This window comes from Centroberyx affinis, unplaced genomic scaffold, assembly GCF_046629955.1.
Source record: "Centroberyx affinis isolate AG114_WGS23_722 - 3 ecotype Tasmania unplaced genomic scaffold, CSIRO-AGI_Caff_v1 ptg006068l_1, whole genome shotgun sequence".
In the NCBI taxonomy this organism is placed as follows: domain Eukaryota; kingdom Metazoa; phylum Chordata; class Actinopteri; order Beryciformes; family Berycidae; genus Centroberyx; species Centroberyx affinis.
In genome coordinates this window covers 690-72,778 of record NW_027283085.1, presented here as the reverse complement: position 1 = coordinate 72,778, position 72,089 = coordinate 690, and the positions used below count along the sequence as shown (strand labels likewise).

The window sequence follows — 72,089 nt, the reverse complement described above, 5'->3', positions numbered from 1 at the left end:
CAAATGGGTCACATTACAGGAATATAGCGGAATGTATTTTCCGACATGTTTCACACATTCATTGCATTAGATGGTTTTCATTCCAAATGGTGTGGAAACTAGATCGGAAAACAGCGTTAGCAAACCGGGAAGGAAGACAGTTTTAACTCACAGAGGTGCTCCAACCTAATTATGAAAAGTAGAATTTGACATCAGGGAGCCCTGTATATAAAACTCCAATCTGTCCAGCAATGGCCGAAAAGAGGAACAGCTTCCTGATTTTCTAAACGATTCCCTCGAGGGGTTGAAGTCGCACGTCGGCTACGTATGACAACAGTTTGAAGAAGAGATGTTCGGACGCCATGTTGGATTCCTGTTTTGACTGGTGCTGTTGTCTGGATGCGTTTTGGGAATTGATTGAATTGAATTGATCAGGTGAAGGTTTTTATTAGCCTGGATGCTTGGATGAGGGACTTTGGCCCTGGGGTGAAAAAGATTACGATCCCCAAAAGTAGTGATTAGTGAAGATTTGACATAGATTTAATTTTGAGGAGGGTGGGACAGTTTATACAGGAACAGAAATCAGAATTTTGAACCCGCTGTGACCCAAAGCAGTGATGAAACATTGGGGTTCACATGGCATTAACAAATGATATTTCTCTGCTCATGTGTACGTCCAATGTCTGTGTTCAATGTAATTTAAAAAAAATATATATATATATGCATTCTTTCGAAACATAGTAATAATACCAATAAGAAGTGCTTGCAGTGACACTGCTGCTGGAGATGGTGATGATGATGTGTGGGTTTTCCAGTTGTTACACTGTTTGGGGTTTTAACGAAACAGTATTCTAATGTATTTGTAGCAGTTTGTTTTTTTTCTTTTCTTCCCCCTTAAATAAAAAGAAAAAACACTGAACTTAGTTGAGTTTTTATTGTGTCGTCTCAACATTTTTTTTTTTTTTTACTTTCTGGTATTTCTGCAGTACTTGACAGGTTATTACATAGGGGAGAACAGGGTAAGTTGAGCCACCCCTTTTTTCTAGGCAACCATACACAAAATGAGTCATGTGATCACAGATTTAGGAAGAATAATTCATTTCCCGGAATCAGATGAGAGTTATTCTTGTATCTAAGTGGAAGTAGATATGTTTCAGGGTTTATTATATATTAGTTTAAGACTGTATGTGGTATAATGGTAACACTTTACAATAAGGGTCACTAAGTTAAGGGTTAGTTAATGCTTAATAAGAAATAACTAACCCTTAATTAACAGTTAACTAATGTGTAATTTACTAATGGTGTTCATGTTAACTAAGGTATTTATACATTGTTTAATAGTTTATAAAGATGACTATTAAATAATGTATAAATTAATACCTTAGTTAACATGAACACATTAGTAAATAATTACCAGACACATTAGTGAACTGTTAATTAAGGGTTAGTTAATGCTTATTAAGCATTAACTAACCCTTAATTAATGTACCCTTATTGTAAAGTGTTACTGGTATAATATAAGGGTATAAAAGTGGGCCTGAGCAGCTGTGTGAAGCCTTTTTGTGGTTGTGGGGTAAAGTGTGCCATTAACCCTGGGGCAAGTTGAGATTTACCAAGAGCAGGTGATGACAGACATACACACACACACGCACACTGCACAAACATTGTGTTGACAGTTGTATTGAGCCAAGTTGAGCATTATTATCCTTTTGAAAATAAGATAAGAGAAGTCATCAGCATGTCATGTTGTTAGAATGTGATTGAAAAGAACCCCTGGTGGCTGGAAAGGTCAGAGTGAAAGGACTTGTGAATTTGTGGAACATTTTACGCCCTTAGAACTCAACTTACCCCGTCCTTATGCTCAACTTATATCTTTACCCTGGGGTAAGACCAACTTTTTTAATGGCTCATACTTGTAAAACTGTGTCTTATTTTCCATGGATGTTTTAAGTATAAGGAAATTATTGTTGTTATTGTAATTACTTTGTTGTATTGTACTTAAATGACTAGACATTTAATTTGCTGTAGTAGCACAAAATGCAAAGAGTGACCCGTTTTACCCCGCTCTCCCCTACACACAGAGAAGCAGGGTTAGAGGGGAAACCCTCCCATCTAAAACAGTGATTCTCAACCTTTTTCATATCAAGGACCCCCATTTGATGAGATTTTGTCTCTCGGACCCAAATCTGTGAATATTTTCATTGCTAGATATGATTTTGTCCATCTGTATTGTAGGTAGAGAGATAACAGAGAAACTATGATCAATACAGTCATTCTTCCACATTCTCTCTAGTGTTCTTCTGTGTTAACTTCTTGTAAATGAAATAATGGTGAAGTTTAACAATTCATCAATTTGCTGGGGACCCCCTGGAACCCCCTCAAGGACCCCTGGTGGTCCCCGGACCCCACGTTGAGAACCACCGATCTAAAACAAGTGTTCTTAGATTATTTGTGAACTAAATTGTGACATTTATGTTTTATGTCAACTTTTACATATTTTGCAATCTTTGCTGTAACGGTAAGAATAAAACTCATATACTCAGCCTGGCAGACATATGAAATTATGGCAAATCACATTAAGTGATAGCTGTTTAATTTAGCCTGTCATTCATTTTAATTCAGTCAAAAGTGGAAACCACTCCTCCAAGCAAAGATACAAATTTCAACATATAATGACGCCGTTGTAAAACAACTCTTTTGGTCTTTCCTTTCCTTTCCTTTCCTTTCCTTTCCTTTCCTTTTCTTACTTGAAGGACAACAAAGTGCTTAAAATGTTAATGGTCCCAGTTCGGGTCATTGGTCCCGACCTGTGACCGGGAGCTAAACAGTAGGATGTTTTTGGTCAATAACACTGAACTCTGGTTCACATCAGTAACAATAAACACAGCTCAACTCCACTGGCCTTATTGAGAGTTGGAACGCACGTACACACACACACACACACACACACACACACACACACACCTCATTACAACCTACTCTTTGTGAATTTTCTTCGTTTGCGGTTCTTTAATGATGAATAATGTTAGGGAGGTGAAAACCCACTTTGCTCTCTCTCACACACACAACACAATGGGCCTCCTTCTACAAACACTTAGGTGGTTTAGTCTGTTCACTGTTGCTTTTTATCCCAGTGAGGTGAATGAAGGCTGTAGGCTAGTTGTCATAATGAATGAGTAGAGCTAAATCAATTACTAACCTGATAAATAAATATAGCATCACACCTGGAGCAGCCCCTTTTAGACATATATTGTTATCATTATCATCATTATCATTATTATTATTAGTAGTAGTAGCAGTAGCAGTAGCAGAAGGTAGCAGTGGAAGCCCTGACTACTGGAAACTAAAGGAGTAGTTTCCAGTAGTATACATTTGCTCTTATACATTTGCTCTTATTTTCAATCCAATGCGAGTGATAAAACACCCTGTTAAAGTGAATTTAACTGGTAACACTTTACAATAAGGGTCACTAAGTTAAGGGTTAGTTAATGCTTAATAAGCATTAACTAACCCTTAATTAACAGTTCAGAGCCAATCAGAATCAACTGTTCATCCAGGCCATGTATAATAAATATCAATGTAGATGATATTTTAAGAGCTGATTTTTGCCATGACATATTTCCTCTAGCAGAAGGAAGTTTTTTTTTTTTTTGTTTTTTTTTTTTTGTTTATTGGATTGTCAGCGTAACCAGCATTTATACAATAATTGCACTTGTAAGTTATTTAGTAGGAATATAAAATAACACATCAATAACAACAATACGAAAAGACAGGGTAATCAAAAAAAAAGGGAAAAATTAAGACAGAAAGATAAATAAATATAATAATAATAAAATAGAAAAAAAGAAAAATAGAAAAAAAAAAAGAAACAAAAATACGTTTTGATACAATTGTCAACTAGATCAGACAATACAGTCCTCCTTTAACAGAAGGAAGTTGAGTCAGTTTTGTGGGAAGTGGCAGAAAATCCCATGGCTTCAATATAGCCTTTTTCTGTTTATTTTATATGTGCAGTGACTTTGGCTTTTTGTTCTTTCCCTGTCCAAGTGATCCCACACAGCTTCGATTATGCTGAGGTCTGGGCTCTGAGGTGGCCAATCTAATACTGTGAGTGTTCCATCTGCACACTTCCGCTCTAAGTAGCGCTTAATCGTGTTTGCAGAGTGTTTGGGGCCGTTATCGTGCCGGAAAGATAACGTTTTAGCCAATCAGTTGTTTTCCCCGAAGGTACGGCGTGATGAATCAAGATCTGTTTCCATTTCTCAGCATTCGCAATTTCATCGATTCCGACCGGATCCCCCTACACCGTAAGCTGAAGCCATGACCGTGACAGAGCTGCCATGGTGCTTTACAGAAGGGTGTAGACAGGCATCAGTGTGCTTCTCACCGACTCTTCTTCTGACATACTGGCGTCTTTGTGACACATCACACCATAAGACTGTATGCCACTGACTAAAGGTCAAGGAAGTGACCTTTAAAGGAATAGTTGACCCAAAAATGAAAATTCTGTCATCATCTCCTCCCCCTCATGCCAGTTGAAACACAGGTGAAGTTTGTCCATATAACACACAGGGAGGCTGCAGCACAACTCCATAGCAGCCTTCTCCAAAACAACTGAAGTCAGTGGGGACCAGTTCTTCAGAGTTCCAAAAAGACCTACAGTATATTTACACCATCATTTAGTGCAAATGTTAACTACAGCTGATTGATTTGCAACAAATAATGGTGTATAGGTCTTTCTATTCACAGTGTGATTGTTTGGCTGTTTTTGTTTTGGAGCTCTAAAGAACAGGTCCCCATTGACTTCAGTTGTTTTGGAGAAGGCTGCTACCAAGTTGTGCTGGCAACCTCCCTGTGTGTTATATGGACTAACAAATTTCACCTGTGTTTCATTTTGGGTGAACTATTCCTTTAAGTACTGTTCATCAGATGCAGACAGCTTGGTCTTTCGCTGCGTTTTCTGTCTTCAACTTGCCCAGTTTCTTCAAATTTCTTTATGACAGCTTGAACACCACATCTTGAAAGTCAGGTTAGGTGGGCTATTGCTTGCAAAACTGTGGTTTTATGTCAAAAACTGTGTTAGCTTAACCATGACCAAACCTTTCCTCAAGGGACCACAGCCATTCCATGTATGGGAACCAAACCTGTGTTCTTCTAGCCATCTCACAAGGTATCAATAACTTTTTGGAAAACACAAGAAATTCTTGTTGTTGTTATTCTAATGTTATATAGTGTTTTTCTCTCTAGATAGACTTTGCACAGCTCATATTGCCTAAAAACACATTTTCTTACAAAAAAAATCCATTCAAATATAATTCAGAGATATGTTATAGAATCTTTAATAATACCAATAATTTGATCAATTTAAGTGATATATGCAGTGATTCTGTGAAAAACTGTATTTGGGGGTAACAGTCAAATTATCACAATACCTGCCAAGTCACCATACCCAGTCACCATGCCCAGACCCAGCAACAGTTGCCATCAGGATACAAGTCTTTTATCTATCTGTAATACTGAGGATATTTTAGACCATTTTAAATGCATTCAAATGAAGCAAAACCAAACAAACAAAGACCAAAATAAAATGTCTAAAGGTAAACAAGTCTGAGAATATCATTAAACATCTTAAACCAAACGTTTGAGTCTGGCCTGCAGTGCACTCTGCAACCAGAGAGCTCTATCAGTGAGCTGCTATTGATGATACTGATGTGGAGATCAACAGATGACCCCCACCACCACAACCACCACACACACACACACGCACACACACACACACACACACCAATACCCAGAGGAAATTACCTCTATCTTGCTATCTATGTATCCCTTGTTGACCAGTTTATGAGGTTATAGGTCAAGGTTCACAATATGCAGAGATAGTGATGGCTGCAAAATCCATCCCACACACACACACACACACACACACACCCCCACCTCTGATGGAAAAAGAGGCGGGGGTGTTGTGGGTTGATTTGGCATGGTTGGAAATGTTAGCGCGCAGCACCTGTTGCGACCTCACTGAGCTGATTTTCCACAGCAAGTGGACAGATATATCTAAGCTGTATCTCTCCTCTATCGAGCCTATCTCTCCACAACCACCCCATCCCCTCCTCCACGCCTCTCTCCTCTTTTTCAAAATCTATTTTCCTCCACTCCTTTCTCGCTTTATCTACAGGGGGGCTTTTGGGTGGCGTAAGGCCACCTGGCGGCCATATTGGAGGTCCGTAGCTCTTTGGCAACAATGGCCAAGAAGAGCTGATTGTACTTCTGAAATTATGACTTTGCCATCTCAACGGTATTGAACAGACATGGTTTATTTTCTGTGCTGTTTTTGACTGAGACCTGATCATTTTGTCACTGATCCATCTAATCGATTACGTGTTTACATAATGTCAGCTTGTTAGCTAGCTAACCATAGTATCTGGTCAGCTAACCATCACTGTCTTTTTGTTAACACGTTAAATTTGCACACTAGCTAACGTATCAACGTGATCTCTCAAAGTTGTGAAATGAGCACAAACTGTGAAACACAGATTTACGTGCTGTGGACACAAATTACCGAATAATAATTACCGAATTTCCTCTAATAGTGGCCGGTAGTCAATTAAAAGCCGGGTCTCCGATAATGGCCGGGGGCGTGGTCGACACAAACAAATAAAGGCCGGCCCCAAATACAGGCCAGGGAAAAAAACAACGGTGGATACCGGTAAACTCCTGGTGCCTGTTATATAATGTAACTGTAGTTTGTAGTAACGTACAAGTGCCACAAGATGGCAGTATGCAACAAGACGGCTTGGCCGGCGGAAGTCTGTGGAGCGTGCCGTCGTCGATTACCGTAATTATCGGTAATGCATTGCAGTAACAAAAAAACGGCTACCTAACGAACCCCAACAGAAGCAGATCAGAAAACAAGGAGGCTTCGTACTAAAATATGAGCAAATATACTTATCAAACAGAGGGAATTAGAAATAAAGACCTGGTACCCTCTGCAGTTGAGGTAAATAAAGGCCTGGGCCAATATTAGAGGAAATACGGTATGTGAAAATTGTGAAAATTTGAGTCACGGTAGAAATTTCCCTTGTACAAGCTGGGAATTTAACTCCGGTCACCAGCATTGAAGGTGAACACATACAGCCATCCACCACCCTGACCACAGTTACTTTCCACCACGCCACTTCAATGTGACACTACTTCCTGTTTCTAGTCGTGCCTTCTTCATGTAGCCGCTTCGTGCTGAGAACACGTCATTTTAAAACTTTATGTGACGCCAACACGTCATTTGGTGTTAGCATGTGTTCATTTCACTTATTTGTGTGAGATCAGGTCGTAACGTATGTGGTAGCTAGAAACTAGCGTTAGTAGCGTCTAGTAGGTGCGTGATAACAGTAACATTAGTTGCTTTGCTAAATTAAAAAGCAGTCAAAAAGCATCTGTTGACTCTTCTCAAGCTACAACTTGTTTTGGAGTAGAAACTATACGACTATCACGATACGATTCGATACACGATATGGGGTTAATGATTCTAAACAACCACGATATGATGTAATAAATAAAAGTCAACGACAAAGTCCGACTATGCAGAATTATTTCTGAGTCACAAATCTTTCTAGCAATGGCATTGAATTGCTAAAATGTAAGCAACAATTCAAATATGTCATTACAAATTGTAAATAATATAATTTCAGATAATTCATATTGGATGGGATGGATCATTTCATATAATTTCATACACAGAGCTTGTGAAATTGTGATGGGCAAGCCATCCCATTTGTGATTACAACAGGAGAATGAAATGTACCTAATATCGCGATTCATTTTTTCTGCCCCACGATACGTATTGTCACATTTTTGAACTGCAATATATTGCATTTTGATATATTGTCCCATCCCTAGAAACTAACACCTACCTTCTTCGGGTATCTCTCTTTTTCTAGCCTGGGTTGTCATATATTTAGCTATTATTACCGCCAAGATCCCACCAATTTCTCTTTCCTCTCCCTCTTCCCTCATTCACCCTAACATACCCCACCCCCACCCCCGACCCCAGCAACACCTCCATCTTCCATTAGAATTAATGCAAAAAAAAGACATGAAATTGCATTTGCTTCATTCATTTTTTAACAATAATGAGATCACACTGTTTAAGCACTGCCCCCATCAACCACCCTATCACCTCAGTTCCTCTTCCCACCCTCCATCATCCTCCTCTTCCCCTTCTCCCTAACTACTCATTACGGTACATGCTGACCAAGCGGGACCTCGTGTCTTTGCGTCGCTTTGTTCTATCGAAAGTTGTCTTGTGGGCGTTCCACTGGGTGCGGCCTGGGGTCAAGCATCTGAGCAAATTCTCTGTTTGTGTAACATTATTAGTTTATGGAGACCTATTCTGTATTGTATCATTTTATTATGCCTCCACGCATTATGTTTTCAGGTTGTCCGTCCGTCCCATTCTCGTGAACGCGATATCTCAGGAACGCCTTGAGGGAATTTCTTCAAATTTGGCACAAACGTCCACTTGGACTCAAGGATGAACTGATTAGATTGTGGTGGTCAAAGGTCAAGGTCACTGTGACCTCACATCCATCCCATTCTCATGAACGCGATATCTCAGGAACGCCTGGAGGGAATTTCATTACATCTGGCACAAACGTCCACTTGGACTCAAGGATGAACTGATTAGAATTTGGTGGCCATAACTCAAGAATTCATACGCTAATTATGACAAAATTTCACATATCCATATATCCAAAAGTTCAAAGGTCAACTTCACTGTGACATCATAATGTTTTTCTTACTACTGTAGCTGAGAAAACGATCTTGGGTCATTCTACAAAAAACGGTGGAAGTGCTGTCACTTACTTTTGCAGACACCAAAATCCTTTAAGTTGACCTAATAATCACATAAATTATATATGTTCAATAAATGCAATGATAAAACAAAGTTTATTGGCGGAGGCATACAACCGCGAGGCGGTTATTTCTAGTTCATTTCATTTTGCCCAAATATGGAAAATGTAGTCTTGGCTGCAGCTATTTGGATGTGATGGGATAGGTAGACTAGCTAGGTAACAGACATTACTTTTTTAGTCTACCAGAGCTAAAGTTAGCAGCTAAAATATTTAGGCTACTTCAGCTAACGTTACACACCAGGAAGACCAACAACCTCCTCCACTGGTTTCACGCCACAACCATGCTCATTTGCATAATATTACACTTTTTCAACTTTCCTCGTTGCATCTATCCCATCATGCCATGTGCACATGGTTACTTGCTTGTCACAGACAATGAATGGAGGCGAACTGTTTGCCTCCATTCCACCTGTTACTGCCCTCTTTGTCCCAGCCGTCTTGTCTCCACATTAAAGTATGAGTATCTTTACACCTGTTTTTCTCATTTATGCTTAAAAATCAACACAGAGCCTTAAACATTCCTCCTACTTCCCCTCCTCTCCCTTCGCTACTGCCTCTGACCTTCTCCATCCTTCATTCCTAATTAGCCTTTCACCTCCCAGCACACACACACACACACACACACACACACACCCTATTCCGCATATTGGCAGATGTCTTGGTAACAAGTGTACCGCATAGTGTTCATTCGCAGGGTGTCAGGGGCCTGTGGCTAGGGCATTTATATAAACACCCCCACACTCACTGTGGAAAATAGCTCCATAATCTGATCGCGGTGTGTGGGTCTGTGCAGGTTTTCCTCTCTGGGTGTGTATGTGTATGCGTGTGTATAAAGGGTCTGAGGTCATTTCAGCAGAACCAGAATAGCCCCCCTCCCCCCCCCATTTCTTACTGTATCTGTTGGCCTAATATTGTAACCTAATAATAGGCTGCATGTCTCCACAGAAGCTAAATACAGCTAGCACTGGCTTGTATTACTGACACACTACGCAATGGAGAGCTGCCCTCAAGCCTAATATAACAGCTTTCCATGTATTTATAGGACTGCATGGTGTTAGAATAGCATCTGTCTATATTGAAAATGAACCTGGCTGACTGGTTGGGAATATTTAGACCTTGTTCCACAGATAGTTACTATTCATAGCGTTCCATTACATCACAATACGGCCATGTTGGTAGGCAAACAACAGGTGGTCATACTCATACTACAGGTGTGGGGCAGGGAAGACGTTCACACCATTGTGAGAGCAAGTTATGTGTCATGTATCAGCATGCTGTTGGACCCACACACAGCTGAGGCCACACCCTTCATCTGGGGCCAGTTGTGTAAAGATAGACCTGGTCTTAGACTTAAATGTGACCTTAAGTCAAACTTGCTACAGACACTTATATCTACCAGTTCCTACTACTTCTTGATTGTTGTAGATCTCTAATGTGTTGTTTCTGTCTCTAAAGTTTTGCTCTCTTCTTCAGGCTCTTTCCAAAAACCAGAGATTTCCCGTCTTTTATGAAATAGCTTCAGTATTTAAACTTCCCACTATGACAGTTAGGCAGACTCGTTGCCATAACAACAAAGTTCTTAACTCAAGATTAGCCAGGGGGAAGGAGGCTATCTTTCCTACCTCAAAATAAGTCAGTCATAATATTTAAGTAACAAACAGTCTTAATTCGCCTAGTCCAATCTGAGAATCTAAGACCAGTCTAAGGCTTAGACTAGTCTTAAACTAGCTTTATGCAAATGTGTACTGGTCTTTACTAGGCTTGAGCTTAAACTCACTTTACGAGCAAGATTTTGCGGTCCCTGGTCCTAAATTATTTTTGATGCCAGTCATTCTTAATGTACGTGTTCCTCCTCATAAGTACACTGCTCACTCTTGCATCTTTAATAATCAATCTGCTGTAAATCTTTCAACTGTGTTTACAGATTTAAGTAAAAATATGTGTCAGTTCCCTCACATATATTACCTGGCGGATAGTTATTGATGGATAGATTTCTATCCGAATCTCGATCAGAAAAACGATCTGGCCAATCGGCGCCTTCGTGGGCGAAAATTTGAACCATTTTTCATTGGCATTTCGGCAGAATAATATTTGTTGAAATCACCCCCATAACCAACATATTGTCTTTGCAAAGCCCAGCATCAGTGTCACTGAAAATAACGTAAGAGCGGTCGGATACGTCAGTCACTAGTGATTGGTTTGGGGAAAATCAACCCCGCCCACACAGAAAACGGCTGACATGGAGGCAATATCAGACTGAATAATGGAGTGGTAACGAAATGGCCATTCAGTCTGAATATCAGGCATGAGAAACTAGTCTCCAAACAACTCTTTGAGATTTTAGAGAATAATAATGCATTTGATAAATTCCAATCTGGTTTTCGCCAAAAGCACAATACAGAAACTGCTCTGCTCTTACGAATGATACAAAGTTACGAATTACGAGTTACGAATTATATTTTAAAGCATGCTGACACTGGCGAATGCATGGCATGGCATTTGACCATAGCATCTTGTTGTACAGACTTAGGGAGTGGGCGGGTGTATCCAGGACTGCACTTGACTGGTTCTTGTCTTTTCTCAATAACAGAAGATTTTCAGTATCTATTGGTGATTTTGTCTCTTCGTCTTCCCTGCTGACATGTGGGGTGCCTCAGGGTTCAATTCTTGGTCCCACATTATTTTCACTCGAAAATGCTACCCCAGGGTCATATCATCAGCAGATTTAACATCTCGTATCATTGCTACGCAGACGATACTCAACTTTATCTATCAATGAAACCAAATTATTTTAATAGATTGGCAATTTTAAAGGACTTTCTCTTTGTCATTATGGACTGGATGTCACAAAACTTCCTCTAGCTTAACAAGTAAAACAGAAGTAATTGTCCCGAAAACTCATCAAGAGATCTATCAGCAGTTTCTTGGCCCATTGGCCTACAATGCAAAATCTGCCTCCAAGAATGTAGTGTAGGTGTTATTTTTGACCGACTGTTTGAAGTTTGAACAATGCTAAAAGAAAATTGGTTCACAGCTCTTACTTTGGCAGGACTCCATAAGCAGTAGTCCTCTGACATTGTGTGTATTCATCACCGACATCCTGCCATTTTTTCGTACTCAATTCATCTATAATTGAAAACAGAACTCTCATTCGCTCTGATTTGGCCAGTGCACATATGCAGGTTAAAAACGATGATTTTGTTTTACCAAAGGGAAATATTGCTTCAACCATTTCCGACCCAGGACCCAAACAAGATTTTTACTCTCATGGCCCAGGGACCAGGCTTTCAAAAACGTACTGTTATTGCCAAGAAAGGACCCACCAAACATATGACCCATTTACCACCCCGACTCCCAAACTATATTTTAAGCAGTGCTGTATTAGTGCAGTGCTTTTTCACTGATTCACTAGCCTGGTTTCCACTAGGGTTAGACCAATATAATGGTTTGTCAATAAGTCAGGCTGATATTCGCCTTTTATTAAAAATTGGATATCGTCCAGTCAGTGTCATCCACCTCTGATATGATGGATATGATGCAGTTTGATTGTTTACATATTTATTGTAAAAATGATCAATTCTACAGTGGTTGTCTATGTGAAGCCCTTAACCTGAATTGATTCTAATGCAACATTTTGATCAAATTTCTCACAAGTACGCATATGTGATGCAAGTATAACTATGGTATGATTAGGATTATTGCTATCCTGGGTTTCAGTAAAGAGATTTAGTGTCCCATGATGGTCTAAATGTTTTTTTCCTGTGTTGTTTTTTTTCCTGAATACTTCCAATCACATCCACTGAATACCTTTCATTGGAAGAGATCACTCATTATTCATTTTGGTTTTGATCCCGTGCTTGAAATAAATAGAGTTGGCCCTGGTAAACCCTGTTTGGCTCAGCAGTGGAAAAGTGGCTGTCATCAGTGGAGATGGTTCTATTATAGGATGGCCTTCTCATGGTCACAACAACTGCACTCTAGTACAGCAGCTCAGACTCAGAGACAGACAGACAGACAGACAGATACAGAGAGAGTGACAGAAAGAGAGAGCAACAGCAAGAGACTACTGCACTATCTACTAAATTAGACTAATTTGTACAAATAAATATCACTACAAATATATTCATACCTGTCATACTATCCAGACACAGATAATTGAACAGCATTGCAAAATATTTACATTAAACTTGACCTGCCCAGGGTGTCTCCCTGCCTTCCACACAATGCAGGCTGGGATAAGCTCTAACTGCCCATCATCCTTTTAATTAATACGTGGGTAGAGAAAATGAATGAATGAATGAATATACATACTGTATATAGACAGTATTTGACTGTCTGCATGGATTGACAATGTTTCTCTCATAAGAAGTTGCTGTTAGGCGATAGGCGGTCTGTTCAGTTTATAGAACTCTCTGTGCCATGTGAAGTTATAATAGATGAGGAATATGAAAGTTACTAAGCTACTACTTTAACTCCACTACTAGTTTACTACTAGCCACATCCACTATACTAGCTACATCCACTACCAGATTTCTACATCCTCTACTAGTTTATACTAGCCACTGTTTACTAGCTACATCCACCACTAGTTTACTACTAGCCATGTCCACTACTGCTACAATCTGCATTGTCTACTAGTTTACTAAAAGGGTATCCAATTCCGGACAGCATATGACCAAAAAATCACAATCATATACCAATATATTTCATCCTGTACTGTTTTTGCTGAAGTTGCTCATAAATGCACAATCCTCCATCTGTCTTTTTTAAAGTTTAATATCACTTTTACCTTAACTTGTAATTGATTTTCTTCCAGTCCCTGCAAATGGATGATAGCCAACCATGCCTCTCTCTCATCCACACTTCACACCTTCAAACAGTTTGTAAAATGTCACACCAGGGAAAATAAAACTTTAGATCTACTGCATGCCAATGTTAAGGAGGCATACAGCTCCACAACAGCAATCGGTGACCACCAGGACGGTGAGGAGATGGACACCAGAGGATGAGAAGGCCCTTAAGGACTGTTTTGGGACAACTGTTTGGGATGAGTTCTACGACTCCTTTGGAGAGGATATAGATGGACTTACATAACTGGATATATTAACTTCTGTCAGGACAATGTTGCACCAACCAGGACAGTATGGTGCTTCCCAAATAACAAACCCTGGATCACCAGAGACCTTAAGGCCCTTTTGAATGAAAAAAAGAGGGCCTTTAGAGAAGGAAATAGGGAGGAGCTGAAACAGATCCAGAGGGAGCTGAAGGTGAAGATCAGGGAGCGCAAAGACACCTATAGGAGGAAGATGGAGCACAAGCTGCAACAGAACAGCATGAGAGAGGTGTGGTCTGGCATGAAAATCATCACTGGCTACAATGTGGCCAGCCAGCCAATGGTTGGCAACCAAGACAGGGCCGATGAGTTTAATCTATTTTTCAACAGGTTTGACTCAAGTACCACCGTCCAGCCATTCCCTGTCACACCTTCTCTCCTCCCTGCTGTCTTACCTCCATACCCAAACAGGTCCAACAGAAAAAGAAAAGGAAACTTAATCGAATCCCCCACCCACCACCCCCCAAATGAGGCTCAGGTCCTTCGATGTATGTAGAACCATGCTTAACGTGTTCTATCAGTCGGTGGTGGCAAGTGCCCTTTTCTTTGCGCTGGGGCAGCAGCATAAAAGCTGCTGACACCAACAGGATAGACCGACTGCTGAGGAAGGCGGGGTCTGTCCTGGGGGCCTGCCGGGACCCAGTGAGTGCAGTGGCTGAGAGGAGAATGTTGGACAAACTGCTGGCCATCATGGACAACGCCTCTCATCCACTTCATGACACACTGACCAGGCAGAGGAGCACGTTCAGCAACAGACTCATTCTGCCTCGGTGTACCACAGAGCGGCACAGGAGGTCCTTCTTGCCCACCACCATGAGACTTTATAACTCCTCACTGGACTAACCACCAACAAGGATTAGCACTGTGATCATCAGAACTCTTTGGATTGGACAAATGCTTTGGGAGTTAACACATTAACGTGTGTTCAGCGTATAGTTGCAGCCTGTGTAATAGCAAATTGGGTGAAAGGGGTAATCTCTTGGAATTAAAGGTGAATAATGCACAAAACTCATGGAAGGCCCCAGTCTCTGAAAATGTTCCCATCACAAAAACTGGCATCCAAGGTATTAGTCCATATTAGTTAATATTAGTTCAGTTCATGTCTGAATATGAATAGCTTTTCCTGCATATCTCCTGCATATCTCATATCTGACTTATCTGAAGCATGCGAATGTGATAAGTCAGCCAACTCTAATTGACTGCCATACTGTATACTATGAACTATTATCAAAGTCCCTTTAAGAGAAGTGATGTTACGTGAACTTGAAAGTATGATTGGTGGATCTGCTTTATGATTTGCACACAAAGGTGTGTCGATTGGCCAGTTTTGCTGATGGCATGTCTTACGTTGTCAGCGCCGCCATCTTTAGCATTACAGATTTTCCCATTCAAAACTGATAGAGTGCATTGTCTTGATATATAATACTGTCTCTGCTATTATATGATGTAGGACATTTATAAAGTTGTGATCATTCCCAAAAGAGCAGATTGAAGTCAGTCCATTTGTGGAAAATTTTGTATTGTATCAAAAGTATCAGTAATAATGGTTTTGATTTACAGTCACAGAGTATATAATTTTAACCCTGTGTGGCATCAGATTCAATTTCTGTCCTTGTATAAATCCATCCAGTATGAGGGAACAGCAACAAATAGTTGTGTCGTAATGCATTTTATAGTTATTTCAAGATATTTTGTTTTGATATTCAGTTCCTTGATTATTTGCATGCCAAAAAATCCCAAATTCCACATATTCAATGTTTCTCCCAGAATTTTACTCTTGTTAGGGTGAAACAGCATTTAGGTCACGGGACAGTAAAACTCTTGTCAAGGTCTTCCCACAGGAAACCAGTGTCGTATTGATCAATTTTACAATAAATATGTAATCAATCAAACTGCATCATACCATCATATCAGAGGTGGACCTGAGTAGGGATGACTAGGTAGAGAGGTGAAGGATTTAGGTGTGTAATCAGAGTATTAGAAACTAGTGGTGTGTGTGTGTGTGTGTGTGTGTGTGTGTGTGTGTGTGTGTGTATTTAGTTGAGGTGAAGGATGGGTCGAAGCGGCTCCTGGTAGGATCTGTGGGGGAATGCGTCTACCATGTGACACACACACACACACACACACACACACACACACACAAACACACACACACATACAGATGGCCACATTTTTAATTTAGAGTGGGTGAATTTACAATTATTTATCTTATGTTAAAGCAGCAATCCTTGAGGTCCTGTATATTTAGAGTTAGGGTTAGATGAGACAGCGCGGTGTTTCTGCACTGTACTGCAGAGATCACCTGTCAATCAAACAGTGTGGGCGGAGCTTGGATTTTCTGTTGATGCAGTTTGAGCTTCTTCTTCTTCTTCTTCTTCTATTGATTCCGAACAAACCGGAAACTTAAAATGCATGACAGTTCCCTCGCTCTCAGTTCACTTCAATTCAGATACTTTATTGCCATGACTGTTTATCAGAAACAATATTACCAACCTCTAACAAGATATCTAAATCAGCCATAGCCAAGACAAGTGAGAAGGCCAATGTGTGTGTGTGTGAGTGTGTGAGTGAGTGTGAGCGATGACCATCCAGCAGCGCTTCCAGGAAGACACAGGAGATCTGGAACCCTGACAGGAAAGCACTAGGAGGTTTTCCTGTTTGTCTCTGTGTGTGTGTGTGTGTGTGTGTGTATGTGTTGGTCACTCACTGTCCCTTAAGTTGTGCTATTTGTCAACATATTGGGCAGCAAATTATGCTCTCGCTCTCTCTCTCTCTCTCTCTCTCTCTCTCTCTCCCTTGACCCCCCCCACCCCCCCCACCCCAATCCCACACCCCAATCCCACACCCCCCCCCAATTCTCCATGTCAATCAATCCATCAGACGGGCCATATGGCTCCAACCTGCTCCATGCCACGAGTGCCGACAGTGCCTCGCCACACATGACTGGCATTCCTCCCTGGAGCCCGGAGTGTGTGTGTGTGTGTGTGTGTGTGTGTGAGAGAGAGAGAGACACATACACACAGCGAGCAAGACAGACCAGCACACACATAACAGTTAACTACAATATCATGCATGGCCTTAGTGGCTTTTGAATGATTTGTATAACTGCATGTTTTCAATTTAGGAACTGTTATTACTAACTGTTATCTATATTATTATAGATATTGGTGATTATGTACAATTGTATGGCACATTTTTTCTATCCAAATGATTGCTCATTTCAATACGGTTGACTGTATAAACTGTTGTGTGATGGTTTGGAAAATGCACATTTTATTGAGTGTTTTGTCAATATTGTTTCTGATATTCATGATGATAACTGAATTGAATTGAGAGGGTGGCAGTGTGTCTGAGGAGCTGCTCTCAGCTGTTGTGCTTGTGCTGAGCAACTGGAAAGAATACACACACACACACACACACACACACACACAGCTCCAGTCTTGGCGTGGCGCCAGGGCGGCATGCAGTCGGTGTGTCTCCACCTGTCAGATCCACCAGGAATGTTTCCATGCATTATTAGTTACCGCCATCACCAGGAAATATCACCCTTTCTAGTTAAAGCAGGGCTTCTAAAACTACGGCTCAAGACCCCAAAATAGGTCAGGGCCCGTCTGTCTGGTCTCTCCACACATGACAGAAGTATTCAGACTTTTTAGAGAGCAAGTTTCTCTTTTTGGGCGCCACTGCACCGAGGAAAGTTTAAAGGAATACACTGAAACTGAGGATCTTGGCCAATAAGATTTTATCAACTTAGTGTTGTATAATGAGAAGAATGATGCCAGTTTCACTAGACCAAGTTTTTGGTGGATTGTCCCATTAGTCAACTTTTTGGTGATCATAATCACCAAAATCATCCATGTGTTCCCAGTAGATTGGCTCCATGTAAACACTTTAGCATACACTATGTTGAGCGATAGTAGGCTCCATGCTGACACTTTAGCATGCACTATGTTGATGATAGCAAGCTCCATGCTAACACTTTAGCATACACTATGCTGAATTTCTTCTGTGAGTCAAAATACTCGAAGTTAAAATTTTTAGCCAAAGTTTTTCTTATTTAACCATGACCAAAGCTTTTCCCTGACCATAACAAGTTGTTTCAATTGCTGAACCATAACGTTAACCCAAACCTTAATCAAGTTGTTTCAGTTGCCGGACCATAACGTTAACCCAAACCTTAACCAAGTTGTTTCAGTTGCCGGACCATAACGTTAACCCAAACCTTAACCAAGTTGTTTCAGTTGCCGGACCATAACGTTAACCCAAACCTTAACCAAGTTGTTTCAGTTGCCGGACCATAACGTTAACCCAAACCTTAACCAAGTTGTTTTAGTTGTCTAAACTTAAGCTGCCTGAATTCCTCGTCTGTGTATTCTGGTTCAAATAAATAAGGCTGGGCAAAGAAGACTTGTTCCTGTACTACATTGAAGTCGTCAAAAGACGATTTCTTCTTTGAAGTTTGTTTGGAGTGTGGAGAAGATTCACATGAACACGTGAGGTCTGGGTGTTTTCTAAACCAACGGCTGTAGTGAAGATTTGCACTAAATAATGGTGGAAATACAGGGTCTCTTCCACTCACAGTGCCATCGTTTGGCTGGAGTCATTTATGAGCGTTTTTTGCCCCTTTTTGGAACTCTAAAGAACAGGTCCCCATTGACTTCAGTTGTTTTGGAGAATGGCTGAGCGAAGTTGTGCTGGCAGCCTCCCTGTGTGTTTTGTGGACTAACAAGCTTCACCTGTGTTTCAACTGGCAGAATTTTCATTTTTGGGTGAATGAACTATTGCTTTAACAGCTACGTTGACCAACGAGACAAACCTGTATGAGAAGCCGCCTAGGCCAAAATTGAATACTTCACTTGCACATACATATATACCGGTACTAAGCACTTGCACATACATGCATACTCTCATGCCTATACATACATATATACATGCATATACATACATATATACATGCATATACATACAGGCATGCACATACATACATACACATGTAAGTATCTATGTATATGAGTGTGAGAATGTATGTACGTGTGTGTCAGAATGTATTTATGTTTGTGCTTGAGTATGTATATATGTGTGTGCATAAGTATGTATGTGTGTGGTTATGTATATATATATGCATGAGAGTATGCATGTATGTGCAAGTGCTTAGTAGTATATATGTATGTGCAAGTGAAGTATTCAATGTTGGCCTAGGCGGCTTCTGATAAACTTGGAGTATTCCTGTAAGCATGATTTAGCTTGCTATGGTGCATACTAATGCTTTAGCACACACTCTGCATCAGCTCAGAGGCATATTAAATGAGGTGAAACACAGAGGTGAAACTGCTATAAATTTTTCTCTTCTCACAACTTAAAAAAAGAGCTTTTTTGCCAAAAGCAGGTGTTCTCCAGGAACTCTCACTACTCATCACACCCCTCCCTTTATCTTAAGTCTTGCTTTCTCTCGCCTTCCTGCACGCCTAGTTCAGTTGCCCTCTAACAAGATATCTAAATCAGCCATAGCCAAGACAAGTGAGAAGGCCAATGTGTGTGTGTGTGTGTGTGTGTGTGTGTGTGTGTGAGCGATGACCGCCCAGCAGCGCTTCCAGGAAGACACAGGAGATCTGGAACCCTGACAGGAAAGCACTAGGAGGTTTTCCTGTTTGTCTGTGTGTGTGTGTGTGTGTGTGTGTGTTCAACATAGTTTCCACACAAACACCATCGGGGATTTCCCTCCCCGATGGTCCCTCCCTCCGTGTAAGCATCAACACCTCAAAACTCTCTGGTATATGCCATAAATAAGTTTCTATTTAAGCCAAATCAAATTTACACTCTAGCACTTTCACTTTTTTAACATCTGGACATAAACATTTGATTTTGGCTACATGGGATTTTGTGTGATAAATGGGCAAACACATGAAAATGTACATTATGCATCTCCTGTGGCTGGATTTATTTAAATTCGGTGTTCATTTAAATGACTTGTTCTTGCTCTTCCGCTATATAATTCCCTTTAGAAAGTACTCAGCCTGCTTTTTCCACATTTTGTGGTGTTACAGCCTAAAATCTAAGTGGATTAAATCAGGATTTTTTGTTACTGATCTACACACAATGACTAATAATGTAGAGGTGGATTTTCTTTAGGTTCAAACAGGACAATGACCCCAAGCATACAGCCACATTAACACTGGAAAGTACTGACTCAGTGGGTTGCATACTTATTTAAATGAGATACTGTATTTCATTTTCACTAAACATTTCTAAAAACATATTTTCACTTTGTCATGACAGGGTATTGATGACAACATCTCAAACTGAATTCAGGCTGCAACACCACAAAATAAAAATTCAAGGGGGTTGAATACTAATGAAGGCACTGTACTGTTTTTATTGCTCATTTGCTTATTATTATTTAATCTATTTGTGTCCTTGTATTCTATTTGTCTTTTTCATTTCATTTAATATAAAAACAATTTACATACACAACCTTTGTTGATGGTAATTGCTTGTGGGCTATTTTAAGACTAAATTAACTTTTCACTATGTTTCATTGCAATTAACTTTATTGTAGGTTATAGTTTATAATGTTATGTATTCAAAAACAACTGCTAAAGCTCATGCAGTAAATCGTTTAGGAGAAATTATATATTTGTCAATGGGGATTTTCTGGGGAATTAATGTGACCAGCTTTTTCAGTGCTCAGAGTGCTTTTACTAACTGAATTTATTTAACCATTTTCAGACACACGGTGATGAAAGTATAAAATATATACAAAAATAGTAATTTATTTTTATCCAACCAACACAGATTCATCCTCCAAAAACTAAACGTTTCATACAAAAATGTACATAATACACAGTGGTTAAACAAGGCACAATATCAATACACAAAAACAAATGTCAAAAATCAGTTTTTCTCCTCAATAGTTATACATTTCTAATTTGAACAGGACTGCTTTGGGGAGCAAAGACTAAAACAAAAAAGGGCATTACAAAGCCTAAAATGAATGTTGGAGAGGGCAGAGAGACATTGTGTAAGTAATACAACTCTTTTTCCTGCCCTGTTATAAGTGAAGATAATTGTAAATAAAATGCAATATCATGCAAATAAAATATATACAAAACTGAATGGTAAAAGATGCCGGGATTCGAGCCCCCTTTACGCACTCTGAACACAACTGAATACTGAAAACTTTGAGTACTTAAGAAAACATGACTGGACACCTCAAGTGGTTCAGATATTTGTAGGAGTAATAAAAATACATTCTCAGCTTGTGCCTGCCTGCAGAAAAAAAATCTTCTCCCTCAAATCGGGTAAGCTACTTCATGTACAGTCAAAAGTGTAAATACTGGGTCAGTGGGCCTCATATGTAAACATGGCTTAAAGCAATATTCCACTTAGTTTTAACATGGGGGTTATTTGGCACTTGACCACCATGAAAACCAGAATATAAACTACTCACCAAGATCAGATACAGCTGGACGAGTTTGTAGCATTAGGATTTTTACTTCCCATTCATTTGAGGCCACAAAAATAGCCTGAAAACTGACATTTAACATGTTGGTGAACAGATTCAACAGCAGATCCCGCTACTGTGATTTTCAACTGACTGTGGGCCCAACGTTTTAGAACATAAATTCACCAAATAGCATTTTTATTGATAGAAGAGAACATAGCGGAGGGATACCATTTAGGAGAGATAGTTCCTGTTTGGGAGACCGGATCTACTTTTATTTTTAAAAACGAATTTTAGTGTAAACCAAGAATAGAAATGCAAAAATGATGAAGGACCCAGGACTGCTTTGTTGTCTTAAAAGCAGGATCTGCTGTTGAAACGTGCTGAATGTAAGATTTCAGGCTATTTCTATATTAACAAGTGCAGTTCAGCTCACAGGGAGTGTCAACACAACATGTTGCTTATATGGTCAAATATGGGGTGTGTACTCATAATCCTTGACCTACCTAATATTAATAAGAGCCAGGTAGCACTCCATAATCTCATTTTTCCTTTCCTGAATTAGGGCTGAACAATTAATCCAAATTTTATCGAAATCGCAATATGGCCTACTGCAATTTTCAAATCGCAGGAGCCGCAATATTTGTTAAAGGCGAAATGTGTCAAAATAGCATTTTAAATGAAATATTGTGGTGCTGCAGAGATGTCCTGGCCTACACATCATATTCTACAGACTTAAGAAAACATCTTTGTTTGGTACAGATCCCCGCAAAAATCACACCATAATCATTTCAATATGTTTTTCAAAAATGATCATTTCCCTCTAATATCGCAAATCATATCACAGTTGCAATATCAGTCAAAATAATCGCAATTAGATATTTCTTCAAAATCGTTCAGCCCTATCCTGAATGCTCTCTTGAGTCTCTTGAGCTTCTCAGTGAGAATGAACCCGGACACAATTCAATTTGCGTTCTTGTGTGTTCTTCTATCTTCAACGACGCCTTTGATGTAATATCTTAATTAAAGATATTATTAAAGATCCCGGAACTTTACTCTCCAACTGAGGATGCATAGCGCATAGTGACTCGGACAATGGCAACGAATGGGAAGCCCTAAAATTCATCGGGAGAATGGGAGTTGGGAGTTCTTGGATTTGATAACGCACCTACAGTGATGCCATAGGAACAGAACTTACATACTTATATAACTGAACGGGCATCTGCTCAGTCCTTCTTTCCAATGTCTTTTCTCTGCTGTGATGGACACCGGCATTGCCACATTCACATAAACGTGCATTCACAAACACTCCCCTGTCCCTCCTGCTTTGGTCACTGGAGTGAGTGCACACGCTGAAATGCCTACACTGATGCAAACGTCACACTTGTGCTTCTCTCTCGTTACACAGGAATGTAAAGTTCTCTGCTCGCTCTGTTCTTCTCCAGTTCCGCTGGGTCCTAAACCACTCAGCTGAATAAGGGAAACACCTAATAGTATATGAATATCAAGTATCTAATAGGGAATAGGGCCACTCTTTGCCTTCAGAGCAGCTTCAGTCCTGCTTGTCCTGCTGTGATGGGATATTGGGAGTTCTCTTCAAGAAGTAAAGTTCTTTGAGGGATGAAGGAGGTGGAACTCTTCTTCCCATAAAGGTTCAGTGGTGTTTACATCTGTTGATTGGGGAGAGACGTTTGACTTGGGAACAGTATTGGCGCCTGGTCCTATAAAATGACCTCATATTCCTTGGCTGTTATACATCCGTGCAGGTCAATCATCAGACCTAATGACTCCCAGTAGATGGCGCGATACCAGTACAGATCCAGTTGGGTTGAAGGCTTCCTTTGTCTTTCTCCAAACGTAAACCCCGTCCGGATGGAAGAAAAAGAATGACAGACGACTCATCACACCTGATTACTTTTTTCCACTGATCAGGGCTCCAGGTTTCGTGTTCCTTACACCAGGATATAAGCCTTAGCGGCTTGCCTCCTGGCCAAGGAGGATAATTAATCCAGCAGAGTCTTTGGAGAGCGTCTGACACTGGGCAGCAGCCAGACTATTGGTGTTTGGCCAATGGTGAGATCCTAGAGAAGTATATTTTGGTGCAGGTTGACACTGTGATATTAAGGTTTATAGATGTCAAGATAGTGGGCAGCAGCCAGCTTCTTGATGCTTGGCTAACAAGGAGATTCTGGAGAAGGTTTTGGAGCAGCTTGCACACTGGTACTTTTTAACATCGGAGTGGGTCTGGAGGTGAGCTCTCAGGTTGGAGCGGTCGGCAAAGGCTCGGCTGCAGTGGAGACACGAGAACGGCTTTTCTCCTATGGGAGGAACATAAACATTAATATTAGCAGCATTATTATGTAGCAATATCATCATCAATGTCAGCTCAACAGCTCAAGCTGACAGGAGAATAGGTTATCACACACAGGAGACAACAATGATGATATCACCAACAGCAAAATGGTGATACATTACAAAACATTAACACATTCAGAACAGTAAGATAAATATGATCAGCAACAGACAGGAGCATGATATATCAATCCACATATTGTTCCAATGGTTTTCAATCTGCCTGTGTGTGCTCTCTAGCACTGTTTCTATATGTGTGCACCTGTATGTACTAGGGTTCAACCAATACGGCTTTATAAAGGCCAATAGTGATGCCATGTTTTGTAGTGAAGCTGCCAATAGGCAATATTTTGTGCCGATATTCAGTATGTTCAAATTTGACCATTTTCATGGCAAAAACATTCCAAGTATTCAGTGTTTCCGACAGAATAATAATAAGAATAATGCGCCAGATCTGATTTTGAAAGGCCCCATGAAATGATCTCCCATTACTTTTACTTCCTGGAAAACAGAGTATCTTTAATGACGACTTCATGCTGCACTAGTAGGTGTAAATAAAATTTTCTAACCAATAAAACCAGCAAATTTTTTGAACAATCCCGCCCCTCCGCACCCCTCCCATCAAATAAAATTGCCTTTCTCTCCCTGACTCATATTCCATTGGTTTAGACTTTCGAAAGATCCCTCACTGCATTAAGTCCTGCCCCAACATCCTGTTTCAACAGGAAATACATCAAATCAAGGAAGTAAAGATGCAATTTCATGGGGTCTTTAATAAATGGACCAATATCAGCAAACTGATATTGGTCTAACCCTATATGTACAGTATGTTCACCACTGTGTGCATACATGTATTTTTTTCCTTTTTGTGTGTGTGTGTGTGTGTGTGTGTGTGTGTGTGTGTGTGTGCACGCGCAGGTTATCTGCAGGTTTGAGAAAGCCAAATTTAAGACCTTTTTAATGCTACCTGGAATTAAGAACCAATTTAAAAGCCAAAATAAAGAAACATCTCTGAATTAACATCACTAATGAAAGTTGTGAGAAAAAGGACACCAGGAGATTAATGGACATGTAGTCTAACTGTTCAGTAAAGCAGATAGGATGCAGATAGTACTACTCTGTTCTGTATTATTCAAAGAGTCACTATGGTGAAAAAATAAGACCTCTAATAACTGGATTTAAGACATCTTAATCATTTTCAAGGCCTTAAATTTAGACAGATCAAACTCTTTCCGACTATTTAATGAGCCTAAAACGTGTGGATGTTTCGTGTCACTGACCTGTGTGTGTTCGTATGTGTCCCTGCAGCAGCCAGGGCCTGGAGAAGGCCTTGCCGCAGAGTTTACACACACAAGGCAGAGTGTGTGTCCTGATGTGCATCTTCAGTGCTCCCAGGCTGACGTACTCCTTCTCGCAGTACTTACAGCTGAAGTACTTCTTACTCTGCCAGTCACAGTGGAGCTGCTTGTGTTTGGCCAAGTTGAAGTACGCTTTATGACAGTCAAAACACTCAAACCTCTCCTGGCTACTGCCGCCGCTGCTGCCGGGGGGGGCGGCGGGAAGGAGCGCCAGGAGAGGGAGGGACGGAAGGAGGGACGGAGGGAGGAGGGTCTCTCTCCGTCGGTGGTCCGGCGACGGGAGGAAGCCGCCGAGCTGGACGTCCCGGTTCAGTTTCGTACGGGACTCGGTCATTCTGTAGGCTTCCGTAGGGCTTCTGCTGTAAGGCTCTGCGGGGGGGGCTGACGAGGAGGTGTTTGGAGAAGGCGGGAGGTGCAGTCGGTCTGTTCTGAGAGAAAGAGGAGAGGAGGAGGAGGAGGAGGAGGAGGAGGAGGAGGAGGAGGGAGAGGAGGAGAGAGGCTGGGGTATCTGCAGGAGCCATGGGCTCTGGGATGGAGGGTGATGCGGAGGAGAGGGGAAGTCACCGGGCAGCAGAGAGTCTTCATGGGTGCTGCTGGGGACCTCTGTGGAATACACACACACACACACACACACACACACACACACACATTTGTCTTATTATAGTTGTGAGGTGCTTCCATTGACTAGATCAATGCCACAACCCTTTCCCTAAATTCCAACCCTAAACCCAAGTCCAAATCCTAAACTATCCTTAACCTTAACCCTAAACTAAACGTAATCTTAATTCTAACTTTAACCCCAAACTAAAGATAATCCTAATTCGAATTTTAACCTTTAACACTAATCCCAAACTATCTTCTTTAACAGGTAAGGAGTGACCAAAATGTCCTTTAAGTTTACAAGTTAAACTCATGCTCACAAGGATAGAAATACAAAAACACATACAGAGAATGAATACCCTGAATGACTGGGGACTTCTAAACTAGTTAGTTACTAGTTAGTAACTAGTTCTAAACTAGTTACTCTACTCTGAAATCCATTCAAATTGTACTGTTATTTCCACTTGCCATATGTCTCTATTGTATCTTACCTATTTAATCAATGTTTAGACTGATGGAATAAATGTCTTAGGACCATTTAGTAGTACTTTTTATGGTCTTAGGTTAGTCTTAGGTGTTTTGTAGGTTGTAAATGTTACTGTATAATACATGCACTTTTTCAAATCTAGATGTGTTAGTAAACATATATTTTAAATACTATCTGCTTAGTGTCTGGGCCCCTATTCTCAAGCTTCAGATAGCTTATCAGGGTGTCCCATTTCACATATCTCCATTATGTCTCATATGATTGTACTTTTTTAACTGATTTGTGAATAAACTAGACTGACTGACTGAGAATAAGATTAAAATGTGATCGAATTTTTAAAAAAGTGAAGGTAGACCATTGACACAGCAGTCTACTATTGATTGAAAACTAAACCTAACATTATGCAGGCCAAGTTGTTACAACTTACATTAGCTAACCCTTTATTTAAAAATGTATTTTATTTCACGTCCCATTGCCTAGCCTTCTCTCTAGCCCCTATTCTGATGGTAATGACAGGTCGTCAATACAGTGGCATGGGGGGCTCTAGCTCGCTTTAAGGGCTGAACTGGAACAAAAACACAAGTTGAAGGAGGGATTTGTCAGTAAAAGGAGCCTGGAAGGCCGCTACATTAGGCTCTTGAGGCTGCTTAATGGGGCCCTTCAGGTCTCTCAAGGACCCGGGGACAATGCCGACACTCTTTTGTGGGACGGATTTTGCACCTGCTAAACCCAAAACTACATTTTGTTGTGGCCAGAGCAAGCTATCATTTCCCATTATATACCGCAGTATTTTCTTTACATAATTTCATGAAACGCTACAGACCAGGATAGTGAAATGAAATTGGGACAGTTTGAAGTTTGAACCGGCATAGCCTTGAAAATAAAATCTGAACTTGTAACGGTTTGCTGAAATTGTAAGTTTATTAAACAATAACCTACAAGCAAGAATATACTTGAGCCATAGAACAGTCTAGTCAAGGAACAAATAGAACTACCCTATTAGTAGGCCTAATAATCTTAGGGTCATCATTTATTTTTCATTTAAAAAAAAGTAATCACTAAGCGAGTCATATGTCTAAAATGCACCGTGACTAACCGTCTGTATTTGAGTCCAGTCTTCCATAGTTCGGTTTCTTGCTGCTTTGATGTTTTTTCACCAAGAAAGACCGCGGCATGTTTTCGGCCTCTTCACAGTAGTTTCTACGGAGTAACGCCGACGGTTAACGGAGAACGACGCTGCTGTCGCCGGGCGGCGCGAGACAACCTGGCTGGGTCCACACTCTGCCGCGGGCTCGCTCGCTGCCGTGTCTGCGGCCTCGCGCATTCTCCCACTGACTGGAGAGGGTCAGGTGCAAGGCGAGGGGTCGCGCGGGACATTTGCATACACACCAAGTGTTGAACCAATTAGAATGAAAGGACAAGTGCAGGGGGCGGGACCTGCGTGTCAATCAGCATACCCCAACAAAACAGGTGTATGAATGGTGATGGCAGCTTTCAGCGCACTGTATAGAACCACAGAAATGCACTTTAAAACGGGTTTAGACCGCTTTGACTGGTGGTGCGGTCACACATGTTGAGTGGGAAACTTTATACATTGACTTATTTATTCGTTTTAAACTATGAAACGGTAAACTATGGCTATCCTACGTATGTTTTTGTAACATAAGAACCTAAGGCTTTGGCATAGGCCTTAGCCTATACTATATGCAGCTCTGTGTTCCCTCTCTTTATCAGCAAGATTGAAGCAAAAGTTATACATTTATTTATGAGGAAAGTCAGCAGGTGTGAGAGAGAGTCAGGAGAATTATTGGTGAGTGTAAAATACACTAAGACATTGTTAACCTGAATCCCTGATCAGAAGGACATGAACTGAAATTATGAAACATGGCAGTCTAAATCAGTGGTTCTCAACGTGGGGTCCGGGGGACCACCAGGGGTCCTTGAGCGGGTTCGAGGACGTCCCCAGCAAACTGATGAATTGTTAAACTTCAGCAATATTTCATTTACAAGAAGTTAGGAGATGTAGAAGAATGACTATTTTGATCATAGTTTCACTGTTATCTCTCTACAATAGAGATACTTATGGGATTCTGGACAAAATCATATCTAACAATAAAAATATTCTCAGGTTTGGGTCCAAGAGACAAAATCTCATCAAATGGAGGTTCATGGCTCTAATGTGGACTACATTAGGGGTCCTTGATATGAAAAAGGTTGAGAATCACATGCCTTTAAATTTGTGCATTAAATGGAGTTTCAAGCAACTAGGAGAACTCTGTACTTTTTTAAAGGGGAACTGGTGTTTTATAGTTGTGACCAAAGCCAGTCACATAATAAAAGCACAGTATATGTATGACATATAATTGTCACCTTACATTGTGAAAACTCACAAACCTTCACCTGTTTCTTCAGAAAAACATGGGGACCCATTTCCATTTTCCACAACACAACTAAATCTCCAGAAATGTAAACGTAATGTGATGTCAAACAGAGTCACAGGGTTGTTTCAACAGACAGTTAACAGTGGGAAAGAGCTATGGCACAGCACTGCTTTACATGCTGTCTTTACATAATGTCTATTACATGTAAATTCTAAACCGGAATATAGATGCAAACGGCAATTGAGGGGTCCAAGCACACTCTGCAGGAAGAAAAACAAATTCACAGAATACATGTGGACACCAAGAGCAGGTGAGCACCATGTATGGGCCACAAAGCAAGGTTTGAAAAAAACTCAAACTGATAATATAGCTGCCACGTTTATTCAAATATTCCAAAATTAACCCTCCTATCATGTTGAAATTAACGCCTTTTATGTTTGGAGTCAAATTGACCCCAAAAATTTAAACCTACAAAAAATGATTGTAATTCAAAGTGTTACCCAAATTTACACATCAGAACATCAGCAAGTAACACATAATTAAAAAAAAAAAAAAACACCAATAAAAAGCAAATTAGTCACATTAGTCTTTCAAAGAGCTGACAGGAGCTCACTGGCAGAAAATCTTCAGGTGAGATAAAGCTCAAAGAGAAATGGTGTGTGTGCACGTTTTATGTTATTACATTACATTTTTGAAAGATCAAAAAATTGCATGGGAAAGTTCCCTCAGTATCAGTCAAAACAAGAGAAAGAAAATAATAAATAAAATAAATGTGTAAAACTTGTATATTTTCTCTGGTTTTATAAGGCTTTTGTGTTTTTGGCGTCAAAATGACCCTCAAATGACAAGCTGGAAAAATTATGTGAATCATGTTTTTAGAGACGTTAAATGTTGAGTGGGGTCAAATTGACCCCAAAGAGGAGGGTTAAAAGTTTCAGTAGGAACAGAATATTCATATTATCTAACTCAGTGATTCTCAACCTTTTTCATATCGAGGACCCCTAATTTAGTCCACATTAGAGCCACAGATCTCCATTTGATGAGATTTTGTCTCTCTTACCCAAATCTGAGAATATTTGTATTGTTAGATATGATTTTGTCCAGAATTCCATGACTATCTGCAAAGTAGGTAGAGAGATAACAGTGAAACTATGACCAAAACAGTCATTCTTCTACATTGCATTAATTTCTTTTAAATTAAATAATAGTGAAGTTTAACAATTCATCAATTTGCTGGGGACCCCCTGGAATCCCTTCGAGGACCCCTGGTGGTCCCCGGACCCCACGTTGAGAACCGCTGATCTAACTTACACACATCTAATGTTGGGATTTTACAATGCAGTGAATGGTAAATATGTGCAAAGACCGGACCCGCTTCTAAGGAGGCAACACTATAAACCATGGAGCCAGAGTTCTTGGTTTATTCACAGTGATCAGTGTTAATGATCAGTCAGTGATCAGGCATAATATCCCACCGCTGCCACCACTTGTTGCAAGGTAGGATGTGCAGTAGAGTGGTGGAGAAAGACAAGAGCTGCAGGAAAAATGAGTGATTTATTTACACATCATTTGTCTTCAGTTTGATGAAGATTGATCAAACTATCTTGAACTTGTCATATTGTCAATTTATTAAACTATTTGCAGCTGGACATTTTGACCTACCGTACGCTCAGTTTTCAATATATCATTAAAATTTTTTGTCTGTTAACTACTGACTGAAGATATGACAATTTCAAAAATCATGTCGGTTTTTTTCTGTAACGTGTGGAACTGTGGGATCACAGTCAGTTTTTGTTATAAACAGAGGGGGGCGACTTCAGAATCAGGTACCAGTGGATGAAAGGTTTATCTCACTTCAGCCGAAACGTCCTGAATATTGCAGCTCTCCAGGCCAAAGTGTTAAGATTTTATACCCATTTTTATCAATTTTTGCATTTTGGATTTTGGAAGGCAATTATAGTGCCACCTTTTGACCGATCATGGTCATATTCAAATATTTGGTGTTGACTGGTGTCTGTTGGATGCGTGATAAGTTTCAGAGCGCTAGCTTTAACAAGCTCATGGGACTTAGCGAAAAAACCACTGTGGCGCCCCCTTTTGACTGTTTTTAATGATTGTTTTTAATATATTAACAAACTGCCATGGAGTTTTGGTCAATTACAGACACGATTTTTGCAAATGCAAATTCATTTGTTAATAGCAACCAAACAGTTCATGCGATTAGGCTGGTTTATAGTATGTTTGTGTTTCTCAGTCCCCAAATAGGACAAATAGGCCCAAAATTGAAAGAGCCTAAAAAAACAGTTGCATAAAATACAAAATAGCATTAAATCCAAATAACTGACATGGGTAGTCCCAATGGCAAAGTTGTAGATCTGCAACGCCCGGATGTGTGGACAAAGTTTGGTTTCAACTGGAGTTGCGGCGGGAGAGTTATGGAACAAAACGTAAATATGTGCACTGTAGTGCCACCGTGTGGCCAATGTGTGTGGGCTGCCTTGCCTGAGTAGTGAGAGACCATGCAGCCCACCTGCCAAATATGGTTCCTGTAGGACGTATGGTTTCTGAGCTAAAGACACTTCTATTGGAGAAAAAGAAAAAGAAAGAAAGAAAGAAAAAGAATTCCAGCATTGTATTTATTGGTGCTGTATTATATACTGTAAGATGTCCAGCAGTCGTATATACAGATAAAAAATTATTTCACTTATTTGCGTATTTTGCAGTGTTTCAACCTCTAATTTCAGTTATGCTTCATTGAATACCCCCAGTGTAATGCTTCTTTATATTGAATACAAATACACACAGGTAGGCTATAGCTGACAATCAAGGCGTTTCAGTTTTCTAGTTTTTACACAGGGTTCCCACACTTGTACATCAAAGTCAAGGAATTTTAAATGGTGAAATTCAAGGACTCAAAATTGTCATGTTTTGGGACATGACATTGATCAAAATTAGACATCATGGAGGCCTCGTTTATTATGCGTGATTTTGTCAAATTGAGTACGCATGGTGAAATCTATTTACAAATTGCTGCTATATCAACACAAATCTGCATCACAGGGTTTTCCTCACTTTCAAGGCCACCCACTCATTTTCAAAAACTTTTAAGGCCTTATTTTATTTTCTCAAATCCACAATCTTTCAAGGATTTTCAAGGCCCATGGGAACCCCGTTTATACATTGTCAGAAATGAGTAGCATTCTGTTTTTACCTGTATTTTGCTGGTTATTATATCCAAATGAAACTGAGAAAAGTTTGATTCAGTTTTCATTTCAGGCATCAAGGAAATAAAAACTAGAATATTTGACTTTTGATATGCACTGTATATAACTATATGTAATAACAAATATTACATATGAGTGTGTGTGTTTCTTCACCCCTTGTTGCCAATAATAATCTTCATTTTCATATTACTTTTTTGATTTATATATTGCTTTAACAATGAAACAAAAGCAAACATACTCTAATAATTGAATCTATAAACAAGTAAAAATAAGAAGATAAAAAGATTAGATGGTAAAAATATAACAGGTAATCAGTGATGTGATTTGGTCTGTTTTTTTTTTTTTTAAATCCTTGCTGCTGCATTTTGAACAAACTGGAGATGTGAAAGAGACTTTTGACTGATGCTAGAAAAGTGGAACAGGAGTCTAAACACAAGGAGAAAAAAAGCATGACCGACTTTCTCCAGATGATTAAAATGGTAAAAATGGGCGGAAACAAGACTGCCACACTCTCTTTACCTGTTCATCAAAGCTTCAGTCAGCATCAACAAGACCCCAATTTGATGACATTTTGTCTCTCTGAGAATATTTTTATTGTTAGATATGATTTTGTCCAGAATTCCATGACTATCTGTATTGTAGAGAGATAACTAGGATCAATACAGTCATTCTTCTACATTCTCTAATTGTGTTAACGTCTTGTAAATTAAATAATGGTGAAGTTTAACATCATTTTGCTGGGGACCCCCTGGAACCCCCGCAAGCACCCCTGGTGGTCTCCAGACCCCACGTTGAGAACCACTGCTCTACAGTGTCAAACGTTGCACTATGATCTAAAAGGATTGAAAAAAAAAAAAAAAAAAACAACCGTTCACTAAATCTGCTGCTCAAAAATGTCATTTTGCTTCAAAAAGTTGGCTTTTGATTAGCTGGGTTGAAACAACTTTCTCCAAAACCTCAGATAAAAACCATTCATCTGGCTCCCTCTAGTGTATTAACAATGAACTGCAATTAGAAAAGTTCTGAACTCCTGATGCATGACGCACTTTTTGTAAAACAGATGAACATCTTAAAATTGACTGGTTGTCTGATTAGTAAAATAAAAAAGATAAGTGCAAGTGCATCATTGTATTAAAAGATAACTTTATAAAAATCCAAAAATCAACACAGGGTATGTAATGCACCTTCAGAAGCAACAGCACAAAGTTCCCAGAGTGACATTACAACGTAATAATAAAGACCCCAACTTAACAGATACTTATCAAACATTTTAAAAAGTATTTATTGATATAATTAAACTCAGTGACCAAAGCTTCTGAGGCGGATATGGCATTGGTTCACACTTCTGTAAATTCATGCCTCGAGCAGTAATCTTAATACAAAAACAATGACAAATTAAACAGAAGCAATGATATGATACAGACTCCACAATAACAGAACGAGAGAGAAGTCAAGTACAGAATGGCATTGTCTGGTCTAGTGTGGTCGCTGCAGGGACAGCATTCCACTTAGTGCACAACCTTGGGTGGAGAGGGAGCGTGTCTGTGTATGAGTAATGAGTGTGCGTGTGTAGCAGAGCGAAAACTTACACTAATGATACAAGTAACACTGCAAGTGCGTGCGGGTGTGTGTGTGTGTGTGTGTGTATGGCCATCCATCTCCTTCCAGTGTTCCTCAATAAGCTACACTGAGGGCTAAAACATCTGAACCCTCTGCGCGAAATCCATAAATGAACTTTCCAAGATGATGATGGGCCTCCAGAACTCAGCAAGGCACAGAGAAATGAATGAAAAAACAAACAAACCACAAAACAAGCATCTTTAGTCTTTAGCGTAGTGATCAGACAGGGATCCAAAAAAGACAGAAGGTTAATCAGGTTGGATTAAAAACAACCGTAGGCCTCTGAAACAATGGCTGTTAACTTGCTAACAGGACTGGGAAGGAAGGTAAACAACCACAGCCCGCAAAAAACAAACAAAAAATCTGCCGGTGCTTTGCTGTTTTGACTGAGGCTAGTTTTTCCCGAGGATGCGTTCATTTATCAATCCGTGCTTACATGGATCTATCAGTCAAGCGTGCGTCCCGTCTGTCCGTTTTACAGCATGTCGTCCTCGCCGCCTCCGTACATGTCGGCCAGCTTCTTGAAGCGGGGCCCCCACTCGCTGAAGCAGTCGTAGTCCTGGTCCCCGCTGCTGGACGAGTTCAGGGAGGAGAGGCTGCCGGCGTCCGAGCCGCCGCCTTCGTAGTCGAACACCAGGAGGGAGTCGTAGGGGGGCGCCGTGGGGTCGTTGTCGGCCGCCTTCAGGTTCTGGGGAGGAAGACGGACACGAGATCATTTATGGAGTTTGGGTTTTATTGGATACTGTGCGGTCGAGAGTCGGGAAAGATGGGAGAGAAAGAGAGAGGATGATGTGGCAAACAGCAAGCCAGATTCAAAACATGCAAAAACACGGATGTGCCTTAACCCGCTGAGTCACCAAAAACAGCCTGATGTGCGGTTTGATTTTAATACATCAAGTTACTATGAAGCTTTAACACATGCACAGTTCACCTTAAGCTGGCAACAGACTATGAGACTAGTATTTCACACAAGATGATGGGTGGTTACAGAATCTGTCTCTCTGTCAGAAAGCGATAATCGAGGCGAGTGTGGGTGCCATATCAAATGACCCAATATAGACTATATTAGGGCTGCAAAAATGCAAAAATTTTCATTGTCGATTAATCTGTCGATTATTTTCTCGATTAATCGATTAGTTGTTTGGTCTATAAAATCAGAAAATGGTGAAAAATGTGGATCAGTGTTTCCCAAAGCCCAAGATGACGTCCTCAAATGTCTTGTTTTGTCCACAACCCAAAGATATTCAGTTTACTGTCATAGAGGAGGAAAGAAACCAGAAAATATTCACATTTAAGAAGCTGGAATCAGAGAATTTTGACTTATTTTTCTTAAAAAATTACTCAAACCGATTAATCAATTATCAAAATAGTTGACGATTAACTTAATAGTTGACAACTAATCGATTAATCATTGCAGCTCTACTCTATATGCAAAATTCTGTCATTATACGACAACGGGAAACAGACAAACTAGATAGCTGGAAATTATTAAGATGAATTTATTTTAGTAATCAGATTGGCATATGCTTTAACATTCAACTTGCTTATGCATACTTAATTGGAATGTATGCATCTTTGTGTTTGTGCGCCTACACCAACAAGGTAAAAGAGCGAGTCTGGCCATGTTGTATACTATTTTTTAACACAATTTTAGAATTCTACATGTCACAATAATTCAAAATTCATCACTATTGCCAGCCTTTCAGCCATCTCACACTATAGGGGTCCACCGAGATTCTAGTCATGAATTATTGGCCCCGTTCAGATCAGGAGGCAAGAGACCCGAGTTTGTAGCCCATCCCGCACCGAACTTCCATTAGCTGGGTTTCCACTCAAATATTTGTTTACGAATGATGCTGTATAGAAGAAGCCGAGTGGAAAAACTACATTTGAACAATGGCGTAGGCTCGTGAGGAGTCGGTGGGGAGGAGCGACCGCTTTGTCTTTTCGTTTCAACCCGAGTCGCGTGCGGTTTCGAAACGGCTCGCGTCGGCTCTCGACTCACATCGTCGATGAAGTTGCCGATGTCCTCGGGGTTGGCGGGGCGGGGCCGGTACTGAGGGGCCGGCATGAAGTTTGGCACCACGTCGTTCCTGAACACATCGGGGCGGTTGTCGAGGCCGCGATGGAGGACGCTCAGATCGTAGTCCTGGTGGGAGACACATACACACAAATGTGCTAAGTCACGGTCGCTATCCTCGTTACGGTCAATATGGCATAGTAGTCTGCACATCGTATAGAGTTCAAGTAAATTCACGTATCCGTTCTCTTCTCCTTCTCATTGTTGCCATTGGCATTTTATAATGTTTCCATCCATTTCATACTGCATATACGTCATGTGTTTGGTAGCCTCACATATATTTTGCATTCATTACATATACGTACATATTCTGCATTCATTACATATACGTACATATTGTAAATTATTCTGTATGTTCTACTGCTGTTATTTTACACATCCTCAGAATGCTGTAGCCTAATACTTAATTGTGTTTTTTCTTTGTGGTATCCCATTAGTATTTGGTACTGCGATGACTAAAACTTCCTCATGGGGATCAATAAAAAAAAAAAGTTTAATCTTACTGTAACAGAATAAGAAATCAGATCATAGTAAAATTTTACTTAGCAACACTTAACCGAGCCAATATGTCACTCCATCCATCCCCACTTTTATCGTGGCATTTACCTGATCGTCCTCTCCTCCTCCCTCTTCATCATAGTAATAAATGTTGTCTCGGATGTCGTCTTCCGGTAGCAGAGGCTCCTTCTTCTCTCCTCCTCTTCGTCTCATGAAGACCAGCAGCAGCAGCACCAACACTGAACACAGAGAAGAGAGCAGAGAGCTTAACGCAACACCTCAAAACCAACACATCAATCCAATTCAGGGTTCCTACACATTTTCAATAAAAAAAATCCCGTACATTTTCCAGACCTTGATTTGTTTTGAAGATTTTGTCTGGTGTTCAATATGATTTACTCAGATAGACATCTTGCCCCTGCTAACTAGGTCATATCACTGTATAGATGAAGATTGTTCTTCACAGCGACAAATATCACAATATGTGAGATGATTGGCAGGGTTCCTACACGGTTTCCATTTTAAAATTCCATATTTTTCCCAGACCCTATGTTCTTGACTAGATTTGATTTTGGTGGGTATTTGATATAATGCATGCTGACAGCGGCTGGGTAATAAGAGCGTCCCTCTATCTGAACATTATTCTTCACATCAACAAAAACTGTGGACTCAGAGTGGCTCTACATAACATAACATAAAACAACATAAAAGCTAGAATTATGTGTGTATCGGACCTGAACCGCAACATTTTCCATACTTTTCCAGACATTTTTTCAAATTCCCAAACTATTCAAGACCTGGAAATGATCAAATTCATTTTTAATACTTTTCCAGACCTGCGTAGGAACCCTGCCAATTGCTTGCAGTGTGAACGTGGGGTTAGAGGTTTTTCATTAGGACTTTGTTGAACTGCGCATGTCTGAAATGTTGGGCTTCCCAATGCAGCTCCGATGCAAAATTCTTTTCTATGACTTTCCATATCCAGCCAATTTTCAACTGCAGTCTCTGGACATGAATGTAAAACATCAGTAAGAAAATAATGTTCATAACCAACTCTAAAATGAAGTATCATACTCACTCAGCAGCAGCAGGATGGCTCCCAGGATTCCCAGTATCATGGGCAGGCCGGCGGCAGCTGTGGTGCGGTCTTGGCAGAGCACATCAGCCCCGGTGCACTCGCACACCTCGGCCTGGAGGGTGCTGACCTGGGACATGCCCTGGTTGTCTGCAACCTGCATCACTACGCTGTACATTCCCATGGGTAGCGGTTTGGTTAAGGTCAGGCTGATGCCCGTTTCTGCAGCAAAGAGAGGAAGGATGGAGGGCGATTTAGTTACAGCGTTTTTCTGGGTGTCACAGGCATTCTCTGAGTATTGTCCTTTCAGTATAAAAGCCCAAAAGCGGGTTGAGAAATGTTGACTTTATTTCAATAACAACAGTGAAACACTATTTAGCTGATGATGACGTGTGGTATTTTGTTTACATCATAAAACAGACGTGGGAGTTACATAAACCAACAAAACATAGATGCATGTACCACTGGTTTGGGTTTTTGTATTTTTTGTCTGACCATGGCAAAGAGAAGACTTTATTGCTGGTTTTGGTCATGGAGATAGAGAAGCCAGAGGAGGGAGCATGAAGCATGAAACCCTGCATCTTTGTTGCAATTGGTCAGATCATGTCGTGCATGTTCCTCTACAAATGTGAGCTTTCCTGAAAGCAGTCGGTTCTGCCTAAAAACTCAGATGCAGTGCTTTTTACCAAGTGCTTTCTATCTACCTTGATTTCTTTGAAACAGCCATGCAGGGTATTAGGATACTAGGGCTGTTTATTAATGCATACTATACAGTAATATTTAATAGTATGTATCTATGTAGTATCTATGTACTCTATTTCTTAACTTATTATTTTTATTATTATTCAGTGGGTTTTATTTTCCATCTTATGTTATGCTCATTCTATGTCTATTTTCATGTGTGTAATTTCTTTGTTGTAAAGCATTTCTTGCATGAAAGGTGCTATACAAATAAAGTTTGTTATTATTAATAGTACATACTGGTTTCGTTCATCATCGCGGTCCAGTTGGTGTTGGACATGCCCTGTAAAGTGACGGTGTATGGAGCAGCGAAGCCCGGTCCATCTTTATCTGTTACCGACAGCAGCTGAGGAACCGACTCCTTGTTACACACCTGAGGAAACACAGACAGTTACCTCACATGTATATTTTTAGGGGTCCACGCACGAAGTGCTGGGAACCCTATTGTTTTTGTTCATATTATTATTATTCCGTTTCTTCTTCTTCTTCTGCCTGTAACAGCTACAGCGACCAAACTTGTCAGATACGTTGAAAGTCTCAGCCGCTACTCAGGTAACGAAACCAAAGTCAGTTGGCCTCATGGTGGCGCTATAACAAGCAACTTTACGGTTTGGCCTATAACTTCTGAACCATATGGGCCACAATCAAAATTCCACTTTCCCTGGATTCCTTGGTTCATCCATCCATATAGGCCCCACCCATTTCCGCCAAACTAGATTTTCTGCCATTTTGAATTTTGTCCAAAACAGTTTTTTCGCTTCTTCCCCTACATATTTTGTCCAATCTTAACCAACTTTCGCTCACAGCATGTCTGGACTGTCCTGCACAAAAGTTATCGAGCAGTTTTTTGATAGTCCATACCGTTTTGCTACAACTGGCTTTCAAAATTTGTAGGCAAGGCCTAATATACAAAAATTGCCCTAAGTCAGGAAGTTGTTGGCCTACCGTAAACTAATTTGGTACATATGTGCACAGGCATGCAACATTTGGTGGTATTGTAACCATAGTTGATCATAGTTAAAATACTCTAAGCATAGCTTGGACAGTCTCATTACTTGGCCCTATTTTTTTGTGCTCCCTCCATTGCCCCCCTGTGGACTCAGTAGCCTCAGTGGCCTAATGGTTAATGAATAGGTCTACCATGCAAAAGATTGTGGGTTCAAATCCCATGGGTAACGCTGTCTCCTCACACCACTAAGCTTGTGATAACTAAGCATAATGTCTTAAGTTTCTAACTTTTGGACAAATGACCATATGAAAAGATGAACTTGAGTCAAGGGCCAACACAAAAGCCGGTGTTGGACTGCATGTCCAAACTTCACACATGTGTGTGTCTTTCTACCTTCTGTAATGTTTTGTCTATCTGTCTGTCTTATCAAATTGTGCTTGGACCCCTCAATCGCCGCTTGCGGCTATATTTACTCTTGTTATTGTAATTGAACGGCTTTGTGTACTTTTGAGCATTTTTGAAGTCAGTAGTTTTACTTTTATGTAATGTATGTGTCTTTAACTCAACATGACGAGTTTGAAGTTGGTTTCAGCCTTTAGAAAGAGATACACACCTTGATGGTGCGCTCATTGACGGTGGGTGCGTTGTCGTTGACATCCTCTAGCTGGATCAGCAGGGTGCCGGTTCCTGTGGCTGGGACCTCATCTGGAGAGACAGCACAAAAACACACACACACACGCGTCAGGACAAAGAAACACTACATTCTACAGAAGACAAACTGTGTTCAACACCAAAGGTAATAATCAAATCCAAGAATGCCAAGTCGATATTTGTGTCCTTGTGGAGAATGGTCTTCCCAAGTTGTCTTGGACAGAACAAACATTTTGAGAATGTGCGGACAGAGAAGCGTCCTTGCAGTTTGAGATGGACTGTCTGCTTGACGCCCCACGATCAATTAAGATACACAGCTGTTCATTTTCCCAATATCTTTCAATAGACTGCACTGTGCCATTGTGCTGTTTGGATGTAATGCGTCATTACCGCAATTAATCTCTCTGTTCTGATCCATCCTCGGTTGACAGGTGAACTTCCAGGATCTTTTTGTGGATTTATGTGCTGTGGGGATTAATGGTGTCTTGTGCTTTGCTCTGCTTCTTTGTGTTTGTCTCACATCATTCTGTTCTATGACTGATTGTTGATCAGTTAGATGTAGTCAGGCTCTTTCTCTGTAAAGTTTCTTTGAGACTTGCGATGAAGGGCTGTATAAATAAATTAACTTGAAAGAAAGATCCTGCCTCCCACCTACCGTTGTCATATGCAATGACGACTGCGGTGTATTTGTTGTTCTCGATGGAGGGGTACTCTCTGTCCATGGGGCTCTTCACCTTAATCAGACCTGTGGTCTTGTCCATGCTCAGCCAGCCTGCCCGGTCGTTGAATATTTTATACCTGGACACACAGACATGGATAAAGGAACACATAAAAGCTTAGCAAGGTAGTTAATTACAAACTAACAGTCCTCACAATGGGGCATTCACCCAGAGAATGTAACCTGCACACTTTTTTTTTTGTCTGTGATATTTTGATACCAAAAATAAACAATAAATAATAATGGTTTGTGCTGTAATTAAGGTTTCCTTTTTCTTTCCTGGCTCCAGCATTACGCACGTTGGATCTTGTGTTTACACTTACGTATTTTTTCCCCTGCTTCATCTGTTGCAACCTCCGTTTTTATTGCCGATTGAAAATTGCCGCTAAGATTTGAGTCTTTGACGAGCGCCCACCACAGGATCATGCAAAGACGAGCCCCGATAAAATCACCCTACCCTGGACTACCCTGAACTCTGCCTGATCTCACATCGTTGCCAAATCGGGCTTCAAAAACATGTAATGTCTCCTCAGCTTTAGGGTTTAATGAATTGACGTTAAACTAAAGCTTGTTAAAATATTTTTCTCCAGCAGTGGTGGTAATGCTTTTGCTTTTTTGAAAAAAAAACATAGGTTAAGAGCTTGATCTTACGAGATTTTCTGTTTGCGTGCGGTATCGGGGTCAATGGCGGTGTACTGCACCAGGACACTGCCGACGGCCAGGTCCTCCCGCTTCACCACCAGCTTCTCTGGTGGTTGGAAGATTGGAGCTTCGTTCACATCCTCCACATTCACCACCACGGTGGCGGTGGCGGTGGGCAGCTGAGTGGCAAAGGGAATCTCATTCTCCACTGCAACCAGCAGGGTGTACTTATTGGTCTTCTCGAAGTCCAGACCCTGGATACATGGAGTGAGAAGCACAAAAGATCAGAGAAATGTCTTACATCAATATATTGCTGCTGCTGAATGAGAAATCCCAAATCCATTTTTTTTTACTTGTATTGCTTATCATTTCATACAGTAGTTATGATTACCATTTGATTAATAAGGTAAGATGAAACTAATGATCCCAGTGGGGAAATTGGGTCACTGCAGTAGTAGCAATAGGGAGGGAGAGTTGTCAAGTCGCCCCCTGTTGTTTGCGTTCATAACTGGCCATCAAAAGGAATTGGATGGTTTGCACATTTCATATTACACAGAATGCTGGTGGCATTAAAATGCAATACTATAGTTTTCATTGAGATTTTCCAAAATGGATGACGAAGCCTGTTGTGCCAATGGTGTCTCTGCCACTCTACTCCAGTGAGCATCCAGCGTGGTGAAAACCTGCGAGTCAGGACATGTAGAGCACCATATAGATTGCTCTGCCTTGTTCTAGAGATGTGACACAGTCATACAGTGCAGAAGTGAGGCTGTGGCTGTAGTCCTTTTGTACAAGCGTCTGTACACTTATGTTTTTTATGTAATTCTGTTGTTTCATCTCATTCACAGCTGATGTGCCTTATTGTTGCAAAATGTCTGATATATGAAAGTTCAAGCTGTTACTAATTTATAATCAATTATTAAAAATGAAGTTGTTTTTGTTTTTCTTTGAACGCAACCAGCAGATAGTGCAAGTTACACTTTCCATCCCTATAGAATACAGCAAAGAAAAATGATATAAAAAAAAAAGGATCATATAAGCATACACATCCAACAATTTCGCCACATGAATATGTTAAGCACAAATGCATGAATGAAAGTACTAGATGGTATGATTTTACAGCATCAAGAGTAAAAGAGCAGCAGTTGCAGCAATAGAAATTAATAAATGAAATTAAATATTAAGAATAAAAAAAGGCATACAGATAAAAGCTACAAATCTATGTAGTATGAAAAAAGTTGGAAAATTGATCAATATGTATGCAATGTATAACAAATGAAGAAAAAATGAACGTGCAAAGGAACACAAAAATACACATTTGCATTAGCAGGTGTACAGAAGGCCATCCATATATGTCGTCGTCGTCCAAAGCTAAACACCTTATTTAATATAGTCACTTTACAGATGTAGATACAGAATGTGTAGATTTGGAAAACGTAAGTTACTAGCTCTGCATCTTATCAAAAACTCTATATGGAGGAACCATGTTAGAGTTGATAATAGTATTAGAAGATGTTATGAGAACTCCTACTCTAGCTGATGTCCTACCTTAGCAGTGGTAATGATTCCTTCGTCTTTGGTGTGTCCTGCTTCCACAGTGAAATATCCCTCAGGATCGCCGTCGACGATTGTGAATTTGGCGTTCCAGGCTGGGGAATGGGGCTCGTCGCCGTCGGTTACCGACATCTTAGTTACCAGGGCTCCTACTTTGTTTTCTGGGACAGTCGCCTCGTACTGGGAGAAAGCAAGGCACATGTGTTAAAAGAGTGTCTGAGTGTGTGTGACCCATCAGCCAAATTGCTCACAGTGTGAACGCATGATTACAGTCCATCTGGTATCTACCTCAATAGATTACAATCACTTTAGACTTGTCTCATTAATCATCCAATGTCTGATCACAAACTAGATTTACTAGCACTAACTGAAATCCAGCTCAAATCCTGTAAGAAAAATCCGGTAATACCAAGAAAGCAAAAAAAAACAAAAAAGCAACCTTAGACGTTAACAAACATGATTTTGTATGAGTTAACAATTCCCAAAGTTGCTCCTGTATGCTTTTGCTTGTGATAAATATATAGTACTTACCGTGGGTTGAGTGAAGGCCGGAGCATTGTCGTTGCTATCGGTGACAGTGAGGATGACTTTCGATCGCCCGATCAACCCATCTCCCCTCGCATCCGCTGCCTGTATGTCCAGAGTGTACTTGGGGTGTTTCTGTTGGCAGACACACAGAATGAGTTTAGATCATCTACAGGGCTCAAACTGCTCCTCTTCAGGCAGGAACCATGGTCAGAGTTCACCACCAGCATTTCAATAAATGTAGCGGTGTTCCAAGGTATTTAGGTATGTTTTGAGACATACTGGAAAGCTCTAGCACAAAATGACACCCAAATACCAAGCTGAACAACAGCGTGATAGGTTAAAGGAAAAATCCACCTTAAAACACTTAAACACTGTAAAAAAAAAAACGTTACTGGCTCACCTCTCTGTCCAGCCCTTTACCGGTGACTCGGATGATTCCATTGACTGGGTTGATGTCGAACAGATTGTCACTGGGCAATTTTGGCTCCTGGTTCAGAATTGTGTAGCGGATATCCGAGTTATCATTACCTGGCTCGTCCAGATCTGTGGCCGTAACCGTTATCACCTCAAAGTCTGTTGGCAGGAGTGGAAGATTAACTAGAATAAAAACAGTCTGGAACACCTGCAATGCAATTGTATTTTCTTTGCACATTTTATTGATTCATTCGTTAACAATTCTGTGCTCTGTAAATTCATTCTTCATTTAAAGGTTGTAATGTGAGAGACAGTATTGTATATAGAGACATCGCACTATCAGTTTTGAATGGGAAAATCCAGCAGAACTGTGTTATTAACAACTCATGCAAGTTGGGGGCAAGATCAACCGTCTCTGCCAGCAACCGTTTTATACATTTGAAATAATCTAATAACATGATATTCTCAGATATATAACAGTCAGATTCCTACTGTGGACTGCATGGTGATATGACTGTTGACAGCTCATACAATGACAAATGTATGTATGGGATTGTAGTAAACCAGATTTGTCTTGAATGTTTTAATCTCACTGTTTCGTCAAGCAGTGGATGGAGCTGTGTATAAGCATCGGTGGAAAAAGTGGAAAAAATATGTTTTCCTGTGACAACAGTGTCCTTTGAAACAAATGTTAACATTCCATGTTGGTTTTCGTAAATATGTAATACAAATGATTGTATGCATGTCAAAATGTCGGCTATTGGTCACTTCAGTCTAAAAACATTGATATCTGCCTTACAAAAAAACAAAAAAAAACATTGAATGTTTTTCAAACAATGGTTAAAGGTAGGGAGGATGGTGAAAATTGTAATAGTTTTTCCTTAATAGTTTAAATTGATTTTATATGAAACATTGAATGTTTGCTGATCATGTATAATGCTGTAATGTGATGAGATGTTTGTTGTGGCATCTGTAACTTTGTGCTGCTTTTCTTGGCCAGGTCCCTCTTGAAAAAGAGATTCTTAATCTCAATGATGCTAACCTGGATAAATAATGGTTAAATATAAAAATAAATAAAAAATAAAATATAATACACATGTAAATGTGTTTCAAGAAGTGATTTACAGGATAAAGCATTGGGGCCTGGACTGCAACAAGTCTGTGCTAACACAAAATGAACCAGACAAGGATGCAATGACCAGCCAAAAATATTGCCAGTACACAAGGACAGACATCTATTCAGACTTCAACTGCATCCACTGATGGTACCTTTAGGTGAGGCCTCTGGAACTTCTCCAAGGTAGGTGTCTTGGGTGAAAATGGGTTTGTTGTCATTCATGTCGATGACGTTCACTATGATGTCCATAGGATCCTCACTTGAACCTGAACCTGCTGCTACAGCATGAGCTTGGAGCTGCATAAAACAAACACATTTGCATTACAATATTATACTTGTAAGGTTAGTGCATCCACTTCTTTTCATTACTTAACTGAACGCCTTATAAGAGAGAAAGAAAATTTCAAGACTTGAGCATGTCAAGTATAATGTATGTCTGAATGAAAAGTAAAGAAAAAGTATGGATTACAGCATTATGAGGGTGTGCAACATAACCGCAGTAAATCATATGTATGATATGAAAATATACCTAAAATATTTAATATATGCAGTATGAAACAGGTGCACACATTGTGAGAATTTAAATATGTGTGCAATGTAGCAATGAGAAGCATATGGAAATATGAAGAAAACAGATATGTAAATTTAAAGCAAACTGTGTATTGTATTCACATTAACAAGTCTACAAATGCCATACATGTGTATGATGTATTGGTGGTAAATAAAAAGGAGGATAAACCTTTAAAATAATACAAATTCAAAACAAAAATAAATAACAAAAAAAAGGAGGGGAATTTATGTTTTCTGTTAAAACCCCTATTGTCATATAACTTACACCAGAGTTTGATGCCACTTTATGACAAATACAAGGTAAACGTTTAAAAATGTTGGTAAAGTGAGTTCAGGTGGTTTCCCCTCCGTTACATTCCTGGAACACACACTAAGAGTGTATGTATAAAATTCTACACATTATCTATAGACTATTTAACATCGGAGACCTACCATGTACTTGTCCTGCTTCTCTCTGTCCAGTGGCTGTGTAACATACAGAAAACCAGAATTTCTGTCCACAGTGAAGAGGCCAACAGGAGGCTGGTCAGCTCCTGGTCCAGTGATGCTGTAGTGGATGGTCACCTTATCAGCTTTATCAGAACGGATCTGGACAAATCACACAAAGCCTGCATTAGACTTCTCTTCAAGGACCACAACAAAAAAAAAATCAAATACCACAATGGGGGAAAATGTTAAGAGGGGTCTACGACTTATCAATACAGGATGAATGTGTTAAAACAACATATCAGTGACTGCCATGGAAACAGGTTTGTGACTTTGTTGTACCATCCTTTAGAGATGCAAGTATTCAAGCTGCAGTTTGACTGGGGTTTTGGTTGTTCTTACCTGAACCACTTGTGTGGGGAAGGGTCCGTTGTTATTCTCAGGGAAGTTAATAGGAGGGATAACCCAAGCTCTCTTTCTCCTTTTCAACCCTTCAGTGGACTTGGGGAAGATCAGAACAGGCACATCTGGACTGGCTGCAGTCTGGGAAAACATGCAGACGTGTGGTCAGTAAAGGGTCGCACAGGACTACTACAGTACTTGCATATACTCCTGAAAATAAACTTAATCAATAATAATAAACGCATCAAAAGGAAAAATGGTGGCACTGTGTACAAATAAAAAATAAATCTGAAAAAAGACATGAAAATGAAACATATTCCTCTCAGTGTACATCTAGTATATATTGTAAATAAAACTACTATTGACTAAAGATGAAGCAATGGTGCAATAGGGGTGGGGCTCTGTTGGAGAATGACTGAGGGGGGGGGGGGGGGCAGGGTGAATATATTGTAAAATTGTATTGTCATTTGTATATTATTTGGAAAATAAAAAGACTTTGAACAAAGAAGAAAATGAAACATTCCTGAGGTGAGATGAAGACTGCACATCACCTACTTTGGCTTTAAAAACTGGGTGGAAAACTAATAATGCACAGTAAACAACTGAACCAATGGAGTCTTGCCAATTCATAAACAGACAGTGGGGGGCAGTGTTTTATTTATTTGTACTACCAAGGAGGTTGCAAGTTCCCTCAATACTGTCTCCCATCATACCTCTGTGATATTGGCAGAATCCACCTCAGTATGATGCTGCTGATGGTGTCCTTGGTGATGCTGATGATGCGCCTGATCATTGTTGTGGTGAGTCCCGTGGTGGCTGCCCTGGTGATGCCCATGGTGGTCGCCATGGTGATGGCCGTGGTGATTCCCATGGTGCAGCACCATGACGGGGATGGTCATCTTGCGTCCCTGGGAGTCCAAGGTGTGGATGGAGAAGTCCTGGTGTCCATCATGTAGAGTCACCTCTCTCTTTACCTGGTCATGCCACAGGAGTTGTGATAAAAAAAAAAATGAAAAAAAAAGAGGAAAAAAATCCAACATGTTGAATTTCTGAATCATGCAAAGCTCTTAATACTTTAAGCAACATTGCATCCTTTCCTTAGTATACCAACGTTCTATAGGTATCCTACAGAATTTTCATAGTTGTTAATATGAAGACTAAGTCGTCTCATCACTGAAAACTGTACCTGTTACTATGTCTGTTAAACTCTACTCACCTTCAATGTGCCGTCTGGCTCTACTTTAAAACGGCTGTCGTCGCTGCTGAAAACAAATCTTGTGCGGCCTGAGCAGTCATCAAAGCCCACTGGAATGGAGAGGCAGAAATACTTCACTGTTACACATACAGTACATATAGAAAACAAAGAAATAAAGGCCTAGTCCTCAGAACCTCAACAACAATGTAATTCACACCGCTTTACAGAAGTAGACTTGGCAACACACTGACATTTGTCAAATTCCATGCCAATTACCTACATACATAAAGGAACATGGCTCTTCCCCAAAGATAAAGGAACAAACAGAACATAAACAAAATAGAAGCACACCCGCAAAATAGCACAAGGATGAAAGGAGGAAGATAGTTTTACTGTAAAGAGAACAACACAACCTTAATGGCAAAAGTGCATTTTGTGAAATGATCCTGCATGAAGCAGCAGGTGATGTTAGACGTGCAGAAAATATAGATCTTTGTGCAAGGCTCATGTAATTAGGGCAACTCAAATATGATATTGGGGTGTAAGGCCAGAAAAATGAATTAGAGCTGTGTTATATTAGTTGTACTGTATTGGAGTTGGACCCTATTAGAGCTATTAGACAAAGGAGTGGTTAGACCACTAAGCCACCACATGCTAATTCTACCACACACTGAGTTAATGCATACTGTGACTTCAAAGCTCTCAGTGGTCTTAACCACTCTAACTAAAAACCACATCAGCTACAACTCTAACGCAGCCTACCTCAAACACATTGATTCCTGGATTGATGGATGCACAATACAATATTTTGACCAGATTTAGGCAGCACCTTTGTTTTGTTCTTTTTTGGAATTTGGTTAGAATTTTTTTTCTTTTTTTTTTTTTATTTGTTTATAAACCCCTGGCAGGTTAGAGAGTAGTTTAATTCCGGACACTGGATGTGGGTATTTTCTATATGCCCGGAGAAGGAGGTTGGTTCATTCTACACATGCATACACAACCCCAGATACAGCAGTGTAACCTCTGTATTCATTCAGCTGCAGTGGCCTCTGAATGCTGAATAATTGCCCCACTGCTAAAAAATAAACAATCTACATTTCTAGAGGATAAAAAGAAGAAAAAATCCTCTCTATAAAGTTAAAAAGCCTATATTATTCTTGGCTATTTCATGTTAAAATGTTGGAAAACGCACCACCAACAATGAAACATGTTTCGCCGTTCTCTGCACTCTGAAGGAGGGTAATAAAGTAATAAGTAAGTAATAAAATAATAAAGGCTTTTTAACTTTATACAGAGGAGAGTGCCTTGGAAATATGGGGAGTCCATATGTAGAGGAAAAAAGAAAAAAAAAAAATCCAATGAGTAGCTCCAGTGAACACGTTTGAAGCCCATGCAGCGTTCCTCTTCTGATCGACAATCTTCCTAGTTTGATGTGGTTCAAATGTGCGGCCAAATACGAGTCACTTTTAAATCCACAAAAGCACTGGAAGTGATACTGGGAAAAGGTCTGGGAGTTAACCCGCAACCAAGAAATTCTAAAGGAAACACAGCATGGTGCTCTGATATCACTTCAACTAAAGAATGTAGTCAAACAAGAAAAGTGACTAGTGGAGATTACACGAAGACCAGAGGGGTAGCACCCATCTCTGTAGTGTCAGGTTACACACACACACACACACACACACACACACACACACACACAGGAGTGTACTCAGGTCACAAAACTAATGACACGACTTAATTGGGAAATATGGAAATTACTCGAGACTTCCTTGTGACTTAACTTACAATGACTCGAGATGACTCACAAGTGCTGTAAATTCTTACTTCATACTTATTTTATGCCAGGTGTGTTATTTGTTGAAGTGCTATGGATTGATATATGATTTAAATTTCTTGAATGTTTAAAGGTATTTTGGCCCCGAGTTCCTATCCGTTTCCTCTATTATACTATGCGTTTTTAGTTTGACCACATTTATTGAAATACCTGTTGAAATTAAATGAAATTCAATGAAAACTTGATCTCATTTGTGGTTTACATTTCAATTTTCAGACTACTTTTCAGACTACTTTCAATAGTCTAGTAGACTTGGTGTATAACAAATGGCTAACCGACCTAGTGCATTCCTTCAGAGATTGCTTAAAAGGTACAATAAACACAGTGAAAATGCACTAGGACATTGCTGAAAAAGACCAACTACCTCTGCTCCGTCTAAAACTGCCACAAATAAATAAGTGCTAAAGGTGAGACTTGATTTTTTACAAGTATGACATCAGAAGACAAATAATTGGAAGTATTGGGTGGTGGGAGAACAGGAATCTCTTGTTGCATTCCTGTACTAAACAAAAATGGCTTATGATAGTGTGTTCATTCCCGTCAATGACCTTTAGTAGGTCCAATCAGCCCATTAGTATCTAGTCTGTGCTGTAATGCCTGGCTTTCATAGGCAAATGAAGCAAGACAAATCACTTTCATTTTAGGTGGCCCGAATTGAGGTCAAGAGGTATTTTTCAACTTGATCCTGATACAAAAGCCAATCAGCTCTACAGGCACCTGTAAATTTATTTCCAAAATGGATGACAAGCTCATTCTAACAGTGGTTTGTGGTTTCCCTGAGCTCGTGACATGACCATTTATTTAAAAAAATAAAGAAATAATAAGAAGGAGGAAGATGTCAACCAAAACCTACATGACCAAAAAACTATCGTGCCTGGACTGGAGGGACGTTCATGAATAATCAATGGCCGATTATCCATTGTGTAATCAAGTCGATCAAAATGATCAAATAAGACACATAATTAGATTGTTGCGGAATGCATAAGTGTCATTGGTGCATGCCTATTGATGCAATGTTTTAAGATGCACACAAGAGGGAGCCATGTAACCCATTTGTGGGGGTGACCTTGCCACATCCGGGGACTGGTACCATTTCCTACACTGATTTTCTGACTAACTTGTGTGTCTGTGAAAGGAAGTGAGGAAGGTGAAGTTCAGTTCAGGACATTTTACACACGAGAATGATGAAGTAGTTATTGTGATGCAGTGTACAAATGCAACACTAGGCTACAGACTATATAACCTCTAGACTATATTCAATCGTCCATATTTTATAGAGGTTTTTATATGCTCTAAAAATGGACTACAGTGTAGATTTTCTATCAGCTATGTACACCTACTTTTAGGAAGAGGTGAGTTTGCTGAGCCATGATTACGCTGGTGAGAAACGACCTATGAAATGAAAAGTCAAGCCTATAGAATTTCGCATTTTGTGCTTTCAGATTATGATTATCATTCTGCCCTTATGTGTCCATCTACATTAGTCAAATGTTTGGACATAACAATAGTAAGGGGAAATCCATGCATGTTTTGTATGGGGTTGGGTCACCTTTTGCCACTATATAATGGATTTAAATTGAACAGCTATCAATAATTAATTTGTTAATGTGAGAGAACATCAAATGTCATAAAATTATTTTGTACCAAGCGGGTACGCTGGTACTGTAGTGCACTGGTCTCATGTAAACCCACAAGATCTTTACTTCCTTCCTTAACTCAACCTTGCATAGTTATTGGAAAAATTCAGTAACTATGATTCAATGTTCATCTATGGGTGGGCGTAGCAATGTGAAATATATATGAATGTCATCCTTCTCACTGCTATCACATCACAAATCACATGTACGAAACAAACCAGAAAGAAAATGAGAAGCGATCTGTGGAGGAAGTCCCCTAATCCACATGACTGGTCAGGGTGGCCAAGGGTAACATCACTGACCAACAACACTACACAAAACTGGAGTTACATTGCCAAATAGTCATTTTTCCCCCCAGCTATCTGATATAGGACTTGAGCTGTTCGTTTTTTAAATAGAGGAAAACCTTTTGAACTTTCAAAAGTTATCATACAATGCGTTTTCAGTTTATGCCCATAAGAGATCAGCAGCATGTCTGGTTGTTGAATCTCAAAGAACCTTCCTTGTTCGTTTCACAGTTACGGAACTACCAGGGTGATTTTTCTTGAAATACCCCACAGATGGGGCATCCCCATGATATGAGGGCAAGATATGTTCTTGCCATGTCATGGGCTAGAATCTGGCTCACCACCTTTGTCACATGCAATCTCTCTCATGCCTTTTTACATTATATGGAAGAAATGCCTGATAGCCTACATAATCTTAAAAAAAAACTCTCTCAGATGAGTTATATTATTGCCCAGCAGCAACGCCAACACGCAGTATTATCATCGTTTAAAAATAAATCGGAACTGATCTCAAGATTGTGCAATGCGCTGACTTAACCTGATGACTAAGTACCAAGCCACTTTGTGTTTTAGGGGATTCCGGTTTATGACTTTCCACGACAAACAGTTATAAAATTACTGCTAGTGAACATGGATCATGCCCCAGTGTGACTGGAAGGGAAATAGATGCAGCAAAATGGCTGCTTCTAAGAACTGGGAGGGAGGGAGATTACAGGGGGATGGAGGGGAGAGGGAAAGTGAAAGAGTCAGATGTCATGAAGATATGCAATTAGAGAAAGCATGCAGGCAGAAGAGAGACAGAGGGACAGAGATTGCGATGGAGGAGATAGATGAGCGTTCAAACTCGCCACAAGAGAACTGTTGGAGACTGAAGCTGAGCAGCAGGCAAATCTAGGCAGTGAGATAATCCACACAATACTTATGTGTTGTGGGGAAAAATGGCAACATCTCAAGTTTAATCCGATGAATTTAAGGTGCATGTTATTCAGCCAAAGTGAGGAACCAATGCAGCCAAATTCACACACATACACACTGTCCCATCAGCATTCAAACCAGTTTGTTAAGTAAGGGCGCACCCTAATTTATAGCGAAAGGGATAATCTTTTCATCCGATCTTGGGTATTGGTGAAGTTGAAAATAATGTGTCGTTTCAGTTTGTGAAACAGGCCCAGTAAATTGGCAATGAAGTGATCCAAAGGGTTTAGCTCAGGCTGTTATTTAAAAGGGCAGAATAACTGGTTTGACGTCTCTAGGCAGATTACAGATCCTGTACCTACACGCCTGGGTAACTAGGCAACCACCTTAAACACAGAGGAGCCCAGAGTCAAATTCACACACACACTTGTTTTACTATATGTTTAAGGCTATTCAATTGGTTTGCATTTGCTTCCTAAACCAACCCACTAAATGCTTAACCTTAACCTAATTCTGAACCCTTAAAGGGGCATTAATTAAGTGATCTATGACTTCTATCAATCTCTATTGGTGACCAAGGAATTGCACCAACATCGACAGGTCTCTGGCACAGTTTACAATGGTCTGTAATTGACATAAACAATAAATGTCTAAATGTCATAAATAATATCTTTTAACTCCAAATGGCAGGAAGACTATGGGCCAGAAAGTGAGTTTTGAAAGCCAGAAAGTCATTGGTCATTGGTAGGGTTGGGCATCAAGAACCGGTTCCAAAATTCCGATTCCAAAGGAATCATTAAGACATTTCAATTTCGATTCTGCTTATCGGTTCCTAAACAGTTTCCGTGGTGGCGGCATGCACCTTTGGTTTGTAGTCCGCCAGTAAAACCAACGAAGAAGAAGAAGAAGTTTCCTGTTTCTTAGTTATGCAGTTTAGTTTAGTTATGCTAAAAGCGGTAGCGATCTAAAAGTCCGCTAGCCGTGATGCTAATTTTCGCTGTGTTAAACTCCACTGAGTTATGCTAAAAGCGTTAGCGATCTCAAAGTCCGCTAGCTGCAATCGAGTTTTTACTAAAAGTATTAGCTCTCTGAACTAATCCAGCACTGGATGGCGAGCCCAGCCCACAAGATACAGAACCTGTTGCCTGCAGTAAGAAGACTGAACTAAGGAACACGTATTCCACACCTACTTCAAGTGCGGTAGGATTGAACTGTACAGACACACACACATACAGCTCCGGAGACAGACAACATACATACCTTTCTTCATACCGGCCATACCGGAGTCGGAGTGAGAACTGTGACTCTTACAAAGACTTTGAAAAATACCCGGGTCTTTATTGTTTTTTTTTTTTATGTGCGCACAAGTTAGAAGTTTCTGAACATGACTTGTGTAAAGTCATATTTAAAAAAAAAAGTTTTTTCTGTGAAATAAGCATGTGACCTGTTTTGACCCTGCCCCTCAAAGAATCGTAATCGAGAATCGTTAAGAACCGTAATCAGAATCAGAAATACTTTACTGATCCCCGAGGGGATCAATCGATAAGCAGAATCGGAATCAGAATTGTTAAAATCCAAACGATACCCAACCCTAGTCATTGGTATTGGTCAACAACCCTATCAAGCCCCTGGTCATTTTGTGCTATGGGACAGTACAAACCTTACCTATTTGCACCTTTAAAACCCCAAAAAGTAAGTTGTCAGCTCTCACTTTGATAATTCACTTTTTTTTTTAGGTTTAAGGGCATTATGGTAATGTTAAGCATTTAGCAGGTTGGTTTAGGAAACAAATGCAAACTGAATGCAAGCCCCTACATAATTTGGTCCTCACAAGCACAGAAGTACGACTCACATCAGCCGGCCCGATGGCACTGCTGATGACATCACCCTGACAAGGCCAACCCAGTAAGAAACATCTCCCAGCAAAGGACAGATAGGCTAGGGTTTTGGGATACCATCCGAATCTGCATTTATTATTTGCACTGTCTCTATAGTTTTATATTATGTACATTACCTTTACTTATTACCTCTTTTCGTTATTACCTTCCTGTACTTGATTTCCTTGGCAGTGTTCCGCCAATTGCTGCTGTGGCACCGGAATTTCCCCAAAGGGATCAATAAAGTGCTATCTTATCTTATTTGATTGACGGCTTAAGTCACTGGTGTTTCAGGTAACCATACGAGCTACTTCACCCATCAGCACATCATTTACTAGAATTTACAGCTCAATATAGGATTGTAACACAAGTTAGAGCTGCAACGATTAATCGATTAGTTGTCAACTACTAAATTAATCACCAACTTTTTTGATAATCGATTAATCGGTTTGAGTAATTTTTTTAAGAAAAATAAATCAAAATTCTCTGATTCCAGCTTCTTAAATGTGAATATTTTCTGGTTTCTTTCCTCCTCTATGACAGTAAACTGAATATCTTTGGGTTGTGGACAAAACAAGACATTTGAGGACGTCATCTTGGGCTTTGGGAAACACTGATCCACATTTTTCACCATTTTCTGACATTTTATAGACCAAACAACTAATCGATTAATCGAGAAAATAAATCGACAGATTAACGACAATGAAAATAATCGTTAGTTGCAGCCCTAACACAAGTAACATAGCTGGACCAGCAAGCAAGCTAACTTACCAGCTTTTTCTAACTTTCTCTTACTGGTCACTCATCCACAACACAAAGCACCGATGTCCCAGCATCCAGTCTTGCCACTGCATTTTGCTCAATTAACAATCACAATTACCTCTATTCACCACAATAAATTTACAGGATTTTCTCTTATTGACAATGATACAGGAACATCAACAATTCACTCTGTAACAAAACCACAAACAGACACGCATGGCACAGTGACAATAAGACGTCGCATTTAGTCCAAGGGGACTGTGAAGGATATACAATGGACATTATGCTACACATGTCACTCTACATACAGGATATTATAGCATTTTGTTAAATTGTTTGCGTCTCAAGTGTGTGTTGCTGCTGTCACCTCTGGGATACGTAAATTACCTCCCCATCCATGTTGAGCCATCTATATGCAAAAAGGCATTCCATCTTTATTTGAATACATGTATTGTCATGTATACGTCATCTGGACAGCTGAGTCCACAACTGAGTCATTTAATTCTAGGAGGTAATATGTGTGTGGGTTCTTTTGGCAGTCACTACTTGTTGGCAACACACCAAGATGCAAGACGGTCAAACTCTTTCCTGTACATGGACTCATCATTGTTGGAGATGAGGCCTAACATGGTGGTGTTGTCTGCAAACTTTATGTATTCAGGGTGCATACAGAGGACAAAACTTTACAGGGCTTACAACTTTTTATGTGATTAGAGATCCTAATTGTTTTTCTTTACATAGGGTAGTTGAAAATCTATTTGTGTTCAGTCTGAACCAGAACACCATATTGCCTAAGATTTAGTGCTGGATCAGCACTGGGTTGCATTTGAGCCAATTTTCAGCACTGCTTCTACTAAAAAATACAGACTTTAAAGTATTGGTAAAAAAAAAACAAAAAAAAAACAGATCACTTTGCTTCAATTTCTGAGATTATACGTGGCTTTTGGCTTTTAATGCTTCTTTGATAGCCTATTTTACCTTAGCAGCAGTGCATCTGTTATGAAAGAAGAAGACAGATATTTGTCAATCAGGGTTAATTGTAATCTGGCCAATAATCTGTACTTGAACACCAGACATATTTTAGTGCAGCCCAAGCTCTGGTTAGCCCCTCAGGGTCCCGATTCAAAGCTGCAGAAGGAAGACAATGCTGCACTTCAGCCACTAAACAGGCAGGCTTTGTTGATTCTAAACCAGCCATAGCACAGCACCAAACAGCTGACTAACACCACCACATCACCTGGACTGTCAGTGATGTTAGTGTTAGGCCATTACACCCATCGTGTAGATGTTAGGATGTACAGGTATGAGGCAATGTAGATGGGAAATGTTACAGCAGGAACTGGAATGAGATTTAAAAAAAAAAAAAGAAAAAAAAAAAGGAAACCATAGAAAGCTATGAGGAACAGAAGTTTGTTTGTGCAAATTGCACCATAACACTAGATAGACTCCTATTCTGACCTACAATGCTGTCACTGCAAGTCTCAAATTACCTTCACGGCGTGATTGCAAATGACAGAGTATTGTGCTTTTGAAGAGTAATTATTCTTGTTGTGTCTGCTTATAACAAGCCTCTGGATGTAATGTCTATGTGGATGTGCTGTTTACCACAATTAGCTAACAAACTCAACAAGCTCTTAGTTTACTGATCTACATTTCTTGTCAATCAGACCATCTTAGATTGCATGCACTTTGGAAGGGTCTGGAATCTTAAGGTGTCCAGTATCTTTACACAAATTGAAAGTTTTCCCAAAATAATTTGGGGCTAACTTAAATCTTCTGATGACTCATCTTTATTCCCACAAGAATCTAAAGAAGCTTGACTGTTGGGGCTGCATACAGTCAACAATTCAACATTGTTAGATAAGGCATTAAGCTATACAGAGCACTCAACTGTATTATGATTTAGCGTTGTGTTATAAAATCACGCAAAAATGCTATTTACAGGAACATGCCAGTGAAAGAACATAGAACATACACGTCATATAAAAACCGCCCAGGTAAACTATCGCACTCAGGTAAAACAAATCAAGTGCTCCTCTGCATTGGATTATAGGACACCATTTGAAAAGCTAAGCCTGTTAAAGCCTAATGCCAGGGGTCTGCAAAACAGGCTGGGGCACATAGTTTTGTCATGCAGGAAGCAGCATTATCTGTGGTGCAGAGAGAGAGCGAGCTGAGACCTGAGGTTGTTTGGGCTAGAAGTCGAAACAATGTGAACAACTTAAGTCGGTAGAAGGCCGTCTGAGAGGACAGAAGGACACCAATAAGGGTGGGGTGGGGGGGTGATCCATGCCAGTACACCCCTTGAGAACTCTCCAATATTGTCATTCACACATAAATTGTGTCACTAAATGCATTTTGTATAAAAACTCTGGGTTCCCACCATACCAACTAAAAGTGTTCTTCCTTCTAGGTTTCTTAATTTTTTATTTATTTATTTGTTTCCACTCTTGTGTCCACTCCAGTTGGGCTGTGAAACCAGTTGGGAAAATACATTTTGTTGAATTCCTGTAAGTGACACATTTGTGTAAAAAAAAAAAAAAAAAAATCCCTGACATTCCCCCTGAGAGTTTATCAAATTCCCCGACTTTCCTTGTCTTTTCCTTAACATTCCATGATATTCCATGAATTCCATGACCAGTGGAGACCCTTATAATTATATACCCCCATAATTGCGTCGACACATATTTTTAACCACGCCTGTGTACAGAACAGCTTCCTGGTTTGTCCTTACCTTTACCCAGGATCCTGCCCCGCTGCAGTACCTTTCTGTGCACTTTGAAAATCAACATATCCGCGTCGAAACCAGGCACACATGTTGGCTCCTCAGAAGACACTAAAGTCAAGGCCTAGGGGGAAAAAAAGAAACAAATAATAAGCCTCTAATATAGCCATATCAAATTAAAAATCATTTGATGAAAGCAAAGACCTATAGGCAAATTCCGGAATTTGAAACATTTAATTAATACGTTGAAAACATTAACGTCTGATTTTGGAAAAAAAAGTAAACGTTCTCAGAAAATAAGTAGCAATGAGTCATTTCAACTGTTTGAAAACTAGTCAGGTGTACGCTAACGTCAATATTCAAGCAGACCGTCGACGTGGAAAACAATAATGTCATATTTTGGAAAGGCTTAAATTTACATATACATTCATTTTATACATGGACATTTTTCCCGAAATGAAACACATTTAGGCAACGTTAATATTAAAAACAGCTCGTGATTTCCAGTGGCCAAATAGGCTACTTCAGTCGAAACCTGCCAACGGAACAAGGACGAGGGCCCACATAGACCCCCCCGAGACTTAGCTAACGTTAGTTCTCTCGAATGGAAAGCAAGACACGCCAAACTCTATTCAAAAATCTGGCAATTCAATGCCGCCTCGTGTATTAGCAATTGTACACATCTCACAGAACATGGCTAAAGGCCTTTTCTAAATCGTCAATATCCACTCTTCAATTCGGCATATATCTGATACACCAAGCAGCACTTATTTCAACAAAATTTTGCCCGTTATTCCCTCAATCTAACGTTACTAAATACTAACGTTATACAGGGGAAGGCGGCGCCGAGCAGTGCGAGACACTTAAAAAAGTTGAGATTTTATTGAAATAAAGAGCTGCTTGTTAGACAGCCCATATGCGGAATTTACCAAAGACTGGCGTCTGTCGAGTCAACGTACAAAGTTAGCAGGAAATCTCACCTGAAAAAAGACGATTAGAATTCCCAACACCGCGAACCAGGCGGTCCCCATTTGTTTGTAAATCCTCTTTAAATATTCCTCGCAAGGGAAAAAAGTCAATGTAACAAATTCAAAAATATATTCCTTTGTGGCTTTCGTCGAGGTTTCTTTGTCTTGTCTCTTGCAAGTAGTTTGACTGACTGAGGACGAACCCAGCCAGACGAGTTGCAGCAGGTACTTTCGAGATATGACGTCAGCTCACAGGTGTGCTCGTTCCGCATTCCAAATATGGGCATAGAGTCGAGCCACACACCTGGACAGACAGGTAGACAGACAGATACTGGTGGTTTCTGTCACTTAAAGAGAAGTAGTTGTTAAAAATGCAGCAGATGATAGTGATTTACTAAAGTTTTTAATGACTAAAGATTAGGAAAAAAAACCCATACCATCCCTATTTACCATCAATGTGCTGTAGCTTCTCTAACATTGCTGTAGCTTCTTTAACATCAGCTGCTTCTACAACTTTCTGTCTCATTTCCTCCTACTGTAGTGTGTCAGTGACTACATGACACACACACCACTCTCTAGCTCTCTCTCTCTCTCTCTCTCACACACACACACACACACACACACGCGCAGTGTACACACGCACACACACACAGTGCATCCATTGTTTGAAGGCAATACTGAGCAGAAGTGGGAACAAAACTATAGTAATACGACAACAAATATTACTTTGGTAACAAAATAATCCAAATATAAACTACTAGTACATTACTAATTAAAACTTTTACTGATTTTTAAACATGTAATCAGTAATCTGTAACAGACTGCATTATGAAAGTAACTCCAGCCCTGCATCGCTTGCTCATCAGGAGTGACTTTAGCATAAACATATTAGAAATAATTTTAGAATCTGGTTGAGCAGTACAACTAGTCTTCTCCCACTAATTCATCTCAGTGCAAAAACCACCCTGACGCCTCTCTAAAAGGACAGGGAAAGTTTCGGGTTCCTCAGGACAAACCCATGTCATACACCAATATGAATCAGATCCTACTTTATCAACGAGGGCTGAAAAAGTAATGGCCATCCCTGTTACATTCATATCAATGTTGATATCATTAAAGCATTTAGTTGACTTTGAAAGTATCAAAAAGCTGCAGAATACAAACATTTTCCAAATATACCAAGACCTAGTGGCACTGATCATTTAAAAATATTGATAAGTTATATGGATCAGCTTGGTACCATTAAATAGAAACTTGATTGTTAATTACAGGCCAATTACAGGCCCTCAGAGGTTAGTGGATTCCGAACTAATTGGATTTTTTGGATGAAAAAGGTGTTTTTAGAAAAGAAAGACAGATTTATAGCACAGACTTGTCAACGTTCACTTCCAAAATGCAGCTAACATTTACTAGGATTTGTATGGTTGCTAGTGCTAATTTCAGGCTGTGCTTATATGCTTTTGACCTCTAAATTAAGCGTGTCCTTCTGTGCAACATCTTAGACATCATTTGCGAATGCGTTCTAGTATGCAGTCTCTTATAAAACCTTTGCTCTTAGAGGTCTCCTCTATGGTGATACACATCAATAATTCATCTCTGAGAAAAGAGCACTTCCCCATCCATCCAGCCAGCCTTTCCTGCCCCTGTCTGTGTGGACATCAGCTGACTGACTGACTGACTGACTGACTGACTGGTAGGTTGACAGTCTGCCTTCCAGCCTGATTTAGTGTCTGAGTGGCTAAGTGGCTGAATAACAGGCTAAATCATTAGTTGACAAACTGAATAAGAGTGGGAGTAAAGAATTAAATTTACTCTCATTATTGTAATTGAGTTAGCTTTTTTGTGTGTTTGTACTTTTTAGTGCTAGCATTGCATCAGAAACTGGCCGATAGTAAATGACATCTGCATCAAACCTGCACAAGCATGTAGAGTTACTAACTGTAACATTAAAGCTCCTGTAGTTTGGTTTTATAAGTTGATATTTTGTTTAAAGTAATACCCATGTTAGGTGAGCACAAACAAGTTAGATAATATGTCAGAATCTCAGCAATACTGATCACACCATCGCTCTGCTATTTGCTTTCACAGTAGATTTTGTGGCTAATTGGGCATCTGAGAAATTGAGAAATTCTCAAATGCCAATTTTTCTTAACTTTAGTCTTAAGAAAATTTATTTTCTATTCTCAAAAACAGTTCTTATATATTTTCTTAACTTTCTTCTTATGTTTCTTCCTAAGAAAACTTACGAATAAATGGTATTCTTGAAATGAAAGTTCTCAAATTTGTTCTTGATTTTTTTCTTAACTTTAAGACAGCTGATTTTTTTCTTAATTTTAAGACGGCCTTTCACCTGTCTTAAAACTCCTACAGTGAAAAGGTAAGCCTCTAATATCATATATTTAAACACATTTTAGACAAGTATGTTATAGTTCAAAGTCTTCATAGGTTCCCCTACACCTAACATTAAGATGAACATTTATTGTAAAGCTTTATTTGGTGTAGGGCCTCTGTCTCATGTTTATTGAAAATAAGCTGCAAATTTTACAGTTACCAAGAGCAACCAATGTTTAAATCCTTGCTCTAGTTGCCCTAAATAGGTTTTTCCCCAATTGTTTTGTAGATGGAAGCACTTTGGGTTGCCTCCTAGCCTTGTCTCCTAGCCTCCTAGCCTTGTCTCCAGGCCTCAATGGGAGTAAGCCTAAAGTTTATTAACCAGAATTAATTCAGGCCCTATTCTGAGAAGTTCTTAAGTTGGGAAATTAAATAAATTCATAAGAAATGAGACTGTTACTAAGAAAATATTGAGGAATTGCACTTAAGAGCCTTCTTAAGAACTTCCTAAATGTTCCTCTTATGTAATTTCTTAAGCTCTATCTTAAGAACACATTGGTGAATCCGGCCCGGTAACTGGAACAGTTTAGTGTGTACATGTGTGTATGTGTGTGTATGTGTGATGAATGGTCACCTTGGCTACAGGTTCATGACTTCTTATTGTTCGTCTCTTCTGAAGCCACTTCCTTTCAATAACAGGGATGCCTACAGGTCCTGAATACAGTTGACTACAGGATTTTTTTTTTGTCTTAAATTCAGTTTTAGTTCTGTTCAAAGTGTTGTGGTTTCTTGGTGGCTGGAGAAATCAGCCATACATGCAGACATAATATGTTCTGGTAGAGCTACAGTTGCTTTAATTTTAACTTTCTTTTCATTGTGAAATTGGTCCTACATTTCATTCTAACTGGCATTAAAAAGTCTTGAATGTGACTTGGTGGAACTTGCAAGTCTCCCCTCCTCCCATCTCAGCAATGCTAGCTAGAAACCAGATACCATTTAATGTTCACAGTAGATTTGCTTGGCCTGACTTAAGTTTAAGCTGTTGGATAATAATAATAATATCTTACTATCAGCTAATATCTTACTATCAGTGTAGTAGTTAACCAAAATTAAGATGGTGGTGATACATTTGTTGACATAACTGCCCTGCTAGTAGCAAGTTTTGGCTAGGTAGCTAGCCAGCCCTTGCTAAAGTTTGTTGTCTCAGCTTAGGCCTACTTACAGTTTGCAAACAAGTAGGTTATGGCACTGCTTCACATATTAGCAAATATATTTATGAAAATAAGCCAACAGGACACCAAATTTAAATGAACTCACCATGAAAATAGTAAGCAATCTCAGGAGCAGGTTGCTAACGTTAGCTAGCTGAGACTGTTGTGAATTATTGTCAGGGTCAGAAACATACAGGGAGCAAAGTGGTCGTGAGCTCCATTTCTTTCTATGGTATTAGTAATAGCACCAACACTTTGAGGCAAATAAATGGCTAATAACAAAAAAAATAGCAGTTACTAGAGAATACTGATTAATAAGAATAAGGATATGGTGAAGAAACTGGTTTCCAAAGGAGTGGAATCAGTGAAAAAAAAGAAGAAAAAAAAGGAAGAAAGAATACAACTGGGAGGCTTTACTTAGTGAAACTGAGATTTTAGATTTTTACCAAAGTCTGAATGGCTTGCACTATAGCCATTTAGAAAGTCTCTTTCAACATAGGCCTTCCAAGACTATATAATCTGATGCACTTACAGCTTCACAGCCAATGAGCATGAAAGAGGGGGGTTTTCAACAAAGCTATTAAGTGATCTTATCATTCCCTATTTCCCTCCATCAGACACCTCATCCTCTTGTTTTCCTCTCAGCCACTGAAGGGGAGGACAGACAGAGGGAGGGATGTGGGAGAGGAGGAGGGAAGATCGGTCAGATTGCATTTAAAGTATGAATCTTTAAACTTAGGCACTGAAAAGATTCAAGACGGGATGGAGGTGGGAGGAAGGGAGAAAGGGAGGGAGGGAATGAGGAAAAGAAGGGAGTGAGGGAGGAGTGAAGGAAGGAGGCGGGTGGAAGGTACTTTTGAGCAATGTCAGATTTCTTTGGTAGTGTACGTGAGTGAATCACGTCCGTTCTGTGACTATGAGTGACATCACACCTAGAGTTCATTTTCAACTTTGTTACATTTTTGTATTTGGTTCATTTACGTTCACTCTACCCAAGTCACATGACTCACAAGTCACTCACATTTATTGGGCAGAGTTTTGACAACGAGTCATCCTGCAAGATTGGAGACTTTGACAAAAATTGCTCAAAAAGCGCAAACAAAAAGTGAAAATAAAGAACGTTTAAATGCCCATCTGGCTTTGATCAATGCCCTAAATGGCTGGTTTGCAGGCTCCTTTTTCCCTTTTGATGGTGTCTTGACCAATTTTGAGCCAACACACCCAAAGTAGTCATTAGTGTCTTAGTCATCATAGGCACATGACACACTTTTGAGTGTGATCAGCCACTGTAGAGCTTCTGTCTACACTATTAGAACAGTGGTTCTCAACGTGGGGTCCGGGGACCACCAGGGGTCCTTGAGGGGGTTCCAGGGGGTCCCCAGCAAATTGAGGAATTGTTAAAATTCATTATTTCATTTACAAGAAGTTAACACATTTAAAGAATGTAGAAGAATGACTATTTTGATCATAGTTTCACTGTTATCTTTCTACCTACAACAGAGATAGTCATGGAATTCTGGACAAAATCATATCTAACAATAAAAATATTCTCAGATTTGAGTCCAAGAGACAAAATGTCATCCAATGGGGGTTTGTTGTGCTAATGTGGATTAAATTAGGGGTCCTTCATATGAAAAAGGTTGAGAATCACTATATTATAATATACTTGCAGAATGGGATAACTTACTTACACGTGAATTGGAAAAATGAAATATGTATAGCCTAGTAGATGTGTTATTACTGGTAAATGTCATTTTTCATAACTTCTGAATATTTTTAGTAAGGGGCTGTGGATTTTCGACAAAATTCAAATATTAGAAAATGTGTTGCATGAGTGCATTGAAAGTGTATTGAGCCCAATACATTCTATGCTATTTCAACAAGGCAAAGGAGTTGAAAGGCTTTTGCTGTTGGTTCGATCATTTTTCATTTCAGTTCAAATTTTGTAACCTGTATATAAATGTATTGAAGCAGTAAGAACAAAAAGAAAAGAAAAAAAAAAGAAAACAACATTCCATTCATCAGTTCAAACTAGCTTGTTTTGAACTACAGTAACTATCTGGATATAATTTTTGGCTTGAGTTAAGATTCATTCTATGTGATATGAGCCTTATGTTGTAGCTTTGTCAGTAGAAATACTATCTTTAGAGATTTTAAATGTTATTCTCAGTGGGTCTGTACATTTTTAAGGCTGATGATTATCAATCCATTTGTGAAAAACATTGGACTCCGCTCACGAGCAGAATTACTGCGAATAGTATAGTTAGCAGGAGAGTGGAAGAATTAAGCTAAGGGCCAAAAGAAAAAGACATAAACAAAATTCGAATGTCTTTCTCAGAGAACATTTACATCTAAAACTGTCAGAATGTGACAGAATGGTGTAAACTGGTTTCTCAGCTTTTAGAATATTGGTTTTCCATTTTTCCATTGCTCCAATAATATTATTCTCTTTTGGATTTGGACCACTTCCTTCTCCTAATTTCAACCTGTTTTTTAAAAGGTGCTATGTGTAACATTTTAATATCAATAAATCCTGACCACATTAATTTTGAGACATTACTATAATTACTGTAAAAAAAAACAACAACGAGACCACCACCGAGAAGACTAGCAGCCTCTGAAAGGCCGATGGAAAAATCACTTCCAACATGTTATTCAGTAAATACAAAGACGAGGGGAGGGGGGACAGGAAACAACGGGCTTATGGGAAATGTAGTCATATTTTTGAGAAACACTTATACTAACAGTACCAGTGGTGTGGCTACCAATCATTTCCACCATTGCCCTTATTCACACGGTGGCCATTTTGAACTTGGGGTGGGAAACTACCTGGAAGATTGGCATAAATCTAGCATTACTTCAATACATAGGACTTCAGATAGACCAAACAGTTAACAGCTAGCAACATTGGGAACAACAAGGAAGGAAGTTAGTTAGCTAGCTTAGTTAGCAAGCTACTAGCTAAATCCTTGGGCTACACTCTGGTAGGTAGCGATAATGGGCCAAATATATTAAAATGTGAACCGATATCCCTCTGATTCTTGACATACATTTGTTTTTTTTTCAGTGGGGAATCTGTGAAATACTAAATGTATGATGTATCTTGGTTCACAACAGCAGCACAGAATGGGCTGGACTCGCTCTTCCAAATAGAGTTTCCCACCCTGAGTTTTCAAAATGGCCACCGTGTGAATAAAGTCAATAGTCTTATTTGTTTACAGTAATTATACCAAGGTATCACAATAAATTTGACAATGACGTATTGATGGTTAAAAATGCTACACATGGCACCTTTAAGATTGTACAGTCTCATAGGGACCTGGAGAGGTTTTGTCTGACTGCAGGCCTAATCATATGGCTCAGTAGTCTATATAACCAAGAGTACAAAGACAGATAATTGTTCTCTCTTATTTTACCAAGCAAAGCGACTGAGTGCATACTTGTATTTACAGCATCGGCCTAGGGGAAGTACAGTAGGCCTACTTGTATGGTTCTGTTCAGGGTGGATGAATATCGCATTGATTTGGCTATCAAAGTGTCTTTTTTTAGAGCCTGCTTTTGTGCTTCTGACATATTGGAATAATTTCATTAGCTATGGAGGAGTTGACAGATAAGCAGCTTTGACGGTTTCTAGGGTTATTTTGACCTGTTTTGCCTCATCCAAGGGCGTCCTTAGCCCTGAGCTAACGAAAGTTTCACATAGACAAATTTCAAAGAGGGATAACCCCGACTTTAGCCCTGCTCCGGAGCAGGGTTATCCCCAACTTTTCAGGGTTATCCCCAGAAAATGTATTAAAAACAGGGTTATCTGTTGGCTGTGTGAAGAGGGTTAGAAGACTTTGTGTCACTTGTGTGTTGTCCAATCAAATAACTTATCCTTCACAAAGTTGCTAAGCAACGATGCGTGGCATTCCTAGGCTCAAGTGTTACCACAGAATATTTGGACATGTAAACCCTGGGCTAACAATGCTATGCAAATCACTGGCTCTAGGCTAAGAGTTAGTCATGGGTTAAATGTACTAGTGCAGTGCCCGTTCAAAACATGCCTGTTCGGAATGGGCCGATTGCTTGGCCTCCGGTATTGCTGCTTGCAGCTTTCTCGAGAACCGCTCATCCAAACAACTTCACACTCAACACTGCGCTTCCAGTCACTTGCTTTGAGCCCTGCTGCTGCACAGAGCGCTGTTCACTTGTTTATTCAAAGTTTATTAATATTGAACGTGTCGCGTGTCCAATCCGACACTGCACGTCCTTGGGTCCCCAGCAATACACCCGCCAAGTGTGAAGTAGATCGGACGAACGGTTCTCGAGATATGCGAAGGACACACATACAGACAGAGATTCCCTGCTTTATAGTATGATATGTGTGAAAAGGGGTTAAGATAACCCTGAGCCAACTGTTACACCAAGGTTAAGATGACCCTAGGCCAAGCGTGAGCTGTGTGAAAGGCCCTCAAGATGGGAAAACCCAAGCAACAACCATTTGCACCCTGATCTAGAATGTTTGCCATGTGATGGCTACTTATTTGTAAGGAATGAGGGAGGAAGCTTCTATCCATCCTATTTCTGTGGCTTCCACGGTGCTGACGTTCAGCGTGTGCAGACAAGTCCTTGAAAATGCTAATCTGGCAGAAACGTATTTTTTCCCCTGGATGCAGGATTCTCACTTTTAATGGAATTCCTGGAATGTCGTGGAGTTTGGAGAGGGGACAGGGAAAATCAAGGAATTTGAAAAATTCTCGGAGGAAGTCGGGGAATATCAGCGAATTTTACAAATGTGTCACTTTACAGGAATATAGTAGAATACATTTTCCAATTTGTTTCACACATTCATTCCATTAGATGGTTTTCAGCCCAACTGGAGTGGAAACCAGACTGCAAAACACCATTAACAAACCAGGAAGGAAGAACATCTTTAGGTAATGGCACTCCAACTTAGTTATGAAAAGTCATAAAATATCACATCAAATATCACAACATATCTATTTGAACATTTTTAATCCAACTTGAGTGCACATTTTATATCCGTAGAACTGCAACAACATTGATAGAATTTGTTTCCAAAGATACTGGAGAAGGAATGAAGATACTGCACATGCTCTTCCAGCCTATAGAAGGAGTGAAACAGGAGTTCCTGCTAAACAAAGTTGTTTTTTCTTACTAATATAAAGACACATCTGGATCTCTAGTCTGCCTAATGGTGTTTTCAGTGATGGTGCAAGTAGTCCGCAGTGAGACTTATCGCTTCACTCTCTATACTGTCTGTTATCTCCTTCTACACAAGTTTCAGGCACCCACCCTGCCCCCTTGAGCTACGGTGGCCTGTGACAAACAATAAAGTCACATTTCCATTTCCATTTCGCAACCTTTTTCATATCAAGGACCCCTAATTTAGTGCCCACTAGAGCCACAGACCCCCAATTGATGAGATTCCCAAATCGGAGAATATTTTTTATTATTTTATGATTTTGTCAAGAATTCCATGACTGTATTGTAGGTAGAGAGATAACAGTGAAACGATGATCAAAATAGTCATTCTTCTACATTTTTTTTTTTTTTTTTTTTTTTACAGTTTGCTGGGGACCCCCTGGAACCCCCTCAAGGACCCCTGGTGGTCCTCGGACCCCACGTTGAGAACCACTGATCTAGAGGAGTAAGCTAGCTAATTAGAGCAGAGATACAACAGAAATGTCTGGTGAAGAGGTAATGTATCACCATGCTTAATACTGGAATGATAATGCTGCTTTGTCGCTAATCACTGAGCCACTGAAAATCCCAGTTCTTAGGGTTAGGGTTAGCTAGAAGTGAGTTTTGAAATCCAGAATTCTCAGCATCTGGCCAACTAATGACTGAGTCACTGGTATCAGTCAACACTCCTATCAACCCCCACAGATACATTATGTCATTTGGAGCTATGGAGCAGTAAAAACCTTACTTATTTAAACCTTTAACACCAAAAAAGTAATTCGTCAGCCTCCTCCATAATTCACTTTTTTAAGGTTAAGGGTTCAGCATTTAATTAGGTTCATTTTAAGCAGTTTTGGTGGGAAAATGTGAAGAAAAGAATCTGTGTCTCTGTTGCCGCTCAGAGACAAAGTTTATTCTACCCAGCTTCAATGATCCATAATGGAATTTGTAACAGTGAAAGATTCTCTCTCTCTCACACAAACACACACACACACACACACACACACACACAAACTCTGTGTCTTCTCACTATCATACTGGAATGTGTAACAACCTCCCAGATTCCAGATGAACTTGACCCTGACTAATTAGCTGAAAGACAAACTGGGACAGGGAGAGATAGAGATAGAGCAAAAGAAAAATTTGTCAAATTAATCATCTCAGCGTGGTTTCAACACATCAGCTGTTGCTTGTGGAAAGTTTTGAAAGTTTACATTTTGGAAACTGCCTAGGCAATACTGTTTCTGATAAGCATTCATGATGATAAAGCAACAGAATTGAAATACAGACTAAGAAAGAGTTGTGAATTTGAGATCCTCCTACATCCTTGATCTTCAACAACCAAAAACACAACGCGGTTAACACACCTAGATTTTTTTTCAGTGTTTCCATTTATTGAGGCAAGAACAAGAAAACTCCTGTTTAGGTGTTGCGCAATAACCTGGAAATAACTAAGAAACACAGACAGCTGGAAAAAAATGTTTTGACATGTTTACATACTGGGAAAGCTGGTTCTTATGCCAGTTCCTTTAGACTGATTTATTAAACAAATCCATGTAAACCGGGTTATTAGAGAAATCGGACGAATCAAACTATTACTCTCAGTGATCAGAGTATTGGTAGGCATGTAGATGGAGAAAGAGCGGAAACGACAGAAATCCCTTGCTAATGGTCTGCAAAGACAGACAGAGAGAGAGAGTGAAAAGAAAGGAGGCTATAGGCTGGTCTGTGGTCTGGTCTTTTCTGTTAATCATTTCCTGGATGGGAGCCTGCATCCGCTAGCAGTTTAACCCCACTATACAAATAGTGTGCGTATTTATGAGTGAGAACACATCACTATCACCATGTGAGAAAAGGCGCGCAAGAGGGGCTCTCAGACCAACAAACAAATCTTTTTAGACAGATCTTAAACAACAGAAGAAGAAGTCTTGCAGAAGAACAATGTAAAAGTAGGTTTTGGTGGATTGTTGGTGTGAGTTGTGTAGAGGGGAGCGTATCTATGTTCCCAGGGTCCTATGTTCCCCAGATTTATATGGCACATAATGGGAACATGACAAAGGGTCCTATGTTCCCAGGGTCCTATGTTCCCCAGTTCTACAGGTCCTTTGTTCCCAGGGTCCTATGTTTAACCCTAAGCCTAACCCTAAACCCTAACTCTAACCCTAACCTAACCCTAACCATATTAAGCAAATACAGAGCTGGGGAACATCTTTTTCAGGTTCCCATTATGTGCTATATAGCGCTGGGGAACATAGGACCCTCGTAATATAGGACCTTGGGAACATAGGACCCTGGGAGAGCACTGTATGTAGAACTGGGGAACATAGGACCCTTTGTCATGTTCCCATTATGTGCCATATAAATCTGGGGAACATAGGACCCTGGGAACATAGGAATGACTACGTGTAGTAACCTGAATGTAGACAAAGTGAGGCTGTTCCCTCTGAGTTAATCAGTCAACGAACCAGCCAGTTAGTTGAGCCAAAATCAACCCAGTGAATCTCATTAGGATCTAATTCATCTTAGCTCAGGTACTAAGTTATGTGCAGAACCGTGATGTAGGCTAGTGGTAAAAAAGGCAGGTAAACTACGAAATTCAACAAATTCTAATGCAAAGAACCACCAATATAAACAAAATCACTCAACATAGTGTAGGCTATTGGAGCCTACTATCGCTCTGTTAGCATGGAGCCTACTATCGTTCAACATAGTGTGTGCTAAAAGGTTAGCATGAAGCCTACTATCGCTCAACATAGTGTGTGCTAAAGGGTTAGCATGGAGCCTACTATCGCTCAACATAGTGTGTGCTAAAAGGTTAGCATGAAGCCTACTATCGCTCAACATAGTGTGTGCTAAAGGGTTAGCATGGAGCCTACTATCGCTCAACATAGTGTGTGCTAAAGGGTTAGCATGGAGCCTCCCATCGCTCAACATAGTATGCTAAATTGTTAGCATGGAGCCTACTATCGCTCAACATGCTATCGCTCAACATAGTGTGTGCTAAAGTGTTACCATGGAGCCTACTATCACTCTATATAGTGTAAGTGTTAGCATGGAGCACCAGCGCCAACGACCTACAGGGGACACGTGGATGATGTTGGTGTTTATCTTCTCATCACTTAACAGGAAGTTGACCAACGGAACAATTTACCAAAAACCTGGTGTATTCTTTTAAGAATATATGCCCTATAATTTTGTTTAATCAATTCATGGTATGTACTGAAGAAGGTGCCCAAGGTTGACATATTCATGCGATTGATATTTTAATTTGGAGCACTCTGATACAAAGTGCAAGCTCTTATCTTCTCTATGGACCGTTTCCTGACCTTGACAGTTAGGCTAGTAGTGGACTTACAAAATCATTGTTAATAATACTGTGCTTCTGTGTTGCTCCCTTTAGGGGAATACTCTTTTCTGGCCACAGGGAGGTCAATGGCCAAAGCCTGGAACTGGTAGGGATTGCTCAAAGACATCTTATGGGGCTTTCACACCGGAAGCGACAATGCACATAGTTTGCGTGAAGTAGAGCGCAAGGGAGTCATTACTATGTTCCCAGAGTCCTATGTTCCCAGGGCCCTATGTTCCCCAGATTTATATGGCACATAATGGGAACATGACAAAGGGTCCTATGTCCCCAGGGTCATTTGTTCCCCAGTTCTACATATGTGCATTTTCACCTTTCCAGAAATGTGAGCCTGAATGGAAATGGACTAGAGGGGTTTAATAAACCAGCAGTTTATTAAAGAATTTCAACAGCCTATGGGTTAGTTTTCTGTAAATAGTCTGTTTATATGGTGTAGATAGATTTACTAATGACATGAACAATTTGCTAAGTTAATTCAGGTCTTAACATTGTACAAAGCAGCTTAAATAATTCAACAATGCTACTATCTAGGCTTCTTTTGAATCAGAATGTGGAATATGTAAATAACGCAATATAATTTTTCTAGCCTGGAATCCTCATCCTTTCGGATATTATCTGCCATGCCTGTGACTTTTTGGGCAAGTTCTGATATGTTTTTAATGTGGAGTTATATAACTCCGGGTGCTCCGGTGCCTACAAAACGTCCGCCTCCTGTAAGTGCCGGAATGCCACCGGACACGCCTCGTAGAGCTCAGCCTATTTGGAGGCCAAAGTTCGATACAGTTAAACTTTGGGCGCAAAACCTGGCGAAACATCAAGGTGGTTCGCGCTGCTTTCGGTTGCGCAGCTGTTTAGGAGAGCGCAGCCGCGTCCTTCATTGAAAACAATGGCCTTGCTCTGTGCAGTGCCGTGCCTGCAGAGGTGAAAAGTAACTAAGTACATTTACGCGAATACTGTACCTAAGTACGATTTTGAGGTACTTGTACTTTACTTGAGTATTACCATTTGATGCTACTTTATACTTCTACTCCACTACATTTCAGAGGGAAATATTGTACTTGTTACTCCACTACCTTTATTTGATAACTCAAGTTACTAGTTACTTTGCAGATTCAGATTATTAATACAAAATATAATCAACTAATAAATTGTGATGTATTATTATAGATTACTGTAAGATACCCAGCAGTATATAAAGTAGTGGAAATCAGCCCCACCTTTTCCAGCTGCAACATTAAAGTGATGCTTACACATTAATGCATCAATAATTATAATTCAATAATATAATATATACTGTATTATTCTGAAATGGGCCTTCTGCATAATGAGTACTTTTACTTTTGTTGCTTTAAGTACATTTTGATGCTAATACTTTTGTACTTTTACTTACAGTAAGTAACATTTTGAATGCAGGGCTTTTACTTGTAACAGAGTATTTTTATACTGTGGTATTTCTACTTTTACTTAAGTAAAAGATCTGAGTACTTCTTCCACCACTGCGTGCTGGCGCATTTGGTGTGAAAGCCCCGTCAGCAGGGTGGGGGCTTGGACCCAGGTTTTCTAGCTGAAGGGCGATCTCTCCCCTCCCCCTGATGTTGGATGCATTTTTATATGATAATGGAAGCAGTAATTTGTTACTTCTTGCAGTTTTTCCCCCAAAATTGGTGATTGCACCCTCCCTTACCTTCAAAAATCAAGATAACTCAATTGCCTTGCCTCTGTGTTTCAGAGTGCATTATCAGGGTAAAAAAAAAAAGTTTTCATCTGGAAAATAGATGGATGGCTCTGATCGTCTGATTGTAAATTAATTGAATTAATGAATTTAATAAAGTCCCTTATGCCCTGCTATGTTCTCTCCCTCAAGTCAGATAAATTGTCAGGAATAAAGTGTGATTCCACAGTAAAGACTGAACTCTGTGAACAATATGTTCCTCTGTCTGTTTTACTACCCAGCAGCCCGT

General features: G+C 39.9%; 2 protein-coding genes across 3 annotated transcripts; both read right to left on the bottom strand.

Annotated features, from left to right (window-relative positions):
* Positions 1 to 23,581: 23,581 nt before the first annotated feature.
* LOC139638054 (zinc finger protein SNAI2-like) lies at positions 23,582 to 27,417 on the bottom strand. Its single transcript, XM_071512077.1, has 3 exons — positions 27,339 to 27,417; positions 25,078 to 25,758; positions 23,582 to 23,763 (listed from the first exon to the last, which is right to left on the bottom strand). Exons 1-3 carry the CDS (start codon positions 27,415 to 27,417, stop codon positions 23,582 to 23,584), a joined length of 942 nt encoding a protein of 313 aa, XP_071368178.1.
* Positions 27,418 to 32,970: 5,553 nt separating this feature from the next.
* On the bottom strand, positions 32,971 to 58,248 carry LOC139638053 (B-cadherin-like). Of its 2 annotated transcripts, none has more exons than XM_071512076.1 (18): positions 58,048 to 58,248; positions 57,077 to 57,191; positions 47,049 to 47,137; positions 46,653 to 46,806; positions 45,833 to 45,966; positions 45,437 to 45,592; positions 44,587 to 44,731; positions 43,304 to 43,476; positions 42,907 to 43,035; positions 42,370 to 42,555; positions 40,831 to 41,075; positions 40,117 to 40,259; positions 39,424 to 39,515; positions 38,102 to 38,234; positions 37,124 to 37,342; positions 36,154 to 36,284; positions 35,473 to 35,616; positions 32,971 to 34,155 (listed from the first exon to the last, which is right to left on the bottom strand). In XM_071512076.1, exons 1-18 carry the CDS (start codon positions 58,096 to 58,098, stop codon positions 33,943 to 33,945), a joined length of 2,652 nt encoding a protein of 883 aa, XP_071368177.1. In that variant the 5' UTR covers positions 58,099 to 58,248; the 3' UTR covers positions 32,971 to 33,942. The 2 variants fall into 2 exon arrangements, with proteins under 2 accessions (XP_071368177.1, XP_071368176.1); XM_071512075.1 differs by having other exon boundaries at positions 45,833 to 45,973; positions 46,546 to 46,806; positions 58,048 to 58,247.
* Positions 58,249 to 72,089: the final 13,841 nt, after the last annotated feature.

Excerpts from the sequence above, each read along its gene's own strand:
- LOC139638054 (XM_071512077.1), bottom strand. The coding sequence starts at position 27,417 with ATGCCGCGGTCTTTCTTGGTGAAAAAACATCAAAGCAGCAAGAAACCG. Across the intron at positions 25,759-27,338 it reads ACTGGACTCAAATACAGACG|AGGTCCCCAGCAGCACCCAT; the intron begins GTTAGTCACGGT and ends TGTATTCCACAG. Across the intron at positions 23,764-25,077 it reads ACACATACGAACACACACAG|GAGAAAAGCCGTTCTCGTGT; the intron begins GTCAGTGACACG and ends TTCCTCCCATAG.
- LOC139638053 (XM_071512075.1), bottom strand. The coding sequence starts at position 58,098 with ATGGGGACCGCCTGGTTCGCGGTGTTGGGAATTCTAATCGTCTTTTTT. Across the intron at positions 43,036-43,303 it reads GTAAAGGGCTGGACAGAGAG|AAACACCCCAAGTACACTCT; the intron begins GTGAGCCAGTAA and ends GTCTGCCAACAG. Across the intron at positions 37,343-38,101 it reads CGCGATGATGAACGAAACCA|AAACGGGCATCAGCCTGACC; the intron begins GTATGTACTATT and ends TCTTTGCTGCAG.